The sequence below is a fragment of the Silene latifolia genome, chromosome 6, assembly GCF_048544455.1.
Source record: "Silene latifolia isolate original U9 population chromosome 6, ASM4854445v1, whole genome shotgun sequence".
Taxonomy (NCBI): domain Eukaryota; kingdom Viridiplantae; phylum Streptophyta; class Magnoliopsida; order Caryophyllales; family Caryophyllaceae; genus Silene; species Silene latifolia.
Window position 1 is genome coordinate 127,133,420 of NC_133531.1, and position 72,089 is coordinate 127,205,508.

Below are 72,089 nucleotides of genomic sequence, written 5' to 3' on the forward strand. Positions count from 1 at the left end.
GGGAAATGATAAATACAGATCCTTAAATTTTGTATTAATTGCGTTGAATAATGTGTAATTTAATTCTCAATTCCTACATTAATACCAGGGCCGGCTAAGGGGCGGTGCAACCGGTTCAAATGAACAGGGCCCCAAAGTTTTGGGGCCCCATACAAATATAAAAGAAGAGATAAGTATATAATAGGGTACTACATTTAACATTAATCTGTGATGGTTGAGTTGGTTTTTTGCTACTCACTTAACAACTACTTGGACTCTGGAGGGCCGTGTTCGATTCGCAGCAACAACAATATTACCTTACATATTTTCATAAGATACAATTGAGTATCTTTTGTTAAAATATGAAAATAATTTATACCCATAGATGTAGTTGCGTTTTGTTAAAATTGCAAATACATATTTAACTTTATTATTAAAGTTTGTCAATAAAATACGAGAAATGCATTGTTAGATCCGGGGTTTAGAAAAATAAAGCATTGATCAATTGTTTAAAAAGTAAAATTTGACACAAATATAATAAGGCAAATGTTACAAATTGACCTTTATTTTTCAGTAAACTTAAAAAATAACGGAGTCGTAACAAATAGGGCCCCGCATGACACATTTCGAACAAGGCCCCCGAAGTCTTGGAGACGGCCCTGATTAATACCACATTTATAAGATATTAAATGCTTAAATACAACTCCAAGAACGGTATTTAATATTACTCTTAACATAAATACGGAAGAAGATATTTCTTTCGTGTCAATATAACTATATAAGACTCATATACTTTTTTTTTCCCATGAGTCCCATAATATGATTCAACATCTTTTATGTATAATAATTTATGCGATTGTATTTTATATTTTACTACACATTCTTACTTGTTTTAACTCTTTCATAAAGCATTCTCACCCACGCTGATACGAAGAGAGAGAAAGCGAAAATAATCCCCAAATTAACAACCCTAACCTAGTTCTCGCTGCTCCGCCGCCTCCACCATCCACACTTGCCCTCCTTCTACTTCCCCTACCTAATCGCCGGAGATAGGTTGGTTCCTTAGCCTATCTCCGGCGATTCGTCACATCTCATACCCCAAAACCCCCTTTTTTCAGTTTTATCTTCCCGTATCTCCCTTTCCATCCGCCGTTGCTATGTCGCCGGGGACGGGTCGGCCCTGCTCTATCTACGTTGACGGCCTGTTCTTCGTTCTCTATTGCTTATTACCGTTTTTCTGGCCTTCCGCTTTTCTGATTTGAAGTGTTGTTCCGTCTCCTTCGGGTTGTTTTGTTGACTCGTCTCTTGTGGGTCTTTGCTTGGTTCGATCCGTTGGTTTATCGTTTGTCTTTGGCTCCTTCTGGTGACCAGCATGTTTTTTTTGTGTTTTAAGAAGCTGCCTCATCGCCATTTTGTTCCTCCGACGGTCATGTTTTCTGCTCTTCTTATGGTGGCAGATTTGCCTTGTTTACGATTGCGACTTGTCTCGAGTTCCTTTTTGTTTGAAGCTTTTATCCTCCTTGTTGGTCGGTCTGTTGTGGGTTTTACCGGATTCTTTGAATGTTTTTAGGCGGAGTTGGGTTGTGGTGTTGATGAAGTCTACCTGTTCTTGTCTTTGCCTTTAATGTAATGGGGCTTTTTTAAAGTGTGAGGTTTCGTTTGGTTTCCATCATTAAAGATGGCTTTGCCATGTTCCAGTTTAAAGATTAAGTGTGTTTTGTCCGTTTCCTCCGGTACCTTGTCCTGTCACCGCCGTTTTTCGGTTTCATTCCAGGGGTGATCCCCCCATTTCCCCCATCCCTGGTTTGTCTGTCCTGTTGATAAAGTTTTCTCTCCTGTTGGTTCTGCTGGTCTCCCAAGCGGATGGCTTTTGGGTCTGATAAGGTGATCCCCCCACCTTTCGTTCCCTCTTCTCTTTCCCTTGTGTTGATCTGTGTCGTCCGTTCGTTTAGTCGGTTTGTTTGTTTTGGCGGTGGTCCTGGGAGGTGTCCTCTGGTGATACGGGTGTCCCTGTGGTGTCTTGGTACACCTTGTTGTCTTGTTGATCGGTCTTCATCGCTTGCTCCTTCTCCTGCTGCTTCCATGTGGGTCCTTGTTGTTTCTGTGTCTTTTGGGTTTCGAGACTCGGGTGTTTGACCGTTTTGGTGTGTGTGGTTGTTGAGGTGTTTTGGATTGGTTTCTCTGCTGGTTGTCATGGTGGTAGTCGGGTCCTTCCTCCTTCTTTTCGGATTGGCTAGTCTGGGAGCAGTGGCTCTTTTGTACACGAGTGGTCTTGTTTGGGTGCCTCGGTTGGGTTGGATGGTTTGTGGTTGGTGTTCCTGCTTGAGTCTGTTTACGGGTGTTCGGGTGTCAGGGTTTGCGTATGAGATGTGCTTGGTAGGGTGAAGTCGGAGTGTGGCAATGTTGTTGGGTGACAAGGATGCGGTGGTCTCAACCTCATTGTTCCCCATGAAAGGTTTGTCTTGGAATTGCAGGGGTCTTAAGGACCCACTTGCCCCTGCTATTCCTAAAATTAGAGCAATTTGTAGGTCTTTTAATAATAATTTAGATTTGGTGTTCCTTTCTGAAACTAAGTGTGATGTACTTTCAGTTGATGTTCTTCTGCGACCTATGGGTTTTCTTCAGTCAGTTGGATGTGATGCTGATGGCTTAAAAGGGGGGCTTTGGGTCGGCTGGAAAAGTAGTTGTAAATTAGAGTGTGTATTTATCAGTTGTAATCTTATTATCCTCTTGGTGAATCAGTGTAAGGGTAGCATGTGGTATCTGTGTTGTGTTTATGGTGAACCCGATCATTCTAAGAGGGGTGCTGTGTGGGATAATTTTACCCATCATCTTAATTCGCTCGACAAACCCTTTTTGCTTATAGGTGACTTCAACCAAGTTGAATTCTCTTCTGATAAGTTAGGTGGCAGTGATAAATTGATTCGAGGAGCAAACTTGTTCACTTATTGGAAGAATTTACATTGCCTGATGGATATCCCTTTTAAGGGACCTAGATTCACTTGGTGCAATAATAGGGATAGTCCACATCGAATTTACGAAAGACTTGATAAGGGGTTTGCTTCCAATGATTGGCTTTCTCTTTTCCCAAATACTTTTATCAAACACTTACCTATTCAAATATCGGATCACGCGCCTATAATCCTTGATACAAATATGGTTCTGAACACTAAGAAGAAAGTGTACAGGTTAGTGACGTGGTGCTTTGATCATGCCGAATGCAGTGGGCTGGTTAAAGAAAGCTGGGAAAGAAATGCTAAGGGTGATGCTTCTCATGTTCTTTTGGAAAAAATTCGACGTATAAATACCGCTTTTAGAGTTTGGGCTTGTAACAAAAAGGACGAATGGGGACTAAAGTGGAGTGAATTTGATCAGGATCTTGAGTCCTATCTTTTAGATATTGAGAATGGTGGTGATTCTGTTAATTACGAATCATGCAAAAAAAAACTTATGGAATTCTCTCTTGTTGCTGGCACTTATTGGCGTCAACGTACCAAATTGAAATGGAATTGTGAGGGTGACACGTGCACAAAGTACTTTTTCAATTGGGTCAAAGGACGTTCTGGTGCTAATCTTATCTTAGGTATTAAGAAGGAATCTAATGAATGGACTTTTGATATGAAGGAGATTGGTGGTTTGTTTCATAAACATTTCTCCACTATCTTTAACTCTGATTCCGAGCCTGAGGGTTTTGATGATTACTTAAATAAGTATGGTTACTTATTTGATAATCTTAAGCGCAAAGTGGGTACGGAGGAGAGGACCAAATTGGGTCGTGCTTATTCGAAAAATGAAGTTCGTGCGGCTGTGTTCCAACTGGGACCTCTAAAATCACCGGGTCCTGACGGTATTCCGGCTGCTTTTTACCAAAAGTATTGGACTATTGTTAAGAATGATGTTATTAAAGGAGCGCTCAATATCCTTAATTCTGGTACTGTGCTTAAGGATTTCAATAAAACCTTTATTGTTCTTATTCCGAAAAATGACTGCCCGGAGAGAGTTGGGGATTTTCGGCCGATTAGCCTCTGTAATGTTATTATGAAAGTTCTCACAAAGTGCATTGCTAATAGATTAAAAGGGGTTATGGATGATCTTGTCAGTCCTTATCAGAGTGCTTTTGTCCCTAATAGAAGCATTACAGATAATATTGTCATTGCCCAAGAAATTCTTCACGCCATAAATCATAGGAGTTATGGCATGATGGGTATGATGGCTCTAAAGGCTGATATGAGTAAAGCCTATGATAGGTTAAACTGGAATTTCATAAGAGGGGTGCTCTCCTACTTAAATTTGCCGGGCTCTATGGTTCAGCTGATTATGAGTACTATTGAATCTGTTTCTTACGAAATTCTGATGAATGGTGCTCCTATGGATAGAGTTGAGCCTGGCTGTGGGATTAGGCAAGGTGATCCTTTATCCCCTTATATTTTCGTGCTTTGCACGGAAGTCCTATCTCAAATGATTCTCTATGCCCAAGATAGCCATCTCATTAAGGGTATCAAGATTTGCAAGCACGGGCCGGAAATCTCCCATTTATTGTTTGCGGATGATTCACTCTTCTTTATCCGTGGTGACTTTGAGAATTTGGATTTTCTTATGAATATTATCGATGAATACTGTGCTGCATCTGGGCAATGTCTTAATAAAGATAAGTCATCCATTCTATTTAGTCCAAATTGCTCACTTATGACGGTCAAGAAGTGTTTGACTGAGTTTAAATTTGCTCCTAAGCGTGATCTTGGCAACTATCTTGGCTTACCTACGAGTATTGGGTCTTCTAAAAGGGAGTTATTTAAATTTCTTGTTGACAAGACTAAGCGAAGGCTTTCCTCCTGGAATAACATTCTTCTCTCTTCGGCTGGTAAATTGACTCTTATTCGTTCTGTTCTGTCTTCACTATCTCTTTTTTCTCTATCGGTATTTCGTATACCGGTAAGTGTAACTTCAAAACTTCAGTCTTTGATGGTGCATTTTTGGTGGAGTGGAACTAGAATTAATAAGTCTATTCATTGGTGTAGTAAAGACTTCCTCAGTAGGCCTGTGGGTGAAGGGGGCCTTGGACTTCGTAATATTGGTTGCTTTAACCAAGCTCTTCTTGCCAAATCTGCTTGGAGAATCTTATGTGTTCCAGGAAGCCTTATCAGTAAAGTTATTGGTCCCAAGCTTGGTGTTCAAGATGATATTTTATTCCAGACCCGTTGGAAGGCTCCCCAAGCGTCGTCTTGGGCTCTTAAAAGCCTTGTTTGGGGATCCGATCTTATCTATAATAATATTGCTTGGACTATTGGATCTTCTTCTCGTCTTAATGCTTGGAATAGCAAATGGATAGAGGGTGATAGTCTTCTTGACCTGTGTGGGGAGTTTTGTGATGCTCCTATTGATCCTGAGTTACTGGTTGGTGAACTTCATGATAGTCATAGGAGATGGGATCTCTCTTCTCTTGGTTTCGATCCGGGTGAGGGAGTTACAAAGAAAATCCTCGCAACTTATATCCCGTGTCAACCCTCGGATGACTCTTTCTACTGAAAATTCTCTAAACATGGTGCATTCACTGTCAAGTCGGGATACTATGTCGTTGCTATGGCCTTAAACAATGGTCCTACCTCGACTGCTGATCTTTCTAGAATGTCTGCAACAATTGTGGCTTTTTGCAGATCTAAACTCTGGAAGTTGCCTATCTCTAACAAACTAAAGGTGTTCTTATGAAAATTTATGGCTAATGCCCTTCCGGTGGGTTCTGAATTCCTTAGACGAAAAATGAATTGGCGCTCCTCTTGTACTCTTTGTGATGGCTCTTCTCCCTGTGTGGAATCTATTTCTCACCTGTTTAGAGATTGTAGCTTTGCAAAGGCTTTATGGCTTGGCTGCCCTTTAGGTCTTAAAATCACGGGAGGAGTGGACATTGATGCTAGGGTTTGGGTCATTAACTGGGTTACTTATTTCCTAAGTGGCCCAGATCCTAACTCCCTCATTTTCCCCCTAATCGCTACCCTATGGAGAATTTGGTGTTGCAGGAATGATATGGTCTTCAAGAATCGTCGCCCCTGGCCTATGAGTGCTCTTCTTTCTATTCATGGTGACATTCAGTGTATGAAGGAGGCTGTGTGCAGTAAGGATGCTAGCCCCCTTCGAGCGTCCTTGCTGGACTCCTCCCCTGATTTTGGGTTAGTTAAGAGGATTAGAAACTCCTTCCCCTATTGGATTGTTGGTGGACCTAGGTGCGGAAATGTTTGTACCGTCAAGTGTGATGCTGCTTGGAGGGATGATAGAAGTGCTGGCATGAGGTGGTGTTTATTGGATGGTAATGGGATCTTAAGGAATACTGCTCACGCTCGCTCGTTTGCCTCTTCTGCCTTGCATGCCGAAGGACATGCAGCTATCATGGCGCTAAGATGGGCTTTGGACGAGGGGTATCTTCATGTTAGACTTGTTACAGATTGTCTTAACTTGGTTTTGCAGGCTGCGGGAGCGGAGAAGCCAATTGCATTTATCAACTGCATTATCCATGATATTAAGTCTATTGCGTCTCACTTTCATTGTTGCTCTCTTAGTTTCTGTCCTAGGGGAGTGAATAGGATAGCTCATAATCTTGCTCAGAGAGCTCTTGTGTAAGCTGTGCTATTTGTTGCTGTCAAAAAAAAAAAAAAAAAAAAAAACTCTTTCATAACATGGCGTCTGAAACATTTTTTTTACCGTCCGGTTTTATTCGGACTCAAATTGGAACAGATTATAATGGTGATAAAGCTCTTTTAAACGAGTTTTAAAGCCACTTATCTTCAGGACTTGAATCGAAAATATCTAATTAAAAAGGTTAAAACAACTTATCATTTGATCTAAATGCCCGCTAGTAGAAGTATGAAATGTATTTAACAACCCAAAATCTTGTTTAAGACAAAAAATATCCATCTTAATAATAAAAAGGGTAAAATAGATAGATGAAACAAAAAATATACAGTAATGTTTAGGGAATGGCAAATGACAAATTTTTATTCCATTTGTATAAGCGTATAACCTTAATACTCCGTAATTAGTGACGGAGCTAGGATTCTAATTAGGGGGACGAAATTTTTTAAAAATGGCTGATGACTACTCCTCTTTGGGGGTGAGCATACACCGGAACTGAGATACGGCCCGGATTTTGAAAATTTAATAAAAAACTTTGTTTTTTTCCGTTTTCAGCGGGGGTGAGCACTCAGGGCATCAACAATAGAGGTTTGTCAACAAAGGTTTGTGTACTTTTTAGAGGTTTGTTAACAAACCTCTCTATTGTTAGGAATGGAGGTTGAGGTTCATAGATGAGAATGGTTACAATTTTGTATACAGGTTTGTGTTTTTGGTTGTGAGTGATAGTGGACCCTATGTAGTATACTTTTATGAGGTTTCTCTATTCTTGTATTGAAGTTTGTTGTTATAGAGGTTTATGTGTTGAGTGATGTGGGCCATGTGGCATTAGACAAACCTCATTTTGAGTTTGTCTATAGCTAATGCCCTCATGTTAGCCCCTCCCCTAGCTTCACCATTAATCATAATATTTAACTCGTTTTACATTAAAAAATTATATAACCGTCTTAAGAATGACCAAGTGTCAAGTGCATCTATATACGAGTACTTGTGTAAATGGACGTGAAACCCAAAAGTGAAATTTGAGGAACAGTTAGTCTTGCTGAAGACGGGCCGGAGCAAGTGACGGATAATGCCACTCACAAAATGGATAGGGGGGACAAGGTGGGGGCACCCCCATGTGTTTCCCTCTCTCCTCTATTTGGGTTATTTGTGAGAGGAAATGGTATCCGTCACTCCAAAGTGACGGATGCGTGCCGTCTTCAATGAGATTTTGTGTTTGAGGAAATGTAAAAGATATTTGAAACAGTTTGGTATTATGCCACTGTATGATCCGACAGCTGCTTCTCTGCCACGTGCCGTTCATTTTTTGTCCTTCTTGGGATCCCAACCGGTTCCGGTTCAGCCGAACCAAACCGGATAAAGAGTGTTACTAAAAGTTAAGAGTAAAACGTAGGATTGATAACGACGTACACTTACTTGGTAACTTGGAACATAAAAGGCGGGAGACAATCTAAGCCGTTGATTGTATTAGTACACTGCATATTATCGCATTATGCCTAATCATCACCAATCAAACTGTCTTTGTGGGCCCTTCATTTCCACTCCTCAATTATTTTCGACTTTTTTTTTTTTTTTGACAACAATAAACTTTCGATATTGAAAAGAAAGAAATACAAGAGAGTTTAGCCTGTTGCAAGGCTTACAGACCATAAACGATAAAGAACAAACAGTGTACGGATCTGAAGAACAGAGTTCCGCACAGTAATGGGTACTGGCAATAGGTTAGCCAGAACGGAAGATAGTTTTCGACATGTGACTCAAAGAGACGTTGTTGTAACTGCTTGTGGCCGAGCATAATACATAGCCAGAAGGAGGCCTCTTGCAGTAGCATCCACTGTGGTTTCTGCACGGATTTGGTGTGAAAAAGTGCAGTTCAAAGCAGCATCAAAAACCGAGCAGGTGAAAAATGAGGCGTGATGGCGTTGTGTAGAAATGGTTATCCAATGACATCCAGATTGTGAGGAAATTGAACCTGTGACAGCAGTAGAAGGAAAGCACACAGCAGGTGTCGTAAAAGACAATCTAGCAACCTTCAAGTGAGCACAAGAACTTACTAGTTCAGCAGTGAGACGAAATACAAATCCAGGATTCATCGGATGATTTTGAAAGACAACCAAATTTCGCGATGACCAAATTGCACGCGGAGTAAAGAGCAGAAGTAGATCAAGCTATAATCCCGGGTTTGGTTAAAAGAATGATGCACAAGATATGATAAAAAATCCGCAATCCATGTGGTAAAGGGGATAAGCGGGTTCGCCATAGAATTGATACCAAGCCAGGAAGATCGCCATAAGTGTTTCGTTATCGAACATGATCGAAATAAGTGGTCCATCGACTCAGTTGAAGTATGACAGAAATGACATTCTTGGGCAATGTTCAAACCTCGTGAGAGCACATTTGCATTTGTGGGCAAAATATTGTGAGCCATTCGCCAGAGGAGTATCGAAAGTTTTTTTGATATCGTCTTTCTCCAGATAATATGCCAAAGAAAACGCGGTGTACTAGACCGAACAAAGGACGCAGACGATGTTTGAGCCCAAAGGAAACATAACCAGACTTAGCCGAATAAGATCCATCTTTAGTAAATTTCCAGTAGATAAAGTCGTCAATATCTGGTACCGGAGGTTCCATAGCAATGATTGTCTTCGTTGTTGTTGCAGAAAAATAGCGGAAGAGCATACTTGGATTCCAATTACCAGATGGCAAAATGAATGATGATAAAGGTGGTAGCGGGTGAAGACATTGTGAACTAAGCGTCGGTAGCTCACCATTAACCCAGCGACTCGACCAAATATCAATCAACTTTCCACTTCCAATTTTCCAGCAGACAACATCTCTAGTTAAGTTCACAGCACGGCAGATACCTGACCAAGCGTAAGAAACATTTGAAACCAAAGACCTGGACTTCGGAATGGGTAAATCCTTCTTGTATTTTGTTATCCAGAACTTTGCGAGTAAGGTATTATTTTCGACTTTTATTTCACCTATTTGTAATAAAACTGTTTTAGAGCAGGTGCAATAAAGTTCTTCCTTTGTCATGTCATATTTTGACAATCTCAATAATAAAGTATTTTTTTAATGCAATTGAAAAACTTTAAATAAAGTTATTTCATAAACTAAAATTATTTATTTAATGTCATTGATTAGTTAATTACTCATTGAGAATCACAATTTTTCTTATTTTTTTGAAAGAACTTGGTTCTTGTTTCCAAACTAAGTTTGTTCATTTAAGAAGATTTTTTTTTTTTTGCAATGGAACAAACTTTATTTTAAAGGTTTTTTTGACAACTCCAATACCAAAAACCTTCCATTGTTATTGCTCTTATTAGTTGTTTTATGAGTATTGTATAGGAGTACATAAAAAAGTACTCCTTCGTTCCAGTCGGGATGTCTAATGCCATGGACAATTATGCATGGCGAAATCGGGCCTCCGATTATGGCAACCGAATTTACAAGCTTTATTGATAAAATTTAATATAAACCTCGATGTATAGTACGCTTGTACATTAATATTTGGGGCCTCATATTTTGTAGTGCACCGGGCCTCCATTTATTTTAAGACGCCACTGGTCCTAGTGGTATGTTTACATTTTACGTACACTTGCTTTATTTCTTCCTCACAAAATAAAGGAAGTGTAAACATATATCACTGAGATAGAAGGAGTAACTATTATGATAAAACAGACTTTTCATATGTGACAACGATAAAGTACCTTTAAAATATAGCAAAAAAAAAAAATAGGACTTTGAAACAATTATGTGATTATAGTACAAACTACAAAGTCATTGAGCGATCCAACGGCTTAAACCGTAACTGGAAAATATAATGAGTCTACATAAATTCGTATCTAATAATTTCACATTTAAAAGGTATTTTTTCCAAAAAATACTGCTTCATCCCCTATTTACTAAAAGAATAGGAAAAGCTTGAAGTTTTCCCGCCTAAACTACATTTCCTATTTTGAGAAAATCTCTTATTTATTTCTCTATTTTGATATAATATCTTATTTAAAATTTGTCTCTAAGATTTTGTATTCGTTCTTTATATGGTAAATCGTAACTAAATGATATGCTAATAAATACGTAAATTATAAAAAAATTTCATGAATTTTGTTTATAAATATATAAATTTGATGACATTACTCAATTTTTTGAAGGAAAATGAGATGACGCCACCGGGTGATACTCAAATTGGGCGCCACCGGGGATATTATAGTAAATTACCTAGTTATTTTCATTTCCCACTGCTAAAATTTAAATTTCAAATTTGTTAGTCAAAAAGGGTAATTTAGGAATTAAAATTATGTAACCAACTAGTCTTGCCACTTTTTAAGGAGTGTCGCAACAAACAAGATAATGTTGTTTGTGTACACAGTTCATAGATTATTTTCCTTGTGTACCCAGGAAGTGTTCAAGCATTTATATACCAAGTAAATGATGCATTGATGCAGTTAATTCATGGGTAAGGCCGTAAGGCACTGGATATCGTAGTTCATGGAATGGAATAATCATGGAATTCAGAATAATCATGGAATTCATAAGTAAGGCAGTGAGCTTTTATTTGCTTCACGGCGGAGTAAGGCAGATTAAATAAGGAGAACCATTTGTAACAAACTTCGTAGTTCGTATCAAAATTCCGTAATTAATTTTAGTGTCTTTTTCGTCAGTGAATCATATTATATTTTCTTTTTTGTTGGCTTGTAAATGAAGAACGAATCGGTAGATGAAATTTACAATACAATGATGAAGAAATGTAATTAATGATGTAGATAATTTAGTGTAAATAAGACGGTGTAAAATGATATAGATAAAGTTTATTTTAGTTGGAGTTTATTTTAATTAAATAGATATAAAATTACAAACCTACTCTTAAAACTTTGGCGCAAAAACGAAAACAAATATCTTATTTTTCTATTTTACTTTTTTTTTAATTATGGTGGCGCCGAGTTTCGGTGCCACCGGGTGGCGCCCTATCGCTCTAAAAATAAAAACTTTACAATTACCGCGCAAATTGCGCGGGATCTAAACTAGTAGATAGAACAAGTTTTTAGCTAATCTCTCCATATTCTTTTTCTGTCTTTTCTAATTGTATTTGGCCATTTTAAATTTAAGACGAACGCACCTGTCTTAAACCATAATTTGGGCAAAACCCATAAACCACTTTGATAAGAAGCCAAATCGAGCCGGTGAAAAGCCGGAGAAACAGAAGATAAAAAAACCGGAAGTAGGCAGTAAAAAAAAGGTGGGACCAGTTAAAAAAGCAAAAAAAAAAAACCGTACGATAATTGCAGGCAGGTGGTTTCCATAGCAGTTGGTAAGCATTTAGTGCATGCTTCCATTTAGTTTCATTATTCAATCATTTCATATTTTATATTTTATTATTGTATGTATAAAAACAACTTTCAATGTTGCATACTACAGTATATACATAGTTCAATTTAAAACAAAAAAAGTTGATCACATTGTTACATGTTACCTATAATAGTCTAATACTACTACTAATTGTTCTCTCACTTTATTGCTACTCTCTCTTTGTCTCCTGAATTTGAATAATATTTGAGGTATTATGTACTGTATTTATATCGATTTTTTCTAACGTGTGCCTCACGGACACATGTTAATAAGCTAATTAAAGAAGGATTGTTTAGCTTATGGATTTTGCATTGAGTTAGTTCATTTTAAGTGTAATACTTTCTTATTCATTCCAATTTTGAAGCTTTATGATGATGTGTTACTTTACTATGAGTTTATGATTTGAGGTTCATGTGATTTTTGTTTTATATTTGTAAATTCTAAAAATTGATGTTTTTTTTGTGTACATGCAGATGTTGGAGGTGAAAATTGAAATGATGCCTACTTCAATAGTTCAATGCCTGTAATCAATTGTAATTCTTCTGTAATCCCTTGCTTAAGCTTCAAAATTTCAGGTCACTCAATATCAAAAGTTATTTAATGTATAGTTTGATTCATCTTGTTTCATTCGGAAACAACCTTTTGTGTTGCTAACACAAGGGTAAAGTTGCGTACATTTGATCACTCCTTGCCCCGCAATTTGCGGGAGCCATTGAGTCACTTGGATAATGTTGTTGTATAGATTGATATATACGGAGTATATTTTATTACAGTAATGCGGTTCATTTTTCATATATATTTGATTAATTGATTGATTAACATAATCTTGAATTTCTCATTTTCAGGAACTGCAATTGGGTCTAAAAAATTAGTGGGTATTTGAGGAAATTCTCATTTTTAGTTGGGTTAATCTCATTTTTACCAATTAGTACTTTTGGAGTGTGATCAAGTGGTGAAAATTGAAGTGGGTAAATTTTAGAAGGAGGGTAAATTTGGAAAAAAAAATGGTAGAATCAGAGATATGTGGGGAAAGAGTGATGGCAGCATTTAGAGAAGAGAGTGGAGATGATGAGCTAGCAGTTTTACCAAGACATACCAAAGTTATTGTCACTGGAAATAATAGAACTAAATCTGTTTTAGTGGGTTTACAAGGTGTTGTTAAGAAGGCTGTTGGTCTTGGTGGTTGGCATTGGCTGGTAATTTTCTTTTAACCCTTCTTACATCTCATCGCTCTGATTCAACTGATTCTTTACGTTTTTTTCCCTAAACCCTTCTCGTTCAGAAAAGAATGAGCTGAGTCGTAGGGAGTATAACTTTAATTGGTATTGTGTTCTATTGTATTGTAGAATGGGGCTGTTTACACCACACGACGATGTGATTAGTGTGGCTAGATTTATTACCAATGCAGCGAAAGTATTAAAACTGAAGTCTTTGGTATTGATCTTTGAGCAAAGATGTTTGGTCCTTTTGTTGTTGGATTAACTGTTAATGATATGGGATGTATGTAAGGTTAGGCAATGTGATTAGTGTAGAAACTCCGTCCCAACCATTTGTTTACCTTTGATTAAAATACTCCTCACAAAGAATATAAACGGTAAACAAATGACCGAGACAAAAGGGAGGATTAAACTTTTGTGATTAGTAAGATTCAAATAACCTGCAATGATTTGTCTCCTTAATTTCTTATTGCTTTTGGACTTTTTTTAATGATTATGTGTGTTTTTTTATGTTAAAGAAGAATTTTGGATATATAAAATCGGGTCTTTAAGTACGGAATAATTAATGTGTTTTCGTAAAAGGTAGACATGTTTTATTCTCTAATGTTGATTTTCTGAGCAAAGTGTGATTAAGGCCTCTGATTATTCTTCGTAATGAGGATATGCAGGACCGGAGGACCCATGAATCCATGATTGTCTTTTATTTAGTAGGACATGACTCAGTTTTGGGCCTGTTTTAGTTCTCTTTCTTTTGGGAAAGGAAGTCAAAACTCAGTAATGTGCAATCTTCAATTGTTCAAATGCTTTCCCTACAGCCTACGCTTCGGTGTCAGCTTAGTTGGGTTGAAAATTGAATTCTTTTTAGAGGGGTGAATTATTAATGTAATGCGGTCTAAGAAAAAAAAAAAACTTTAACTACTGTCTACGATGACACTTATTCGTTGAAGAAAACAGTTTTAAAGTACAATAGTTAATACAAAACAAAATATTAAATAGCATAACGATAATAATAATTTGACATTGAAGGTTTTGAAGAATGGGATTGAAGTGAAGCTTCAAAGGAATGCGTTGAGTGTACTAGAACCGCCTACTGGGAACGAGCAAGATGATGAGCTTGGTCTCTCAAGTAGCAGCTCAGAGCTTGGAGTTAAGGATCATGATCTTGGTAAGCTTAATGAATGTAGCTTTGATGAATTATTCAGTTCTCAGACCTAAGTTTCTTCTTAGACGGTTCTACGACATACTGTAGAACTATCCATCAAGGAAAAAAATGTTGGTTATCATTGTTGACTACTCTTTCAGTTCTCATCATTTGTTTACCTTTGATTAAAATATCTCCCACACTGAATAAAAAAGGTAAACAAATGAATGAGACGGAGGGAGTATATAATGTTATAAAACACGGTTTAAAACGCTTATGTAAGAAAGATCTACATAACTATTTGTGATTATTGGAAACTTGAAGGTTGAGGGCCATTTGTATCACCTTTTTATTGACCTTTTCTGATGCTGTAGGTAGCATTGAGTTCCCCAAAGTGTGCAGGCCGAGAGTGCGCCTTGCAAGGCCATGGGCTCCATCTCTAGCTGCAAAAGCGAACAACCGCAATTGTTTCAGGGAATTCCAGACCACCATTCATACCCCTCACTGTGTAAGCACCTTACAAAACTGTGTGGTCCTATAAATTTTTTCAGAAGGCCGAACATATAGTAAAATACTAAATTCTAAGGGTAATGAAATCCAGTTTCATTTCATTTATTCATGATGAATGCATTTTGCTATCATGTTCTTTTGATTGACTGATGTCCAGGCAGCATGTTTTGCCAGTCTTTGTGGCTGATATATTTTTCAACGAGTTATTGGTGAGGCGGTCCTCAGTAAGATAAGACAAGCTTTATCTAAAATCAATGGGGAAAAACAAAGGGGAAAAGGGTGATTTTGGGATTACACCATTTATTTCACATTTCAACCCCTTGACCCCTTCCCTTTGATATTCGGGGTACTAGACCCTCAAGTAGCTGGAGAGGATCGAGACTCACGTAGGCCGGTCTTACCCAAGTTTTTGCCTCTTTTAATTTGGATTTTGGTGGCTGAGGTTGTGAACTGAAGGGCTCGTCAGCCTGCTTAGATATCTCATGGTTTGATTTTTGTTCAGAATCGGAGGTGGGGGGAGAAAGTGGGGCGGGATAAGAGTCTAGATGAAACCACTAACCAGGTTATTATTTGTGCCTCGCCCTAGACCGTGTGTATTCATGATGATCTATGTAGCTTGAGGTTTATACATTTCTAATTGTTTATTGTGGCTCACCACACAATATCAGTCCATTTATAATTCTCTTACATTTTTAAGATAGTTTGAAATGATGATGTGAGATCAATCATGGATGTAATTCTGATCATAATGAACTTTCGTGACTTGCAATGTCAGAAATTGAACTTTGCTCAGCTGGGAAGTGAGTCGCTTTGGAGATACTCGACCAGATTTCACCTTGTCAGTATTATATACCTCTTTACTTAATTCTGCTTATTATTAGCACTTCAAAACTAACTTCCAGCACTCTCTCCTGCATTATTTTCTTTGTCGGAAAATGTTAGTAGGAGTGTAACTGTGCAGCAAGTCTGTTTTGGAGTGCCAATACCGAGTATTCAATAGTTCTTACCATTGTTTATGGACTGAAGCTAATATAATTGGCGACTCTCGTAATTGTAATTCTGTTCAGGGAAGCATGAATTCTAGCTCAAGGGAGCAGATGGTTAACATAGTGCAACGCCATTTCGTTTCACAGGTTCGTCGTCTTTCCTCAATTAGGCACAACCCAACCCGTATGCCATAGGGAGTAGGGACCCGTATGTTCATGGCCATTCTGCCCATTGGACTTGGCCTATCCGGCCCGCTAACCCGCTGACCTGTTTGTCTGTGGGTCGCGAAATTCAAGTTAGGTCTGCCTAAGTCTGTAAATGTGTGAGTCGTGTGACCTTGGATTTTATTTTTGATGTGTACAGCAAGTTGAAGAGGTACAGGTGATTGGTGAATTCATTCGAGCAGCAAGGAAACTGAGGAGCACTAACAGAAAAGTAGCGGGTAAATTCATGTAGAAGACGTTTCATTGTAGTTAAGGAGTGTTAATTTTGTACATAATTCTTAGCTTACCTTTTAGATGAAAGCTAACTCAGAGACCCGCTGCTACTCGAAAGGGTTCATTTACCCAGCATGCTACAACCCTGTTTTCTTCCAGGTTCTAAGTTCTAACCCGCGTCAAGCCATCAAGTAGGAAAGGCCAGTTAATATCTGTAACCGGAGTTGATCTTTGTCATATATCTTGAATCATGACATCGTATCTTCTAATGATAGATTTTGGTCTTTTGACCCAAGTTTATTGCGTATTTGCTTTATTTTCACAAAGTATTACACATCAGTTTTAATTTACTTTTGGGCTGTCACGGTTTGGCAAGTCATTGCCATGGATTATGCAATCGCATTCGCAACTTCTTGAATGCTACGCGTTTAAGACCAATACATGAACAGACACACTAATATGTAGCTGGATGCCAATGTCAAGGAGTGGCCATGATCCTCCGTATGTGCTTAAACTCGTATTAAACTATCAATTATCATCACTTTATTATATCCAAAATTGTGCTCTAGTTTCGATACTCCTCGTTGGCAAAATTGGAGGTAGATATAATTAGAACATAAACGCACAGTAGAGCACCCCTAAGTAAATTATACATTAACACGCGTCTAAGTACTAATTAGGTGAGTCTAATTATGACCTCCGCAAATTTAAAACAGAAGAATAGTCATTGCAACATTAGGCAACCTAGAAACGTCAAGTGGGACTAAAATTGGGAAAAGAAAAGAATGAAATGCGGTAGGCAGTTGGCACAAAAATGGATAAGTACGTACACTTTGTATTTACGTGATGCAATCAACTTTGTTCTCACTACTCTACAACTTCTCTATTCAAACACCTTCGTCAATCGTCATGGTCTCACATACAACAACTAACTTCATATCATTGCAACACATGTACTCGTACTTTTACGTTCAATATCTTGTCATAATTCCTCATTAATTACTTGTTAAATTAAAAGTGACCTTGTCATACTTTTTAAAATCCAAAATCTCATAGCCCGATCCAATGAGTTGTATTTAAGAAACTAAATTTGGAAAGAAATTTTTAATATATGCATTAATTATATTGAGTTATGTACTCCGTATAATTTAGTCTTGAATTCCTAATTTAATACCAAATATAAAACATATTAAATGCTTAAATATAACCAATGACTTGTATATATCAAACCCCATAATATAAATGTTCGAATATTCCATCTCAACGTACTTGTAACTACTTGTATAACAATTAACATTAACATTAGATACAAGTTTTAGTTTAAGACTCAAATATCCATCCATTTTATAGTTTAAATAATAAACTTAGAGAATAAGACTTTTCTCTAATTCATTTAAAAAAACTATTACTCCCTCCGTACCAGACTAATGGTAACACTTACCTAATACGGTCGTACCACACAAATGGTAACATTCTTTATTTGGCCCACAACATTACCAAATTATCCTTATACCCATTCGATATTTACATAAAATGCCACTACATACCCCACCTACCAACTCACAATTAAATCCAGAATTACATATTCCACATATTTTCTTCCCTCTTTACCCCTTCTTTTACTCTCTTTTCTTAAAACTCCCATTTTTTACCAGTTACCATTTGTATGATACGGAGGGAGAATAAAACTTAACTCATTTTAATTTAAGAAAGACTAACTGAGCATCATTTGATTGATTCACTACTTTGCATCAATTATTCACAAATAAAATAATCTAACTATTCCACGTACCTTCAAAACTGACCGATCCACTTCCCAGCTGTTGGAAATTCGAAAGAGCGTGCATTATTTCATTTTCCTCGGCGCGTGGCTCTTCACACCTCTTATCTTCAACTTTGTCTGTATCTATATTAATAAAATATAATAATACAATTTTTTCCTATTTATTTATTTAATCGAGAAAAATTCCCTCTTCTCCTTCTTTCCTAACTGAAGTACTCCGTAAGTCCGGCAGTAGAAGAGCTAAAACAAAAGCGCTCAAGTTTTTTCGATTAAATAAAATTATTATTTATTATTATCATTATTTCTAGTTCTATTTAATTTATTAAAAAGGGCGTTGAAAATCTCTCGTATTTTTGTTGATTCTTCGTATTTATCAGAGGTATTCTTCCTTAATTTGTTTACCTTTTTCCTTAATTTCTTCGTATTTATCAGGTATTTGATGAGTAATCGCGTGTTTTTGAGTATTAACATTTTATGTCATGTTAGTGGTTTTAGGGTTTTACATAATCATCTTGATTTTATTATGTATTTTGAATTTGAATTTTAGAGCATAGTATAATTCATGTTAAGCTTAATTTTGTTGATCATATATTGTTTCTTCTACTTGAATTTTGTTGATTGATTATTTGTGGAAAGCTAATTGTTGTTCGAGCTATATTGACTAGAGTTATGAATCTTATGATCATCGCCAATTCTTGTATAGGACCGTCTCACAATAAGCTTATTGCAAGAGATTGACCTTTGTTTGGACTGTTTTGTGTGTGGTTGGTTGTACTGTTACGGTTACGGTCCGTGGCGGACCGGTGCTAGCAAGGACCGGTCGTCTCACCAACAATGAAATTTATGAATTATACTATGCCACTGTTTTTTGTATGTAGCTTCTGATTTTGAGTGTGTGGCTTATAGATGTTCCCCCGCGTTTTGTTTTGATTTTGGCTACTTGTAGCACTAGAACTTTATAGGAATAAATATAATAGCTGGACCTCAACCATCGGTTTTGGTTGAGATGGTTCATCTATCGTGGTATCAGAGCCACTGTGACCAAAGGTCACGGGTTTAAATCCTGGTAGCCTCCCAACTCACGAAGTAGAATTTCAGCACATGGTATGGGGGAGCCTGTGCGATAACCATTCTTCAAGCCCGACGGGCATTCGAGTGAGGGGGCGTTATAGGAATAAATATAATAGTTGGACCTTAACCATCACCTTAATATTTTGGTTGACTATAATCTGGTTAACATGACTGTCGTAAGAAACCGCTGCTCAAGAATGAATAAAGCAAATTGAATAAGTTTGCTCTCATTTGAATAGAACTGTTCATGTGTCGGCTGTTTCCCTGGCTTGGCCCACGTGACACACTAAGAAAGGAATACGACAATGCATACTTCAAATGTTTTCCCGGCTGAGTCCCCATTTTATCACCTCTAGATTTGCGTTTGTTTGTTTTTTCGTCCATACTTCAAATGTTCGCTTGCAAGATGATGATGATGATGAAATGGAGTTTGTGTATATTGTGTCCTAGAGGGAGAGGAGAGAGCTTTTGTCTGTTGACGGCAGGCAGCAGCATGCTTGTAATGCTACTGTATTTAGTTATTTACACTGATGTTAGAGGACTAGCCACCTGCCCACCTATCAAAAAAAGAAAAAACCTCTTCATATTGATCATACCGTTATTTAGAATAGAAGTGTTGGTGTGGTGCCTCGCTATTGGTATTCTGGAAACCCACTTTTCACATGTGCTGTGCACTGTTTTAAGTCCCCATTCCCCCAAGTCTATGTAGTTTTTAGGTGTATTTCCAGGGTAATGTTTCGCCAGCCTATCAAACTATATATTAACTTGTTTCATGAAAATTGCTCTGTATGCATCTATTTGAGTATTGGCTACATATATCGATAGTTCTCCTTACACCATGATATTGGTTGATTTAACTTTTTATATCGATATATTCTGATAATATCGATATCTTTTTTTATCCAGGGCACGGGTGACAATGTGCCATATGCAAACTGTTTCTGGTGGATAACGGATAGGTGGGAGTGTGCGGCCCCCCAATAAAAAGATGGGAGGTTGTTGCTGTTGTTTTTCCTCTAGGAGATCTGAACCAGAAAGGACGCCGACGTACTACTATGTGAGTACTTTTCTTGAAATCCAGAATGACGGTTGAGTGTTGACACTGTTGGTGATAGCAATACCATTTGTAATGCTGTAAGCGAAATTGATGATTCCTGACTACGGAATACTTCGTATTTCTAATGTATTTTAAAAACAAGGCAATCTATTCACAGATGGCGATTGGTGCCACTCTATGTGTCATTCATTCAATATTATCTCATGCTTATGAAAGTGCGTGTGTTTTTCTAAATCAATTGTACCCCTCCAGGGTGAATTTAATTTATATTAGGAGTGCAATTTTTTACGTATTGGATTTATCTGATGTGTGTGTGCAAATTTTCCAATCGATAGTTACTAACAGAAATCTCGTAGGAGAAGAAAAGTTAACTAGAGAAAATGACATTAGAGATTACTATATTTACTTGTCTTGCGTGAACAACTCTGAACACTTTACAGTGCCCAAGGACCCCAGAAGAACGCCAACCTTTGTCAGCTAACCACGGGACACCCACTGGCATATCAAGAGGACTGCTGGTGGACACTAATCTGGACACATCAAATATTGACACGTATACTTCACCTCCTCCACCTCTTCCATACGATGTTGATTTTGGACATTCTCAAACACAACTTGGAACTAGAGACCATCAAAGTACCAAGAGCGGCACAGTATCTGAAATTGAACATTCTGGTTCTGTTGAGGGACTGATCAGCGCCAATCCCTCCGGAAATTTAGAGAAGGCTCTGAAGGACGCAGATAGCAAAACAGAAACACTTTTGGAGCTCACCCCATCAAAGGTTGTTGATGATGACTTGAAGAAGCCTGTTGAGCAAATTGTTCCAGTCCTAGAAGAAGAGGATTGCCCAGTATGTCTTGAAGGTAATGGCTGAATAAGTTTCCGTCATCATCAAAATTTGCACTTGTAGAGTTGTAGGCGTTTTCAGGCTATTGGTAGTGGTGTCTCATGTCTTCCTTGACACACCTTATTTTTCTCTTAAATTGTTGTTCTCTTGTCCCATGTTAACTGTCATCATCCCCAACATAACGAGTTGAGTGTTAAGTGATGGGCAAGTTGGTCATCGTTGTTCATATTAATGTGTTCGTTGCACCTTTTATATAATGATGATTTTCATAATACTTGTGCCTTTGTCCTAAATGGCACATATAAGCGGATAGAGGCATAGAGCAATCAATAGCCTTCTCTTAGTTGTAGAAAGGGTGGAACATCTCAGGGCGCCTTGTGCATAAAAGTATAAAACGATGCACACTTTTGTGCAAATCCATGTTTTTTCTTTTAATTCTCGTATTGACCCTTTACATTTACTCAATTATTTTCAATCCAAAAATGGTACTGTCACACAATATTTACTTTTGAAAAAACAGTGCGCCTTGTGACATGGCGTGTGCGTAACGAAGAACTGTCTCACTCTTCAAATTCTGCTAGATAATATACTCAATGCTACGAGGATTTTTGTACAAGTCATGAATATCTTCTGGCTGGTTTTATGTGCAGAGTACACAGAAGAGAACCCAAAGCTTCTTACTAAATGTGAGCATCATTTTCATCTTTGCTGCCTTCTTGAGTGGATGGAGAGAAGCAACACTTGTCCTGTGTGTGACAAGGTTAGTGCCTTTATAAGTTATACTTCCTCTGTTTGTTAATAGACTTCATGGTTTTCACTTCGTGGTGCTCGTGAATAAACTTCTTACCTTTAATATTTCCTTTTTTGTTTTGTTTTTTTTTTGGTTTCAAGGGAGCCACAAGGGCGATTTTTAATCAGTGACGGTATTCAATCTCATGACTTTACCAACTAAGCCAGTTGATATATGCATTGTATTTTATTTGTAATCATTATGATTTTTTTGAGGCAACAATCACTATAATTTATAACCCCTATCTTTTCTTGAACTTCCATTTTCATCCGCATCTTATTATGTTCCTTATTTTTTTTTTCAAAGAAACAAGAAGTTTATTCATGGACGGGAAACTACTGCCCAAATGAACAATGTTGGTATCTCCTGTTATAACCCTTAGTTTCTATCTTCTTCTGTTTTTCAATGCAGGAAGTGGTGATCGATGAAGCCTTAATGGGAACTTAAGTATGTAGTGTTTGTGGTAAATTATAGATTTATAGGACATGTCTAGTTTGATTTTAGATCACCTGTTTTGGGTTTCAACTTAGCGTATGGCTGATATGGTCGTTATATGGTCTGTGGTGGCATACCTTAAAAGTGTTCTGAAACAGAGAGGATAGGGAAATAATGGTCCTCCTTGAGCGCTCTAAATTGGCTCGGTAGGAATGATGATGATGTGTGATTGTCGTATGTGCGAACATACTTTTAGTTGATGATGTGTTAAAAGGAGAAAAGAATGGGACAGTAGATGGAACACAGAATGGGATTTGCTCTTGATTACCGGAACTGAAGTGAATGATCTTTCATACCATATCGAGTTGGCCCTTTTTTTTCTTTAATTATTACAGTGTTTATAAAATTCTACCCCTGTATATATTCAATATCGACAAAAGACCAGCTATTTCCCCACCTTTTGTTGTTCAATCCTGTTTATTTTCTTTTTTAGGTTTAGTTTAGAGAAAATCAATTCCATTCTTTTAGTTCTATTATTTTTTGTTGCCTTTTCGACTTTGATTGACCTTTTTTTTTAAAATCGATTAAGCTTTTCGTACATAGTTTTGAGCTTTGAAGAGAAAAGTGTAAACTTGTCTTTGCTTGACCCTACGCTGTTCGAGAAAAGATACAGGTGAAGGTTGAATATAACTGACTACTTGGTACATGTTATAACCAAGACATGGAAAGAAGCCTTCCATGTTGTAATACAAGAAAAAGGTCGCCAAGTCTAAATATTACACTGGTTTAAATGTAATCGTGGCTTAATATGATTCTAATATCGTACTTATTTTCGTGATAGACATACTCTGTTCATTGTATATTGTTACCATTTTTATCAGTACATCATTTATACACAAAATCTCATTGAAGACGGCACGTATCCGTCACTTTGGAGTGACGGATACCATTTCCTCTCACAAATGACCCAAATAGAGGAGAGAGGGAAGCACATGGGTTGTCCCCACCTTGTCCCCTATCCGTTTTGTGAGTGACATTACCCGTCACTTGCTCCGACCCGTCTTCAGCAAGACTAAGTGTCATTTATATCATACGTAATAATTTAGCGAGAAACAGTTTCCTAGGATCCATTATCTAAAATTCCTAGAAAGAATTTCCTTTTTTCATGAAAGTTCAAGAATGAGTTTCTAGGAAATTAAACCATCACCTTGTTACTATCTTACTTCTGTCGAAAAAAAAAACCTTAGTACAATCTTCTATTGTAAATTGTCTTTTATTTACCTAAATTATAGTACGACATCCGTGCAAAAATATACGGGAGTAAAATAAATTGTTGTATAAAAATAAGTGAAATTCTTGTTTACAACGAAGGTATAAATCCATCCAAACTAACACCTCGAGGTTTTTCACCCTTATTTGGTGCTAAATGAGCCACAAGGGTAGTACAATATCGGGAGTGGGGATTGGGGAGATTCGACCCTGAGAGCTACTGTCCACTATATTTTCATCCATCTTAACCACTAGGCTAAGATCTCTTGTACGACACATTTTGGTTCTCTTCTAATTGAAAAAATTGAGATGAGGTGAGACAGAGAGTAATGATGTGTGGATGGTAGTATAGTTAACTCCTCTGCCATCAGTTTCATACACCACAGCCGCTTGATACAAACATGTGATGATATGAACAATAGACACAGAACATGTGGGTATTTCTTTTTGAAATCATGTACATTTTAGACAGTTACAGTCTTACAGTCCGAGACCGACATAGGAGTAGAGATTAGAAAGAAGGTGAGAAAATGGAGAAAAGATGGAAATTTAACAAAAAATATGAGAAAGGTATAATAAAATCAGTAGAAAAGAAAGCAATGACAGTAAAAGCAACAATGGGTATGCTGCATAAGCAGCTCAACCCTGATGACAATCGGTCAGTTATTCCGTTAGGTCATGGCGATCCTTCACCATTCAAATGCTTTCATCCTCCTGTTGCCGCTGTCAATGCCATTGTTGATGCTCTCCGCTCTACCCGTTTCAATGGTTATCGCTATCCCACCGATTTCCCCTCTGCCTAAAAGTAGTAACTCCTTTTTTTTCTATTCAAACTTTTATTCTAATATACTCCGTATGTATTGACCTGACCAGCTAGCTGTTACACATTCCTCACAGGGCTGTGGCGGAATATATTTCAAGGGATCTTCCATACAGATTGTCAGAAAGTTGATCTTCACTCAGTTGAAGCTCTTGCCGATGACAGCACTGTGGCTATTGTCATAATTAACCCCGGAAATCCTTGTGGAAGTGTCTACACTCACCAACACTTGGAAAATGTATCTTCTGCTAACTTATTTTTACGACAATAATTCATTTAGACAATATGAAATATTACTTTTTGTTTAATTATATTTTGTTTAGGTGGCAAAAATGGCAGAAAAACTAGGACTGCTTGTGATTGCTGATGAAGTGTATGAACACATGACATTCGGCGACAGTCCATTTGTTAGAATGGGAACGTTTGCATTAAAAGCACCGGTTCTTACAATTGGGTCCATCTCAAAGAGGTGGCTTGTTCCTGGCTGGCGTGTTGGTTGGCTTGTCACAACTGATCCAAATGGCATCTTGCAGAATTCTGAGGTTGCTGTTTCTTTGCATTTTCTCATTTCAGTTGCTCGGGTTTAGTCACAAAATCTCATTTAATCAATGAACCTAAGTTGCTCGCTTCCTTTTGTCAGCTAATGGAACGCATTCAAGCGTTTCTGGACCTTGCGTCTAATCCTACGACATTCATTCAGGTCCGTGTCCTGACTCTTGTGTTAATGTATTGTCCTGTGCGACCACATTTTACTCAATTAGCTTCCTCTTTACGGGCCTTCATGTTAATATTAGAGAAGACGAAAGACGAGTTCTTTTCAAATGCTAACAAAATTCTGCGCCAAGATGCCGATATTATTTATGAGAAGCTAGAGAAGTAGATACCCTGCATTTCATGTCCACATAAACCACAAGGTTCTATGTTTGTAATGGTGAGGCAAGCATTATAGTCTCATTTACATTCTGTGTAGTGTCGAATTGAAATGACGATCCTTGCTTGAGCACGGGACAATATTTTGCAGGTCAAGCTAGATGTGTCCTTGTTGGATGACGTTGAAGATGACACTGAATTTTGCCTCAAGATTGCTAAAGAAGAGAAAGTCATGATTTTACCAGGTACCTACTAATCTATACTTAGTAAAATCATTGTTATCAGTGTTAATTTATAGAGACTAATTGAAACAATTTACCGTAAGTGTCTCAAAGACTATCGTCTATAGAAGCGTAAGGGTGCCGGTTGTTGATTCTACGCTACTGTGCTGCCCTAGTGAGGCCTTCTCGGTTCTTGTTTTGTTATATAGTTTGATTGATTCTAGAGTGACTTTAAAATTTACGAAATAAACCAGTTAGCATAACAATTCGTCACCTTTTTGTACAGGTTCGACCTTGGGAATGAAAAATTGGCTTCGGATTACCTTTGCTCTCGAACCATTAGTTCTGCAAGAAGGTCTTGAAAGGATAGAGGGCTTCTGTAAAAGGCATTCAAAGAAAGTATGAAGCAAGAGAACAAACAAAGGCGGGGAGGGGAGTATGGTGATTGACAACTTTGTAGTTGTATGTCGTCGTCCTGTGGAAGATGCATCGGTGGATTTTGGCTATGGCCATTTATATTTGAGTATGTAAACCAACATTAGTTCCCGCTTGGGTACGTAGTTGCAGTTGCGATAGTAGTTACTATTTCAAACTCGAGATCAATGGTTCAAACTATAAGATGGGAGAATGAATTTGTGTGTTTTATTGATGATTCAAAGAGATGAGCATTGGACTAGAGCTACAATACCTAAACTAAGCTAAACTTTACTGCTTATAATCTAAATCTTTACAACTCACAAGATATAATTTCATAACTAATTGTAGTTGCACAAAAGTTACAAAAGTGACAGCAAACACAAAAGATAAGAATCAAATATTTAACTAATATTTCTAGTACGCCCCGGCAAGCTGGACGAAGCGAAAACAAAACCAAGCTTGGAGACCAGAGAATGGAACCGTGGACGAGGCAAGGCCTTGGTCAGAACATCTGCAAGTTGGTTGCAGCAGGAGCTATAGACCAGGCCGGCAACCCAAGCCACATCAGGCCATAGCCTTGCCAAAACAGCCATTGACCAGCCTACTTTGGGAGTTCAAAACAACCACTTGACCACTAATCACCAGCTAACACCCTAGCCAGCTGAAAGTTAGGTCAACTAAGTCCAAAAAAGTCCTAGGGAGCCAGGCCCAAATCACGTTGCAATCCATAGAGAAATCAAGTTGAAAATGATCTCAAAATCAGAAAAAGTGAAAAAAAAAAACAAATTTCCTTTTATGGTGAAGACAAGAGGATTGTTTTGTTAAAGTACTTTGGAGCTGTTTTTGCCATCAAACAGATGAAGCCTTGACATCTCTAGGTACCAGCTGAGGGAAGAAGCCAAAGGACAATTAAAACCTTTCGTCCTCAAACTCCAAGTCACACTGCCCAAAGCAAGGCAAACAGTCACTGTCACCCGAGACCTCTTTTGTTTTGTTTCAACTTGCATCAGTTTAATTTATAACCTTTGTAATATATTTTTAAGACTCTTGTTTGTATGCATGGGACAATCCTAACCCTTAGATGAGATCTCTAGGGTTTATTCTGTATCAGAACAGTAAAGGAGAGGCATGTATAAGGACCTCTACCCCAACTGTATTCAACAGCTTATTTTGAAATCAAAAACCTGAGAATTCTCTCAATTTCAAATCTTATTAACTTATGCAGTTTGCTGTAGTTGTAAGTTAGGCTTAGTGACATCCTGTGTTGATTAAATACCGCTTCTCTCACCTTAATTTTTCCATTTGGGTTTTAGGATACATTTGGAGCTTAAAGGAAGAAATGCATATGTGAGAGGAAACAAGGGACGATTAGGAGAAGGAAGGAGTTGAAAAGGAACACCTGATGAAGTTACTCGACCGAGTTAGGCATAACTCGGCCGAGCCAGCTGTGGCACCCCCATACCCCAAATGCCTTACCAGGACCACTTAAGGTAAGAGAACGTCACCATCTCGGTTACCGAGGCAATGATACTCAAATAGACAATAACGAAACGTATTTAAATGATAACAAAGTTTAGGTGATACAACAAAGTTCCAAAAACTGCCAAAAGGAATACAACTGTTCTCCAAAAACCAAAGTACTCAAACAACTAAATAAGACATAGCGGAAGACTCTAAGACCGATGGTGACTCCATCCCAGCTATCCCTCGCATAAGCCATCATACCTGCTCAACAACTGCTCACCATCCCCGAATGGATCACCACAGTTTTTAAAACAATTAACGGGGTCAGTACTGATTACATAAAAAATAATAGACACAATGAAACAGAAACACAGACAACTCAAACAGCTCAAACCAATCTCCAGTCTCCATCTCCAATCTCCACACAACTGACTACATACTAAAGTGTGTAGCCCTGCCAGAGTACACATCGCAACAAGTACTCCTCGCCGCCAGTGGGGGACCGCAGCCATTCCCACCTAAGCCTCGCCCATCTCCATCGAGCGATAAACCCATGTTCATTAATGTGCACATCCCTTATGTGGCGGGTTTCACAGAAGGCAAATCAAGGGCGTGAAGACACTCCCGCAAGTGACTCCACTCAGCCAGGGACGCACCCCGAAGATCACAAACAGATACACAGCCAATCAACAATATACAACCAACAACCATCAAAATCAAACCAACAATATAATTAACCAACAATCACAATCACAAACACCACACATTATGTAGCCAATACTGAGTAGGAAAACCCTACCTGGAAAGCAAACACCAACAGTCGATCAAGCAGCTAAATCAGAATCTTTCCTCAACGAAACCTCCTCCTATAACAAACATACATGCAATTACAACCACATTCATATAAATCACCCAAAACCCCCAATATCAGCCAATTAGGGTTTAACCAATCTTAACAAAACATTATAAAATTTATATAAAAAGCTTACCCTCGCCACAAGGATCACAACGGCGTAAAGAAAAATGCAATCCGACACTCCTAGCCTTGGGATTTGCTAATAATGCGGCGAGAACAATCAACATAACTTCTAATATTCTCTTTGAAAGGTTTTAGAGTGTAAAAGTGTTTTAAGAAAAGTGAAGAAAGCTTTATATACTAATCCCGCATTACTAACAAAACCCGTCAAACATCACCCGTAAACTCACTTACTCGATCGAGTAAGTGACTTACTCGATCGAGTGCCCCTTACTCGATCGAGTCCCCAACTTACTCGATCGAGTACCCTACAGGCAGTCTACTGTTTTGCGTAAAAAGCTACTTACTCGACAGAGTAAGCCCCACTCGATAGAGTACCTTAAGACACATAAAACCGTAGTATTACAGCCTTCCCTCCTTAAAAAGAATTCGTCCCCGAAGTTCAAACCACAAACGAAACAAAACACACTAACATCACCCCGACACAACAACATAATCAAAACTCAACACAAAACTCAAAAAACACCTCTCAAGGCAAAACTCAACCCGACTCAAGACAACTACTAACTGTACTAAGACCAACATAAAACATGCAAAAACCTGTAAAAACTCTATGCGACCATCTCCTACCCCCATAAAAGAACAAGGTTACGTCCCCGTAACCACACATACCTGATCAAAAAGAGACGGATACCGCTCCCTCATAGCCTCCTCCGCCTCCCAAGTAGCCTCCTCAACCTCATGGTTAAACCAAAGAACCTTAAGAAACACTGTCTCACCGTGTCTGGCTTTCCTAACTTTGCGATCAAGAATCTGTGTGGGCACCTCAAGATAAGATAAGGACTCATCCAGCTCGATGTTCTCTACCTCTAACACATGTGATGGGTCACTAACATACTTCCGCAGCTGAGAGCCTGAGACACATGAAACACATTATGCACTCTATCCAAAGCAGCTGGTAAAGCTAACCGATAAGCAACCTCACCCACACGATCCTAAATCTCATAAGGTCCGATAAACTTCTGGCTCAGCTTCCCTTTCTTAACAAATCTCATGACCCCACGCATAGGAGACACTTTCAAAAGAACCTTGTCCCCAACCTGAAACTCTATGTCACGACGATGTAGATCTGCATAACTCTTTTTTCGATCATAGGCCGCTTTCATCCTTTGTCTAATTAGCTTAACCTGTTCAACCATCTCATGTACCATCTGTGGTCCCAAAACAACCGCCTCAGCACTATCATCCCAGCAAATCAGACTCCTACATCTCCACCCATACAAAGCCTCAAACGGTGACATGCCAATACTGGTGTGATAGAGGTTGTTGTAAGAAAACTTAATCAAATCTAACCTCTGCTCCCAGTTACCACCAAAGAGATGAGCATTGGACTTGAACTAAAATACCTAAACTAAGCTAAACTTTAAATCTAATTCTTTACAACTCACAAGATATAATTTCATAACTAATTGTAGTTGCACAAAAATTACAAAAGTGACAGCAAACACAAAAGATAAGAATCGAATATTTAACTAATATTTCCTCGGCAAACCCACTATAAAATCCATAAAAATGGACTCCCTCTTCCACTCAGGTACCTCAATAGACTGAATCTTACCTTGTGGTCGTCGCTGCTCCCCTTTCACTCTCTGACATTTCAAACAAGGAGCCACAAACTCAGCTGTTTCCTTCTTCATCCCAGGCCACCAGAAAGTTTTCTTTAAATCTTTATATAGCTTGTCACCGCCTGGATGTACCGAGTATGGTGTGCAATGAGCCTCTGTCATGATTATCTTTTTCAACTCCTCATCACTAGGAACACACCACCTCCCATCGAATCTCACATTACCATCTGTATGAATAGAGAATCTAGACATTGTACATTTCTCTACTCCAGCTCTCCACTCCTCAATCTTGGGATCCAAAGTCTGTTTCCTGCGAATATCATCATAAAGGTCTGGCTCCACTGTAAAATCCCCTCTAACATCCCCTTTCTTGATCATATGTATCCCCATCTACCCCACCTCATCTCTCAACCTCATCAAAGACATAACTGTGCATAGAGAATTCACACTCTTCCTACTCAAAGCATCTGCAACCACTTTTGGAGAAATTTTTCACGAACCGTCGATAGTACCTTGCCAAACCCAACAAACTCATGATCTATGCCACATTTTTCGGTGCTTCCCACTTAGTAATTGCTTCAATCTTTGCAGGATCCACAACTACACCCTTCTTTGAAACTACATGCCCCAGAAAAACAACTTCCTCTAACCAGAACTCACACTTAGACAACTTTGCATACAGCTGATTTTCTCGCAAAGTCTGCAACACTATCCCCAAATGCTCCTCATGCTCCTCCTTAATCTTAGAAAAGACTAAGATATCATCGATAAAGACCACAGCAAACCGATCCAAGAACTGACTGAAGACCTAGTTCATAAAATCCATAAACAATGCAGGTGCATTAGACAACCCAAACGACATCACAACATACTCATAGTGACCATACCTCGATGTAAAAGATGTCTTCGGTATGTCCTCTAACCCGACCTCAAATCAATCTTAGAAAAGACCACTGTATCGTTCAACTGATCAAACAAATCATCTATCCTCAGCAAAGGATACTTGTTCTTCACTGTAACTCTGTTCAGCTCTCTATAATAGATGCATAACCTCAAGCTCCCATCTTTCTTCTTTACAAACAAAACTGGTGCTCCCCACGGTGATACACTAGGTCTAATGTATCCCTTATCAATCAGATCATCCATCTGCTTCTTCAGCTCCTCCAACTCTTTAGGACCCATACGGTACGGTGCCTTAGAGATTGGCCCCATCCCCGGTTTCAACTCAACACTGAAATTTATCTCCCTCTTCGGTGGAAACCCCGGTATCTCCTCTGGAAAGACATCAAGAAACTCTCCCACCACTAGTATCTGCTCAACTAACGGACTCTCCATTATATGGTCTCTCACATGGCAGAAGATCAACGGACACCCCTTCCTCAGATAGGACTTCAAGGTCACTGCTGCAATCAACTTGACTTTGGGTTTGACGACAAACCCACGATAAGACACACTAATCCCCTTAGGACCTCTCAAGGAAACCCTTTTTTGATGACAATCTATCTTAGCCTTATACTTACGCATCCAGTCCATACCAACTATCATCTCAAAACCCTCCAAAGGAAACTCTAACAAGTCCACTGATAGGTCAACCTGCCCAACTATCATAGACACACCTCTATACAACCGCCCACAAGATACAGACTCACCCGAAGGTATAAAAACTTCTTCTTTTACATACTTATACCCACTCAAACCCAACCGCTTAGCATGACTCGATGATACAAACGACTGTGACACTCCCGAATCAAACAAAACAAAGGTAAAGACTCCATTAACAAGAAAAGTACCGCTGATAACGTGAGCATCATCATCAGATGCCTTTTTCTCCATCATAAAAAGCTTACTAGTGGTCTTCTGCCCACCTCCCTGGACAGTATTAGCTGAGGTAGACGGCTTAACAACCGACCCCTGGTTGTTGTTGTTGTTCGTTGCCGGTTTCTGGTATGAATTACCGCCATTGCGGTTAGCCCCACCGTTGTTGTTATTATGGCCACCCCTGTTGTTCCACGACCCAGCCGACTTGTTACTAGCATAACTCTGCGAAGGACCCTGAGAGAAACTCCCCTGCGACGGTATATGGAAACCTCCACTCATAACACTGGTGCACTCATGCCTCTTGTGGCCCATACTGCCACAGTTAACAAGTCATACCCCAAATGCTACTACCACCCCCACGACCACGCCTGTAAGAAACTCCAGCACTATACCCCGAACCTGATGAGTACGCTCTTGCCTGGTTATGGCCGCTCTTCTTGTAACTAGACTGGCCACCACCCTCACTCTCATCTTTCCTCTTCTCAGAAACTCTCTCCTTGGTCATCTCAACTAACCTCTCAGCCCTCCCAGCTAGGGATTTCAGTGGGGCGGGTACAAGTGGGTACCGCCCCGCACCCGCCCCAGTTGGGGCGGGGATGGGTAGAGCTTTGACGGGTGGTGGGGCGGGTACGAGTACGAAAATTGTACCCACCTTGGGTCATGGGGCGGGGATGGATTTCGCATCTTACCCACCTAATACCCGCCTACCCGTCAATCATTAAAAAATTTTGTAGGATTATGATAATTTTATAAATCTTATTTAGTTATAGTTAAGATATAATGATAATAATAGCTATTTTATAAAGTTTTTTACTAATTTATTTGGTGAAAAATTAAAATTATAAAGGTAAATTCAAAAAGAATGGAAATTAATAGTGATTAAACCAACTTTTATGAAAAAATTTATCGAATAAAATTATGGTGTAGCGGGTTAATAGGTAGGCGGGGCGGGTACGGTTTTATATTTTTACTCGTTGGGGCGGGGATGGTTTTGGAAATTTGTACCCGCCACGGGTGGTGGGGCGGGGATGGGTACGAGTTTTTCTTGGTGGGTACGGGTACGGGGGAGCCTATATCCACCACCGCCCCGCCCCAATGACATCCCTACTCCCAACACGCTCATAGAGAGCTTCCACCGGTAACTTTTCCATGATCTTGGGGGTCAACCCCTTCTCAAACCTTAATGCCAAGTTCTCTTGGCTCAACCCCATGTTCTCAGCATACCTAGATTTCTCATTAAACTTGTGGTAGTACTCAGCAACAGTCATATCAGAAGTCATCTTAAAATCATCAAACTCCTCTCTCAGCTTACTACGCACATGCTCTAGCACAAACTCTCGCCTCATTGCCCTCTTAAACTCATCCCAAGGTATCGCAGGTAACCCCTGTTTCATGTACAACTCCAAAGCACTCACCATAACCTTATCCCACCACTCACCAGCTGCTTCCCTCAAGTAGAACGCAGCTTGTCCCACTCGAAGCTCATCTGGGCAATGAACCAGATTGAGTATATTCTCCATCTCTCTATGCCAATTATCCAGCAAAATTGGCACCCCCGTTCCCATATACTCCTTAGGATTGAACCTCGCTATATGTATGCTGATCTTTGAGTGATCAGGCCTTGTCTCCTTATCTTTTCCCACTTTCTTCAATGCCTCTATAAGAGCATCCTGGTGCTCCAACATATTAACGATCTCATCAATACTCATATTCTCTGCCCTGGCATACAATGTTGTTCTCTTTGGCGGCATCTTTGACACTATATAAGAAAAGGTAAACATAAACACATATCCCATATCTCAAAACGCGAAAACGACCTGCACAACACCTACTCGATCAAGTCCCATCACCCACTCGATCGAGTTGAGGTCACTCGATCGAGTTACCCAACGTACTCGATCGAGTTGCCCAACGTACTCGATCGAGTGCCCCCTCACTCGATCGAGTCATGCAGACTCGTACACTACCCGCATGTTCAAACTCACACTTCCAATTATCTATACTCGTATGCAAAACGACAAACAACAATTAACGGGGTCAGTACTGATTACATAAAAATAATAGCCACAATGAAACAGAAACACAGACAGCTCAAACAGCTCAAACCAATCTCCAGTCTCCATCTCCAATCTCCACACAACTGACTACACACTAAAGTATGTAGCCCTGCTAGAGTACTCATCGCAACAAGCACTCCTCGCCACCAATGGGAGACTGCAGCCGTTCCCACCTAAGCCCCGCTCATCTCCATCGAGCGATAAACCCATGTTCATTAATGTGCGCATCCCTTATGTGGCAGGTTCCACAGAAGGAGAATCAAGGGCGTGAAGCCACTCCCGCAAGTGACTCCACTCAGCCAGGGAAGCACCTGTAGATACCCAGTATCTACACCTTACAAAAACCACCCGATGATGATCGGACTAAAATGTGTTTTTGATATGCGTGCGTGGATTGTCTATACATGAGACAGTTTAATGCACTACTCGGATATGAAAAATGATTTCAAAAGTTTTCTAACTTCATTTGCATTAAAACAACACTATTTAGAGTTAAAACCGTCTTCAGACTCAAAACCGACTCAGAAACCCGCAACTCGAGTCAACCCGAGTCAACCCAAATCTCGAATATCAAAAATAATTCCATGAATGTCTTTATCATGTCATTTCCATTAAAATGACCCTATTTAGAGTCTAAACAGAAATCGGGCAAAAATTCGACTCGAAATTAAAATCCTGACTCACACGGATCAAACCCAAGTCAAGGACACAAAATACCTACCCCAAATAACACCCAAGAGTAAGCTTACATGGCTAAGCAACCATCAAAGACCACAAATCACAACCAACAAAATATTGGTTAGAACAAATGGAAAATCCAAATTTCTGAAAGGGACCCATTTGACCAACTCAATTCATCAATCAACATGTTTTAATTAACATATTTTCAAACCAAAATCCTTTTTCAAGGGACTCTTTTAAACTTCTTTGATCGTGAGTAGTCGCTACGAGAAAACCGTCTCTAAAGTCGTCTACGTCGCAAACATCAATACACGTAAGTTTGAGGGTGAAAACAACTCATTTATTTCATGTCTTTACTATTTTTATGAGTTTATAAGCATAATCAATGCATAACGCATAACATGATTCAAACATATGTTAGACGAGCCAAAACTGAGTTTTGGCCTGAGACAGAAGCTCATTGCTATGCAGGGAGGTTTGCGCCTCTTGTGGGTGTCCAGGTCAGACTCAAATGTGTTTGAGTTCGTCTTTCCTTCAACACTTTCCTTTATTTTTACTTCTTTTCTTTTACGGTTTTTACCATTTCAATTCATTTTTATGACAAATATTTTGACCATTACAAAAATCATCCTTGGTTCCTTATACCATGAAGGTTTATTCCGTGACTCGATGATATTATTGGTTAATTACATTTTAATGTGTATTTTAACACCTTTTTCATTTACTTTACCGTTTTCTCATTTATTTACATTTGCAAACATATTAGTCATAATTCATAATCATCCTTGGTTCTTTATACCATATCGGTTTAATCCGAATACGATGAAAAACTTGACTAATTACAAATAAATGAACTTAATATAATTAGTTCAAATCAAACATTTTACATTTTTATTTGTAAACCATGCTTTTCAAACATGTAAATACGACAACGAATATTACTAACATAATAGTAATTATTCTGAGTCATGCAAATCATACTTGCAAATCATTAATCACAAAAAACAGTTTTAAACAACCTTTTTAACAACCAGAAGACGCCCCTTGGGTCAGCTCATGGCTCGCGCCCCAAGGCAGCTCATATTTTCATATTTTAAAACCTGGGCAGAGCCCCTTCCCTCACCAATAGGCTCGCGCCCCAATGGGGCTGCCTGGCACCGTTTTGTTTCGTTTTAGCATTTGTCTAGGACGCTCCCGATTACGGTTAATCCGAATACATGACGGATCAGATTGACAAGCTTATGTTTTTACACTATGTCATTTGACACCCTTTTTCAAATAATGGATCGTGTTAAGCATCATAACCTGAATTTGGTAAATGGATGTTTAATTTCCGTTTTCACATGCAAATCTAAATCCAACTCAACATCATTTTCCTGATATTTGGATAAACAAACCGACTTAGGAAATCTTCAAATGTTAGGTTAAGACTTTTGGATGCGCATTCATGCATTTAAACCGTTTTATCAACTTTTGCACTTAAACAACCACGATCGATCAGTAGAGTCCGCTAACGCGGGCGGTATTGGGTGTCCGATTAAAGGGCTTCCCAATACGTACCCTCACCCCTTACTCAGAACCTTTGAATAGTGGATGGCATTATCCAGGGCATACGAGAGTCATTTTAGGCATAAAATGCTAAAAGGGGGACGAGTCCTTATCTTTAGTACCTATGAAAAACACCGCTTTTTGCCTTGATTGACCTAGGTATAAAGTGGATTTCGAACGGGTTCCAGGCATCCCATAATTGCTTGGTAGCGACTCCGAACATCTCAAACATCGTTCCGAGACCTTTGTCGAGATGAAACCGACCGATCTAAAACGATCCGGTCGAAAGCATTTTTTACCCCGCCGAGCGTGGCTTTCAAAAGACCGCTGCATCTATGTCCAGTTTATAAATTACCGCAAGTGAATGGTGTCTGTTGTAGCACTTACGGGTCGATCTCAGGGAAGTGAAGGTTGAGTACTAGTCGATTTAAGATTTGATTTATCTACGTCAGAATAATATTTGTGTATGTGTGAGGTATGACGAATAAAAATAACATATAATAATTGGATAATAAAATTAATTCAATAATAAAAAGCTATAGGACAACGGTATCACCATTAACATAGATTGATCAACATAGACTATTGAAAGGAACAACATATTTAGTTGTGTACTTAGGTGAGACTAATCTTCCGGTTTTAATTCTGAAAACTAAAACCAATACTTGTTATTCTCTCTCGAGATATAAGAAGCCTTCCTATAGTAAAATAATAATATTCTCATGGGTCTTATAACTCATATAGGAGCTTTAAGAACCAAAATTAAAATGTTTCAACTATCACTCTCATCATTCTCATAGGAGAGGTCTAATTTTAACTCGGGCTCTCTAAGTGGAAATTCAACTCTCATTTCAATTTCAACTGAGTAATAATTAATTATATTTAAATCATAACATATATGCTAACTCAAAAAGACTAAACTCAACTCTCATTGTAGTATTAATCAAGAGCTACATATATAGATTATGACCAATAAATTAATACTTTAACACAATCCTATCAAACCTAAGTACAACCATTAAATAATGTTTAGAAAATTATAACGTTGACCAATCCATATTAAGGCTCCACCGAGCCCTAGATAAAAGACTACTCACAATCCATAACTATGACTACAATAACAATTTTAATAATAGAAGATAACATACTTAAATAAATAATTAAAACAAATATAAAAGAGATAATAAGGGAGATAAATATAGTATTAACTACGACAATGACAAGTTGAGAACTCTGAGCTTGTCGTCAAATAATAGCATGAAAGTGTAAAAATATGAACAAGATAATTGATGTGAATAATGAGAGAATAAATAGAATTTAATATGAAACTAATTATTTTATTGCTTATTTTCTGTCTCTTCGTCTCTCTCTCTCTCTCTCTCTCTCTCTCTCTCTCTCTCTCTCTCTCTCTCTCTCTCTCTCTCTCTCTCTCTCTCTCTCTCTCTCTCTCTCTCTCTCTCTCTCTCTCTCTCCGTCTACTACATCACATCTTTTATATACATGACCAAGTTACATTTCAAATTAAAGATACATGTACATTTAAAGCAAGAATAAATATAAAAACATTACATGTAATTTATATCCTTCGATTTGTGCTCTTTGTGCATGAATGTTATTCAAAAGGATGGATGTTTCATGAATTAAATAATTAAATTTGAGAGTTTCATGTTGTATTTATCAGAATAACTCTTCACCCATGTAAATGTTAACATGCGTTTTCCTCGTAAATTCTTCAATGTAACATCAATCAAATTGAATGTTTCACCACTTTAATTTCAATGCTTCAACTTTTGTAATTGTGCTTCTTTATTTCATGATTTGTAAAATAGTCTTGTCAACAATTTATTCCGTAGTGTCTTTTCATTTTATCTTGATTGCTTTATCTTTATTTTGTGGATTTGGAGAGCTTGAAGTCCATATTTATTTTGTCTTCTTTTATTCATCCCCTTACTTAGTTGTTAGGCTAATATCAGCATCAAAATAGCTCTTTCCTACAAATAATTATATAAATCGCAGTAAGATGTTCTAGGAAGTAATTTTATTACTAAAATGAAATATAATGCTGAAAATATAAGTAAAATTATGGGAAATAAGTATATAAAATATAGTAAATTATACGCTTAACAGTCCATAGATTGGCTTGGCGTACAGGTGGCCCGTGACTACGGACCGACAGACGACATCGCGCCCGCAGGCCGACTTGTGGCCCATGTCCACAATTTTGCGACTCCGCTGGGGAAAACTAGGACACTTGTGTCTTTGTGATCCTTAGAGGTGAAACTCGAACGAGGTCGTGGGATATTACGGTCTTAAGTCAGGTTCCTTGTCCGGGCCCACAACCTAACCTTTATCGACCAATTGGCTCGTCCCGTCGGCGTGAGTTTTCTCATCCCCGCGTTTCGAATCCCGATTGAGTCAAGCATACCATTGACGTTACACATTTCTGTTTCGTCAAAGGGCTTTCATTTCCTTCGTGCACGAGGCTAGGGCACCCTCCTTACACATTTTGTTTGGACTAATATCCCTCTCGAAAATCGGGGATTGATCGCTTGGTGTGTAACCACCCTTTTAAGCCAAAACCCGTGTCAGCATTATGCATAATATAATGAAACTGCGAGTGCTTATGTGTTATGTGATCATAAATCCTTCCGTGTCATTTCAAACTTTCAACAAAAGGGTTATTTCAGAGCAATAATCCAAACTATTAGCCGTCTTCTCGTAATAATCCGTACTTTAATTTAACTGATAATACACCATAGTATTGCCATTCTCTTCTCATATTGTACTGAGCTCGTATTTTTGACTTGTAAAACCAGTCGATCATCCGGTAGATTTTTTTTTTCTGTTTTTTTTTTACAAGTCTCCTTCATCCTCCTCCATTAACACCCTCATCACCAACCAGTCAACCACCAGTCCAACACCACTCCACAAACTTCAACCTCGCCAACGACCACACCATAACAGCCACCGCTTCCTCCGGAGTGGAACCACCTTACCGTCATTCACCCATTTTTTATCTGTAATTTTTCTACTTTTGTGAAACGCTTGCTTGTAATTGGGTTTTTTTGTTAATCAATTTGTTGCAGATAGGCGAAATATTAGGTGGCTTACTTAGTCAAATGTTTGGTTGTTGCGTTGAGCATTTTCACTATGTGCAGAGATATAAAGGATGCCCACAGACATACACATATCTCATAAGTGGGTTTTTTTTCAATCAATTTGTCGTATAAGTGAAAGTGTGAAGGTTATTAACACAAAGTTGAAAATTTTTTATGATTAGATAGTCTGGTTGTAGATTATTAGAAAAGATTTAGATTTTTGAGCTTGTTTTTGTGCAAAATGGAAGAAAGCTTGTGACTTTGGAGTTGGGATGATGGTTTAGAGAGACCGAAAACGGTGGGATTGCTCATGATGTAGTGTCGACATGCCGTTATGGTGGATGTAGATGGTTGTGGTGTTGGCGGCGGGTGGATGGTAGTGGCGTTGGCAGCGGTTGGATGGAGGCGGTTATTGTGTTTGTGACATGATAAGGAATTAGAGTTGGGTAGGTGGATGGGTTTAGGACTCAGGTGATATGGTTAAATGAATTATGGAATGTGACTTGCTAAATAGGTAGCCGGTTACCGGGTTTGATACAAGAGAACAAATGCAATAGTATGGTGTAATCTGAGTTAAATTAAAGTTCGGATTAATATAAGAAGATGGCTAATAGTTTGGATTATTTCTATAAATAATCCTTCAAAAAACACCTTTTTGCGCCGTTATAATGGTCTTTAAAACCTCGGTCTTTCACCGACCGTTGCATTTCAAACAACACGCCTTTCTAGGCCGTCGTAATGACGATTTTCAAACCCGGTTTTCTACAACCATTTCAACACGCCTTTCTAGGCCGTCATAATGACGATTTTTAACCCGGTTTTTTATAACCGTTTCAAAGCACCTTTTTATGCCGTTATATGACTATTTCAAAACCCGGTTTTTATAACCATTTCAAATGAACCTTTTCATACCGTTGTAATGACGATTTCGAACCTTGGTTTTCACAAACCATTTCAAAATACCCTTTTGGTTTGTCGTAATGGCCGTTTCAAACCTCGGTTCCTCGCCGACCGTTGCATTCTCAAAGCGCCCCTTTACGCCGTCGTAATGACAAATTGTACCCTCGAATTTTCAAAATTCAAAATCAATTTTCAAACAAATATGTTTTTCAAACCGTCGTAATGACGATTTCAACTCGTGCAACTTTCCAAATTTCAAATCTCGTTTTCGAAATCAAATTTGGCTTTTCTAAGCCGTCGTAATGACGATTTCAATTCTCAAAATTTTCGATTTGCATACCTTCTTTCAGAAGGTTAAAACGGTTTTCTAACCCATCGTAATGACGAATTCAATCGTCATAATTTCCAAAATCAAATCTTTGAAAACAAATTTAATCGTTTTCAAATTTCAATCCAATTTCAATTCATTTGAAAACAAATTTAACCGTTTTCAAATTTCAAATCTTTGAAAACAAATTTAACCGTTTTCAGATTTCAAATCCAATTTCGAATCATTTGGAAACAAATTTAACCGTTTTCAAATTTCAAATTATTTGAAAACAAATTTAACCGTTTTCAAATTCTATTCAAAATCAAATCTTTGAAAACAAAGTTAATCGTTTTCAAATTTCAAATTCAAAATCAAATCTTTGAAAACAAATTTAACCGTTTTCAAATTTCAAATTCAAAATCAAATCTTTGAAAACAAATTTAACCGTTTTCAAATTTCAATTCAAAATCAAATCTTTGAAAACAAATTTAACCGTTTTCATGGCCATTGTGATGACGATTCCAAATTCTTCGATTCTCGATTTTCAAATCCTGATTCGGAATTTCAAAAACCATATTCGGAAATAACACATTGTTTTCAGAGCCGCCGCAATTTCAACTTAAACCGGCTTTTGAAAACAAACCTAAGACAAACCCTTTCAACTGACCTTTTGAAGATCCCTACTCTTCGGAAGCCGTCCATAAAACTACAAATGAATCTATTTTCAAAATTTCTATTTTCGAAAATTTCAGTCCACCATTACGATTCAACCTCGAGTCGATTTCAAGTCAAGTCGTCTAGATAACGTCGAGTGTCCACGGAAGTTAGTACCTACCTTCTGGTCTAGGTCGTGTTGCCTAATTGAAAAGACATCTTCAATGGCGTTAGCAGAGTCAAAATCCGTCGGGTACTAAACCCGTCTTTCCCCTACATTACGGGTCAAAGGTCAAGTTTGTGTACATGTCTCGTCCAACGGCGTCACTCCATCGGCAAACCTCCAAACTAAGTCAGAAGTCGTCTGTCTAGGCGTCACTATGCCAAAGTCGGCACTCGAGTCTAAATTCAAGTCATGCACCAAGAGATCAAACACAAGAGGTCATTCACGATCTTTAATGAACTCATGACCTAGTCACATTGTCGCGTCTTCACGACATAACTGCCTTTTGCACATATGTGTCGTACTTGCCTTTTTTTGTGCAATACCTTGCCAATACAAGTTATAACGCCTATCGTTATGTCAAATAGGAATCCCTTGGGTGCCATCGATCGTCAACCAGGAACTCAAGAAGTTGATCCACCTTCATCCACCATGACTTCTGCTAAAACCAACAACGTGGTCCTTCGACTCCTAGCTACCATGGAAAACTTGAGCACTCGTCTCTCCCAAGTTGAGGACATGAATTTTCTCTCTTCTGATATTTAGCAAAGGGTTAAACTCCTTGAAAGTCGGCTACTTGCCAACGACAAAACCAACCCTAGTTGGAGGCTACAAAAACCATTAAAGCCAATTCCTTAGGTGTTCCACCAACCAAAACCAGGCGACCTCATAGGTCTTTCCCTGATTTGGGTATGCCTTATGCCACGGCCTTGGAAATGCTAATCTCCAAAGGAAAGCTCAGACCGATTGGTCCAACTCCGGACCCTCTACCAAACAAGCGATGACGTAGATGGGACGGAAATCGGTGTTGTTAATATCACCAAGGTCGTGGACATGACACTGAAATGTGTCTCCCCCTAAAAGGTTCCATCCTTGAAATGATCGAACAGGGCGAGTTACCATTACCTCCATCAGCAAACAACAAAAACAACCCTCCAGAAAACCCTGCTGGACATAGTCAGGGATCTTTCCTAGATTGCTTTCACCTCATCTCCCCTGACAATGAGAAAATTCATGCAATTGACGAAGATGGCCTACAAAGCGGTATAATGATGCTCTTCGTCGTTATCAACAACATATTCTCAAAGCTGCAAGTGGCTATCAATGATTTGAACACTCGAGTAGCTAATTTGGAGAAAAGGTTTGGCAATACCGAAAATGAACCTGGCCATCAAGGAGAAAACTAACCCTCCGTTTACCAACCAACAACTGTTGAAAATGAGGAGTCATCCGATGGTTCCCACATCCATGAACCCACAAATAAAGAGCATGAAATTACCTCACCAAACTCCCCTTCAAAATACCAAGCAATTTCCTCAAAACTGTCCATTGACAATGACCAAATCCTGTTTCCACCCAGGATTGACAAAATCAAAAACAAAAACAAAACTCACAATAACATCCCAAGAAACACCAATGTTGGAATCAGGGAAAAACATCAAAGGGTGTTCACAGATCATGGAATAACATATGGTACTGCTCTGAGGATACTTGCTTCAGAAGGAATGCTGCAGCCCATTGGCCCGACTGCGGATAAACCTGAACACAAAAGAACTCGTTTCTGGGACTGTAGTGCCTATTGCCAATATCATCAAGGAAATGGTCATGATACTGAAACATGCTTCAAACTGAAACATGTTATTCAAAATATGATCCACCACCATGAACTGATAGCTTCATCCCTAGGCCAACCAAGTGATGAAAACAACCCTAATGGACATCTCTTTCTGCAAGGAGATGAAAGCCACTTTGACTATTGTCCTCATATGGTCCCAAACAACGAGAATGAACTGCTCAAGTGAGTCAAAGCTCAAGACCAGACATTCAAGCCGCTAGATGCTGCGAAGGAGATTTTCGAAGAGGAAAGTGATGATTAGGAGCCCGTATCTATGATTAAGTCTGAGTCCGAGTCTTAGGCTTGATCATATCTATCCTAGTGTATGTCCTTTTATTCCTAAGTGACAAACTGGGGGTTGTCCCCATGAGTCACATGTATTCATCGAGTCTTTGCTAACATCTTATTTATCTAAATAAAAGCACAACTTTCACGTATATTCTTCTCTCTTCCTTTATCATTTCCCGTTGACAACGAGAATTGATTTGAGAATTGATTTAAAACAAACAATATGTTTCCATTCAATATAAGTACACTCGAGTGACGTTCCGTACCGAGTAAGCAGAGGACTCGAAACTCCGTGTCCATTCTCTTTACCCATTTCATGTCTGGCAATAGAAACCTTTCATTACCACCCGATCTAGAACGAGCTCTCAATAAAAGAGATCCTACGACAAACCTAGATAACAAACTAGAACATCTCCTTGTTCATGATCAATGATGGAAGGCAAGTCCAATCCCCACAAAAAACGTCCCATCATAAAGAATCGACCTCTCACCAATGGGTACATCCCCGTCTGCACTTTTGCCTTCCTCGAACGACGGACGGCAAATTACCAATACATCCAAGCCAAAACAATAGCGAAAACCAAAGCCAAAGCGAAAGGCCAAAATCAAAAGCCCAAGCCAATAGCCATTCACCCAAAGCCAAAGCGAAAGGCCAAGCCAATATCCATTCACCCAAAGCCAAAGCTCAAGGCGAAAGTGAAAACCAAAGCCAAAAGCAATTAACTCAAGGCCAAAGCCAAAGTCAAAGCAAAAACCAAAGTCAATTCACTCAAAGCAAAAGCCAAAGCCAAAGGCTACTCACCCAACGTCAAGGCCAAGACCCAAGCCAAAATCAAAACAAAACAAGATTGAAACCCTTTTCTCAAAAAGGCCAAAATACAAAGAAAGCATCCAACACACAAAATCAAGTGAGTACAAAATACCAAGTCCAGGACCAACAAGTCCAAATCCCAGGACCAATGAGTCCAACACACAAAATCCTGGACAAGTGAGTACAAAATGCCAAGTCCAAGACCAACAAGTCCAAATCCCAGGACCAACGAGTCCAACACACCAAATCCCGGACCGACAAGTCCAAAACACCAAACAAGTCAGTCCAAAACACCAAGTCCAGGACAAACAAGTCCAAAGCCCATGACCAACGTTTCTTCCCTCCAAACTTCGGGACCAACAAGTACAAAACACCAAAATACCAAAACTTAATGTCAAAGAGCTAAAACAAGAGCTCAAGACTCGTCAACTAACAACAAACCCAACACGGCTTCACCCCTAAGTCCTTGTAAAGACTGCTATAGGGAGACCTATCTAGGCTTCTGAGGATTCCCCTCAAGCTCGTAATATCACACCTTAACCTTTAAGGTTCAGACATGGGATTCTTATCCCAAATTATTTACCAACCATTTTGTGCTCAGGCCACATCAAGCCTGAGACCCCATTCCGCACCACATTACAAGCCGTAACCCGTCGACCTAAACACCACAAATAAAAGCTCCAGATCTTTATCTGTCAAACAAACCTCTTATTACCAAGCTTCACATTCCATAATGTCGAAGCCATTTTCACTTTGACCCAGATACGGAGTCTTCAAAAAGGACATCGCTCCCCGGAACAGGACATCCCATTTCATTCTTAGAGTCCACTTTTAGTGTGCTCACGTAACAAGAAATATTTCCACAAACTATGCCTCTTCGATTCATGATCAAGAGGGATTTCTCTCCAATCAACCTTCGACTCACCAAACGGAATTTACCATCGTGACCCTCAACAACAGATTTTAATCTGTCAAACAAACCTATTATTACCAAGCTCCACATTCCATAATGCCGAAGCCATTTTCACCCTGATCCAGATACAGAGTCCTCGAATGCTTTGCTACCGAGAACGGGTCATACCGAATCTACCCGTAGGGTCCACTTTTTAGTGTGCTCACATGATAAGGAACATTTTCACAAATTACACCTCTTCGATTCATGATCAAGGAGGATTTTCTCAAATCAATTTTTCGAGTCACCAAACGGCTTTTACCGTCATGACCCTCACACTTAAAGGTCATAACATCTCGCTTAGGCACACACACACATTCAGAACTACGATCTGATTTGATTTCACTTCACGTGAATACGTAGGCAGTCCTTCAAGGACATAACCATACACCTCAAAATCAATTATCAAAACACATGCAGAACTACGATCTGGTCTGATTTCGCAAATACGCGAATACGTAGACAGTCCTTTAACAAAGACACACCGCATACCCCTTTCAAAACAATTCCAATTTTCAATCTTCAAAAACCAGTTCAAAACTACGATCTGGTTTGATTTCGCAAACACGCGAATACATAGGCAGTCCTATTACAAGGACACAACGGCACACCATCAACATCAATCCTCAATAGCAACCCTGCTGGAAAAATTAATCTTATACCTCTTTACTGGGGGCTTCTTCCTTAAGACATCGCCCATTCCTTACTTTGTCAAAATCCCACCTTCTCACTCTGGGGGCTTCTCTTTCAAGACGCCACCCGTCCTTTATCCTCAAACATCTTTTGAATCTCAACTACAGTCCAAAATAAAACCGCCCATAGCCTAGTGCTCGGTTCGGACGATGACAAGGCCTCGGTTCCGTTCTCCGAATCATCATACCTCGAGAAGGGATCTCAAACAAGCAAACAAGGGCAAAGATGTCTGGAGAAGATAATCAATTCATGTTCCCCATCCAAGCGGACCTTCTACCTCAGGAATTTGATACGCGTTGTGACCCCTTCTTGGCAAGGAGTTACACTTACATAAACAAAGTCTATCGGAGTCACCCACGTGTCGTGTCGATACTGAATTTGCATCACGTTCACAACCGTCTGTTGATCAGTCTGTCTGTATGCGTCCGTGTGAGTCAATATCGCAACGGTAACGTTTCTTCAATCTATCAAATCACAGATCTATGAGTAACAAGACTCGCCTTTAAGCTTCACAACATTCAAAACTTCTATCTCCCTTCGCGTGAGATATTACATGCTAGTTGCTTATATGCTAACTGGTCACATGCTTATGTGCTTACCTGCTTATATGCTTATGTGCTAGTTGCTTATATGCTAACTACTCACATGCTTATGTGCTTACGTGCTTATATTCTTGCATTTAACGTGCTTGTCTATGCGACTGCGGATTTATGTGGTCACTAACCATGCAGATAATCTTGAGAAGACAAACTCACTCTAACTGAGTATTGGGTTCTTCCCAACAAATGGCGACCCATCAAGTCCAAGAGCTTTAACCCCGCCGATTACATGGCACACGCTACCTCTCAACGAGCAGCAACTCATATCCCCGACGACTCCTGAGAGGTTTCTAACTCCCCAACGAGTGCCGATTTTTAAATAGAAGTTACACACGTCTTTCAAAGATTCTCGTAACATCGTTTATGATCCCGATGCAGTGCTCTCACTATATGGTTTTCCAAAGAGCCTTGCTTAGATGATTTATCCCCACGGAGTTCATTTAGGACCCCAGCAAGTTGGCGTTCGTCACTCCCTAGCCGAACCTATCAACGTCAACCTTGTTGGAAGTCATTACCAGACGATATCTTGAAATAAGCCCAATGTTTCAGGCCATTTCCCACAGTCGATCATTCGACATTCAACATGGCTGGCGAGCCTCACAACGCATCACCTTCAACATAGCTGGCGATCCTTTGCACGCACACAAGAAGCAATTCTAGGACATATCCCGAAGATGCCTTAGGTATGACTCCTTCCTATGGCTGGCGAGCCTCAAAACGCACCTTCAACACCGGCTAGCGAGCCTTTGGGCGCAAACAGTTCAAGGATGTATCCCGAAGATGCCTCATGTATGATTTCTTCTTATGCCTGGCGAGCCTTTATACGTTGTCTAATGGACTTTAAACGACCCGAATCGTTAAAGTCGACGGACTCTAAAATGTTCCCGATGACAGATCCTTGACTCGCATCCCCGAGTCGCCTTGACATCACCCTTCACGACGGCAGATCCTCGGCTCAAACCCTTTTGAGTCGCCTCGACGTCGCAATGTTCTTCAGGTTGTAATCTTCGATTGACCTGGAGGCTATACTTTGACTTTCGCCCCGTCCAAGCCTCAGTCAAAGTGGGGGCTCTGTAGATACCCAGTATCTACACCTTCCAAAAACCACCCGATGATGATCGGACTAAAACGTGTTTTTGATATGCGTGTGTGGATTGGCTATACATGAGACGATTTAATGCACTACTCGGATATGAAAAATGATTTCAAAAGTTTTCTAACTTCTTTTGCATTAAAACAACACTATTTAGAGTTAAAACCGTCTTCGGACCCAAAACCGACTCAGAAACCCACAATTCGAGTCAACTTGAGTCAACCCGAGTCAACCCAAATCTCGAATGTCAAAAATAATGCCATGAATGTCTTTATCATGTCATTTCCATTAAAATGACCCTATTTAGAGTCTAAACCGACATCGGGCCAAAAACCGACTCGAAATTTAAATCCCAACTCACACGGGTCAAACCCGAGTCAAGGACACAAAATAACTACCCTAAATAACACCCAAGAGTAAGCTTACACAGCTAAGCAACCATCAAATACCACAAATCACAACCAACAAAACATTGGTTAGAACAAATGGAAAATCCAAATTTCTGAAAGGGACAATACACCCCTTTCAGTCACTAGGTAGCTCGTGCCTCAATGGGGTGTCTCCTTAGCCTCTAAGAAAACTCAACCGACCTACCATTCCACATTTCTCTATAAATACCAACCTTCACACACCACAATTCTTACACGAGTGTCCGCCCCCTCACCTCTCCCTTAAACTTCTAGACCCGACTTCCTAAGTCACAAAATCGACACGTGTTTACGACCTACCGATCGTAAACACAAGCCTTATACATTTTTTTTGGTACCTTCGCCGTGCATTCGACCGACCCATTTGACCAACTCAATTCATCAATCAACATGTTTTAATTAACATATTTTCAAAACAAAATCCTATTTTAAGGAACTTTTTAAAACTTCTTTGATCGTGAGTAGTCGCTACGAGAAAACCGTCTCTAAAGTCGTCTACGTTGCAAACATCAATACACGTAAGTTTGAGGGTGAAAACAACTCATTTATTTCATGTCTTTACTGTTTTTATGAGTTTATAAGCATGAACAATGCATAACACGATTCAAACACAGGTTAGACGAGCCAAAACTGAGTTTTGGCCTAAGACAGAAGCTCCTTGCTATGCAGGGAGGCTCGCGCCTCTTGTGGGTGTCCAGGTCAAACTCAAATGTGTTTGAGTCCGTCCTTCCTTCAGCACTTTCCTTTATTTTTACTTCTTTCCTTTTACGAGTTTTACCATTTTAATTCATTTTTATGACAAATATTTTGACCATTACAAAAGTCATCCTTGGTTCCTTATACCATGACGGTTTATTCCGTGACTCGATGATATTATTGGTTAATTACATTTTAATGAGTACTTTAACACCTTTTTCTTTTACTTTACTATTTTCTCATTTATTTACATTTGCAAACATATTAGTCATAATTCATAATCATCCTTGGTTCTTTATACCATGTCGGTTTAATCCGAGTACGATGACAAACTTGACTAATTACAAATAAATGAACTTAACATAATTAGTTCAAATCAAACACTTTACATTTTTATTTGTAAACCATGCTTTCAAACATGCAAATCCGACAACGAATATTACTAACATAATAGTAATTATTCCGAGTCATGCAAATCATACTTGCAAATCATTAATCACAAAAAATGGTTTTAAACAACCTTTTTAACAACTAGGAAACGCCCCTTGGGTCGGCTCATGGGCAGAGCCCCTTCCCTCGCCAATAGGCTCGCGCCCCAATGGGGCTGCCTGGAACCGTTCTGTTTCGTTTTAGCATTTGTCTAGGACGATCCCGATTACGGTTAATCCGAATACATGACGTATCAGATTGACAAGCTTATGTTTATACACTTTGTCATTTGACACCCTTTTTCAAATAATGGATCGTGTTAAGCATCATAACCCGAATTTGGTAAATGGATGTTTAATTTCCGTTTTCACATGCAAATCAATCTAAATCCAACTCGACATCATTTTCTTGATATTTGGATAAATAAACCGACTTAGGAAATCTTCAAATGTTAGGTTAAGACTTTCGGTTACGCATTCATGCATTTAAACCGTTTTATCAACTTTTGCACTTAAACAACTGCGATCGATCAGTAGAGGCCGCTAACGCGGGCAGGATTGGGTTTCCGATTAAAGAGCTTCCCAATACGTTCCCTCACCCCTTAATCAAAACCTTTGGATAGTGGATGGCCTTATCCAGGGCGTACGAGAGTCATTTTAGGCATAGAATGCTAAAAGGGGGACGAGTCGTTATCTTTAGTACCTATGTCAAACACCGCTTTTTGCCTTGATTGACCTAGGTATAAAGTGGATTTTGAACGGTTCCAGGCATCCCATAATTGCTTGGTGGCTACTCCGAACATCTCAAACATCATTTCGAGACCTTTGCCGAGACAAAACCGACCGATCTAAAACGATCTGGTCGAAAGCATTTTTTACGCCGCTGAGCGTGGCTTTCAAAAGACCGCTGCATGTCCACAGATTGGCTTGACGTACAGGTGGCCCATGACTATGGACCGGCAGGCGGCATCACGCCTGCAGGCCGGCTTGTGGCCCATGTCCACAACACCCCGAAGATCACAGACAGATACACAGCCAATCAACAATATACAACCAACAACCATCAAAATCAAACCAACAATATAATTAACCAACAATCATCATCACAAACACCACACATTATGTAGCCAATACTGAGTAGGGAAACCCTACCTGGAAAGCAAACACCAACAGCCGATCAAGCAGCTAAATCAGAATCTTTCCTCAACGAAACCTCCTCCTATAACATACATACATGCAATTACAACCACATTCATATAAATCACCCAAAACCCCTAATATCACCCAATTAGGGTTTAACCAATCTTAACAAAACATTATAAAATTTATATAAAAAGCTTACCCTCGCCACAATGATCACAACGGCGTAAAGAACAATGCAATCCGACACTCCTAGCCTTGGTATTTGCTAATAATGCGGCGAGAACAATCAACGTAACTTCTAATATTATCTTTGAAAGGTTTTAGAGTGTAAAAGTGTTTTAAGAAAAGTGACGAAAACTTTATATACTAATCCCGCATTATTAACTAAACCCGTCAAACATCACCCGTAAACTCACTTACTCGATCGAGTTCCCAACTTACTCGATCGAGTACCCTACAGGCAGTCTACTGTTTTGCGTAAAAACCTACTTACTCGACAGAGTAAGCCCCACTCGATAGAGTACCTTAAGTCACATAAAACCATAGTATTACACCAGCTCCCACTCGATCGGGGGCAACTCGGTCGAGCTAGATTAATTAGTAGTGAACTGGAGTTCGGGCTAATAAATTAAGATGTATTACTTTAAGCATCATGTTAGGTTAAATATTCATTCTACGTTCTACCTAATTTCTTTTTATGCACTACTCTTAGGAACCATGAGTACTTTTGCTATTCTACATACTTTGCGATTGGATCTTTAATCTTTTAGTTATTGGTAATTAATTTCCTTTCGTTATTAATTCATGTTTGTTATTTCATTATGTCTTCTTTAATTATGTTCATCGTTCTGCGTAACTAAATCTTCATCTATAGTGAAGGAAATCAATGAATATTTTATTAGGGGTAATAATCTGTTAATTGCTTAGATAGACTATCACTTGATTATTGTTTAGTAACTAGTATAGATCCCACGCAATAAATGCGTGGTATTTGTAGAGTATTTACATTTTAGTGTATATTACTTTTTCATTCAAATTTATACCTTAACTTTTTCGTATTTCACCTTATTGCATTTTGATATGAGAAAAAAATGAAACTGTAAAACTAATAAAAAAACTGAGTATGTCATGAAATTTGTATTTTAATGAATTTTTTATCACAAAGTTAAGGATTTGATTTTATTACTTTTCTTGAATCATCTTAATGAATTTTGTTTTTCACAAAGCTAATAATATTAGTTTATATTTTTGTTTTATAGAGTCAAGTCATTCTAAAACAAAGATTAGAAGTTTGTATTTTGTAATTTTATACCACTTTTATTTTATTTTGATTAAAACATTACAATGAGAATTTAATGAAAAAAAGTATACATTAAAGAAAAGATAATAGTTTGGAAAAACAAATCTCATTATTTTCCTTAAATAAGTAGGTGGAGTTTGAAGGGAAAAATTTGAGAAGTTTTATTCTCTTAGCATATAGGAGATGTGATTGGTTAATTGTTCGCCCATTAATTAGTATCGCGAATTAATGTTATTGCCAACCAGAATAACACTAAGAAAGGCTTATAATAATAATAATAATAATAATATTAATAGTAATAGTAATAGTCATTAGGTACACAGACTTAGTTATAGTGATTGCATGTTAAGCACCAATCTAGAGGCTATATTGTATCGACCAAACATATAACCTTAGGGAGTCAGTGTATGTTAGTTAATCGACCATGAAGCCCCCTAATTAGTATTCATTGTGAACCGGAATGGCGGAATCCCTAAACTCGTTTTATATATTTGATTTTGTCTTATTTACAATCACTTTAGTAATTATCTGTCAGACCAATCAATCTGTGACTCAATAATCTATAATCTACTCATAGGTAATAAACATTTTGTCACGTTTCCTTTTGGTTCAACCTCTTACTTCACTATTTTTAGTGTCCGTTTAGGATTATCTTTGTATAAGGATACGACCTAGCCCGTCAACGGCAAAGGGAAGTTCTCTCTTTTTAAAAAGAAGTATAGATAAATAAATATATTCTACACACTTTTTCACTTTTTTTTTTCCACCACTACCTTTCCTTTACAAAAATTAAAATAAAGTTCTCTCTTTTTTCTTCTTCTCAAAACCTAACAAATTAATTGAAAATTTGACAATTATAGATCTTAGCTCACACATATCACGAGTGATTTTTCTGTTTTATTAACAATTTCATTAGTATGCGTTTTTTAACCGATTAAATTAATGTTTTTTATTTGCAATTTACAATGAGAGTTTGAAATATAAAATCCGATACTCTCTCATAATCGCTCAAAATTCCCAAACAGTTTGAAGCCCGTCATTGATCACTACACTTAGGGGTTGTTTGGTTCATGGAGGAATTAATTTCATGTGGGAAGTAGAAATTCACATGAATTGAGTTCCTACATGTAATTCATGGGAAATACCCAAAACTTGTTTGGTTGCCATCAAGGAATTGACACTTCCCATGAAATAAATTCATGTATGTTGTTTGGTTGGATAACCCAATTCCTATGAATTTTTGTTGTAAATACTATTTTACCCTTTTACTAAAATAGAAGGGGAGAGTACAGAGCAAGTAAATGCTGGTACAACCAAAAGATTTTTGCCAAGTAATGAAATTCTTCTAAGGTGTCAAACTGATGCGACATCAGCTGATGCGAACCCGACCGGGAACCCGAGCGAAGCATATGGAGCTTACTCGAAACACGTAAAATAGATTCTTGTAATTCTTGTAACACAAATTCTCATTTGTGACGGCGATATCCGTCACAAGCTTGTGACGGATACCATTTTCTCTCACAAATGACCCATGAGAGGTGAGTGAGGAAGCACATGGGGGTGCCCCATCTTGTCCCCTCTCTACTTTTTGTGAGAGGTCACAAGCTTGTGACGAAAATAGCCCGTCACAAGCAAGAATAGTTGTGCTTGTAATTTTATAAATTCATTTGGACAATTTGATCCGAGGAATTACATTCTGAAAAGCATTACTCGAAACACGTATAATAGATTCGAGATATCGAAAATGTAATACAGTAAAAATAAAAAACAGTCGAATGCTTAAAACATGTAAAATACTTTATGATGTGGCCCTGCCTACTATTCAAAGATAACTCGATACATACTCCATCTACATCACATTCTTCCTCCCATATTCCATTTTGCTCCATATTATATTCACTCAAGTTGTACGTATGGTTTGCTGTTTCCTCTTTAACAATTATCAAACTTTAACAATTATAAATTGGTTAATTGATTACCAATATTCCATGATTTTTAATTTTTTTATGTACCATAGATTATAGTAGCAAAAGAAAATAATTGAGATAGCAAGAGGGAGGAGGGAAAAAAACATGTTGAAGTGAAGATGAAGATTGCACAGGAGGCAAAAAAAAAGGATGTGTGAAGAAGATGACGGTAAATAGAGAAAGTAGAAAATGAAATGGGTGTGTTTTTAATAGGGGTAGAATAGTAAACATCACTAGTAAAAAAACGCAGGAATTGGGAATGACCTAGGGGGGCTTGGTCAGCCACTTCCCACATGATACAGGAATTAGAGTTCCTATGGAACTCTAGATTCCTCCATTTTTTTTAAAAAATGGGTAACCAAACAAGAGCCTTAAATCCTAATTCATGGGATTTTGGAATTCCTGTGTTTTTATGAGGCAACCAAACAACCCTTTAGGCTATGTTCTTTTCGGTTGAAAACAGAAGTTGAACTGAACTAAACTGAACTTAATGAAGTTGAACTTAACTAAATTGCACTTAATGGAACTGAATTGAACTGAATTGAATTGAAGTAAGGTATGTTCTTTTCAGCTGACGGAACTGAACTGGACGAAAATTAATAGAACTTGATTTATAACTAAACTAAATAGAGCCGAATTGAACCGACGTAAGAGTTAGGCTCTTTTCTTTTTAGCTTAATCTCAGCTCGGTTCAGCTTCATTCAGTTCAGTTCATCTCTTCACAAATTAACTCCTACTTCAACTTCATTCAGTTCTGCTCAACACTATTCAGTTTAGTAGTTAAACTTACTTTCATTCAGTTCAGTTTAGTTCAGTTCAACTCTTATCAGGCGAAAAGAACATGGCCTTAATTTGTGAAGAGATAATGTGTGAAAAGATAAGTTGAACTGAAGTGAATTGACTAGAGCTGAAATGAACTGAAATTAAATAAAAAAAAAAAAAACAAAGCCTTAATCAATTATTCTACACTTTTTACCAATTTAGTGACATTAGGGTAAGATTATTGGTAGTTTTGAGATAAGACTTACCAAAGTCTTGAGACAAGACTCGCTCAAGACTACCAATAATATACAAAAATCTTGACAGTCTTGAGTTGAGTCATGGAAATTCAAGACTCAATTTAAGCAACACACATCCTCTCCATTTCTTCTTCTCTCCATTTCCTTCCATTTCCTTTTAACGGTCCGGATCATATTTTAGAACGATTTAATGGTGCAAGTAATTGATGAGATAAATGAGGAATAATAATATAATATATGAATGTGAGAGGAAATGGACAAGAAATGGAGAGAAGGAAATTGAGAGGATCCTTGCTCCAATTTAAGACTCTTGTAGTATCTTGGCACAATTTACTGGGCATTTCTTCCAATTAATAATTGACATGTGTACTTTTTTTGTGTTTTTTTTTTTTGTCTTTGTAAGCTGAAAAAATAAGTAGGGTAAAAAGTAGAGTTTGGGGTAAATCTGATTGATAATGTATAAAGTCTGAAGTGAGTCTGGACAATATAAAAATAATAAAAAAAAGGCAGTAAAAAGCTGATGTGACAGAGTTTTAAGACCCAAACGAGTCTGAGTGATAATCTTACCCTTAATTATAACCACATCAATCTCATCACCATATCGGGCTGATTTTGGGTAACTTGTACAATAGAAATAACGATTGAAGATTTGGATGAAAATGGGAATTGTTATTTTTATAAGTAATAACATAGATGAATTGGATGAATCTGTATTAGTTGTTGAGTTAGTTAACTGAGAATAAGAGAAAGGATATGAATGATGAGAAGGTGGATACGTTAATAGAGGTGGATGGTCCAAATAATATGGTTTCAATGCGTTCTTCTTCTCTCTCCTTCGAGGGTTGTTAATGTTCATCAAATGAGAATGCAAAGTTGAAAAAAGTAAAAAAAATTGTGTAGGATTTAATAAAGTGTGTGGGTAGAAAATAATACGCCCCTAAAAAATATAGTATACTGATTTCGCAGTATACCGTTGACAATTATACTATACAACCTGTTGTATAAAAGCATTATATAACCATAACAAATCTTCGAGCTTATGTGTATTTTTTTCGAACTTTTATAATTTTTGATTCATATTTAATTTTTTATGTTAAAATTAAAATCTAATTGAGTTTATATATACTATTTTTGAGTTTCATTATAATTTTTTAAAACCAATCTTTTTATAATAGAACTCAAATTCTTTCAAATAAATCTCGTAATGTATAAATCTAAGTTCAAATAAATCACTATATAACCAATACAATTGGTTGTATAGTCTATTTACTGCCTCTCGTTTCCCCTCCCATTTTCCCTTTCATTTCTCTCTAATGTATTCTCCTCTAATTTTACACACCCATTCTCCTCTAATTTCATACATAGAACTCCGTTGATAAATTATTTTTTACAAAGACATGTACTACATTGATTAATTATTTTTTACAATACTTCTTAAATAAATTTCATAATTAAACGTACTACGTACTACAATGGGGAAAAATCCAATACATTACTACGTACTACCTTACACTACTACTACTACTACCACTATTGTTGCGCATTAACCACCATCACTCAGGGCCGAGCCCAAACTCCTCAACCACCCACTACAGCATCTACTCACCATCGGCCACCACTCCTGACTCCCATGCATAACCCATGCCAACACACCCTCCCTCTCTCTATTTTCCTCTCCCTCCCGAACATACCTTAGTCGAATGGCCACCGACGACCCTCTGTCGTCCTTTTAACCGGCGGCGCTGATAAGTCCAATTTATATATATTTTATCCCCATATTTTAGCTCAAATTTACGTGTCATTATGCACTAACCTTAGTGATATTGAGCTAATATTTGCTTTCTAGTTCTATTTGTATGTTTTGTCATGTTTTGTAGGTATAAGAGCTTTTAGGAGCTTAATCCTACACATTTGCAAGTGAACTAGAAGATTGGCTAACAAAGAAGTAAGATGGACCAACTTGAAGTGATGCTTGGACTTGCATGAACAAATGTTGTGGATTGAAAAGAGAAAACGGAAATCAAAGTCAAAGGAAGTCAAGCCCAAATGCAAAGTCCACACAAATCTCCTAGAATTCTCAACATGGGATGCTTCATAAGATGGTAAAAAGATTTTAATACCGGAGATTAAAGGCACATTAACAACAAACTTTGGATTCCACACGACTTTAATCATGCATTAATTGGGAATTACCGGATAGTGGTAACCCCGATCGGGTTGCCAGCCCCGATCGAGGACGTGTGATTTTTGGTTCTTTACGTTTTAACTTGAGTCCTATATAAAGGGGACTCGACACACCCTTTACACACCATTCCATATACATTTTTCACATAATATTCTCTCTAAGTCTTAGGTTAGTTTAGTCTTTAGTTAGATTAGAATTACTTTTAGTTTTATGTTACAAACATTTTACCTTAAGTATTTCAATATAATTTTCATTCAAGTTCATTTACAATTTACATTTCAAGTATTGTTCTTCCAAGTTCCATTTCCATTTCCATTGCAAGGTAATCCTATTCATATTTTCATTATGTTCATCATTTCATTTGTCATTAGTTTTGTTTGCATTTTCATCATGTTAGAGTAGTTTCATTTGTCTAAGGAGTAAGGGGAGCCATGCATGTTTAAGTAATATGTAAATGTCAAAATAAGGCCAAATTAAAAACATGTTTGCGCCACAACGTTTAATCTTTGGTTATTTGTCGTAATCGTAGATTAAGTTTGTTAATTCATTCTATAAGTCGAGAGGCACGGAATCGGATTAGACTAAGCATGTGTAGTAGGACGACCTAGTCATAAAAGAGAGTTTCTCTAGGACCCGGTCTATGGTTGACACTAATATCGTAAGGTGGGTGTCTTTAAGCCTAAACATTTATCGTATAATCAACTTCCTAACTTGACAATGAGCATTTACATAATTAGCATGTGTGACCCGACCTCCCTCGACATTTTCTTTATTATTGTTTTATCATTACATCAAAACAAACCAATCAATCAACCGTTAACCTGCCGAGATAAAAGTTCAATCCATAACAACTAATTAACAACTCCCGTCTCTCTGTGGTTCGACCCCTGCGTACTACATTCATTTGTTTTGCTAGGGTATAAATATTATCTTTGCATAGTGTGCGATAGCCTATCAGGCGCACGCCCACGTTGCCGACATCCCACTAAACCAATACCCCCGCCATCTCACGCCAATTAACCCTTAATTAATTTAAATATATAAATCCTAATTAAAAAGATACAAAATTATAACAAAAAATCAATTTAATTAGTAATAATGAATTAATGAATTAAATACCTGCTTTATACTCGAATTATCATTCACAATTAAATAGTTTTGTATATTTTTGAATGAGGTAAAGAGTAAACAATCGATAGAAGATAGAGAGAGTCAGATTTTATGTTTTTTAGTTAGGATAGACAAATAGAAAATTCAATACAAAAATTTACGTAGTTGCTTTTTCATGGACGGGTTTTACTCAATCATGGACATTTTTCCATATTTTTTTCCATTCATTACCCTTTTCATAAAAAAAAAAGAAAGAAAAGAAAACTAAAAATTCTATTGATCCAAATTCTCCAATGAAGAATCTTAATCCACTCATGAAATAAGTTAAAATTCGATTTTCTTGAACAAATTACATGAGTTATTGTTTCTATTGACTCAGTTAAGTTGTTTTTCAATTAGTTTTTTTTTTCCCCAATTCCGATTTTTTTCAATCACGGAGGGTTGAGGGATAAGTCTTGGTGGGGGGATGATAGTTGCAAGGGACAAACGCGGTCGTGCGGTGATGGTTAACGGTAGTGGGTCAATCATGGTGGTCACGTAGGGATCGGGTGAAGGGAGAACGTGGCGGTGATGGGTGGTGGAAAGGGCGAGTCTTGGCAGGTCTAGGCGGGTGGGGTAGGGGTGGCTCTGGGCAACGGTCGCGTAGGAGGGTGCTGTGGGGATAGGGGTGGCGACAAGGAGTGGTTAGGGACTCGGGGATGGAGGGAGTAAGTTGAAATATTGAATGTAAGTGTGTTGAAGCGAGAAAAATAAATCTATAAATATTATTAAAAGGCTACTCTAAAATAACCAATTAAAGCCACATAGACAATGCCACATGGCAAATTTATTATGACATGGCAAAAATTTAATTGTGACATGGCAAAATTTATTGTGACATGACACTAATCTATACAATATAAATTTACTAAATTAACCCTTTTATATATGTAGTAAAATATCTAACAAAAATGTCATTATTATTATCATTATTCTTAAATTAATTAATACAACAAATACAAAAAATAAATTAATATAAACTTTATATTTTCCACTTACAACTTTGGTTATGAATCTATCATATTTATATAACATATACTTCTTTTATTTAATGGTAGTATGTTATTAATCACCATTATTAGTAATTACTATGTATGATAATTTTTAATCTTCCCTTCATTTACAAAATTTTTCTTCTTCAAAATAAATTGTTGAAATCAATAGGAGAATTAATTGCAAAAATGATCTTATATAAATATCACACCAATCCTAATTTTCATTTTTATTACAAAAGTCGGTTGGTAAAAAATACATAGAGAACTAAATGTATTGTTTCGATTTTTATCTTTATTTTGTTTTGAAACAATAGTTAGAATATAATTTAGTTATTATTTTGTGTTTGTTTTCGAATTGCAGGAGGGTGACATACTCACATATCAATAACATACATGAAATTAGAAAATAATGGTAATATTTACACTTTTCTTTTGGCTTGAATACTCTTTTACTTTTGTCGGGTTTTTCCTTTTTTCTATTATGGTGTGTAACATAAAATGATAATATGAATTTCTGATATGTGGTGACATGTTATATCAATATTATATATTAATTCCAGAAACCAAGGGACTTCAATGTAATTAAAGAAAACTATACAAATTAATTATACCATATAGTTTTAAATCGATAGCACCGTGTGATGGACCTAATAAAGGGACCTTATTGTAAATATTATATAGTTTTGGTTAAAAGTATAATATAAAGATGCCTTGATGAAGAATATTTATGGAAATTACATTAAATTAAAGTAATTAAATTTAGAAAACACAAGAATTTAGCGATTTTTCTCAAAATTAACATGCCCCACTTATGGAATTGATTAGTATCATCATAGAATAATACATTAAATTAAAGGTAGTAAAAGTAATAGTAGCAGCAACGGGATTAATAAAATTAACGGTATTAATGTGGAAATAGTGACAATTATAATAATAATAGTGGGAGTAATGAAAATAACTACGAATGTAGTGAGAGTAACACTGGTAACAATGAGAAAAAGTATAAACAATTAAATAACCAATCGACTCAAGGAAATATTTTATTTATTTAAATATAGGCCGGATAAAATTAACTGGAATAATGAATTTGACAGAAAAAAATAGAGGAATTAGTAAAACAAACAATAGTAACCACAGGAGTAGTGGACGTGTCTCATAATTTGAAAATAAATTTTACATTTCATCATAATTACAAGATATCCCGTAGAAAAATATATTACAAATAGTAAACGTGTGAGTTAGACAACTCCAACATAGTTTATTTCATTGAAAATAAAATTTATCGGTAAATAGAAGTAGCCCGGGCGAAGCCGGGCACCAAACCTAGTCTATCTATAATCTATAAACAATATAAAAAGGCTAGCTTGAACAATGTGACATGACATCTTCTTAAGCCATCTAAAACATATGTGACATCTCTTAAGTAAATTTCACTTATAGTACCATACCAAATTTTATTAGAGATTTTCATATCTATATATATACAATCTAATTAAAATGGTACCTAAAATGACAAATTTAAATGTGACATGACAAGTTTTAACGTGACAAGAAAAATTTAAATATGACATGGATTATCAACTTATAATTACTAAAACATTGATTTAATTCACTAATTTTTATATAAATCTATACAATCTAATTAAAATGTACATAAAATTACAAATTTAATGCAACAAGGTAAATTTATATCTATATAATATTATAAAAAGATAAAACTAGGCATTTTACTAAGCCATGTCTCCTATCAAAAGTCATCTTGAATTGTCATGTGTTACATGCATATAATTAAAGAAAATAAAAATAAAATTTAAGTAGTACATAAATGTAAATAAACTTTTTAGTTTCCTCTCATTTTTATTGTTATTAGTAATTAATAATTAGTTCAATCTACCAATTTCATATTTAGTTCCTCTTTCTTAACTGATATAACTAATTCTTTGGCTTTCCTCTCCTCATTCATAAATAGAAGTTCAAGAGAATGAAAACTTAAGACTCATTAATCACATAATTAAAACTCTTTTTATTAATTTGTTAAAATTCAATCTCATAAACATATATAGTATACCTTTTCATTTTTATGTTTTAACATAGGGGAAGAGGAAGAGTTGTACCCAAATCTTTAATGCCTTGAACAATGTATAAATATACAAGTTTCTCACTCTTTCAATACCATATTCTCTTTGCTAATATTTTTGTTGATTGATTTTATTTTTATGAATATGTTTATATTTCCATATGCTAATTTAAGTTGATGGAGTAATATTTATCATTCGAAATTTTCTGATTTCCAATATAGTGTTATTTTACTATTCAAAATATCATTTTTTTGTATTAATTAACTTTTTTTAATTGGTGTATTGTAGATATGGGATTTTTACTTACTAATAAAAGTGTTTGAGTTTTTCAGGTTTGCTTGCGTCAAGACTCAAGAGTTTCGAGCCTTGCAAAGCATTTGATCTATTTGGCTCTCATTTAAGTTAATAATTTTGGTTTGATTATTTTGATTGTCACTAACAAATGCTAAATTTTGTGAGGTTGGTTTAAGCAGAATGATAGGTGTATTCTCATATTATAATCAATAAACCATGAATTCTTATATTGATGTTGAAATTCTGATTACAAGTCCCTTGTAACAATAGCAAAAGCGTGACAATTTTCAAAGTATGATAACAAATAACTACATCAACTAAGGGCATTTTTGTTATTATATTGGTAGTTAATTTAGGTGATGGTTTATGATCCTGTAACTCTCATTCCCTTACCCATGACTTTCAATCTAACACACTGATTTAATAGAGCTTTATGGTTGTTTTTTCTATTATCTTTTCATTCCCTTGGTTTTCTAAACATTTGAAAAATACTCTATTTTATAAATAATGTTTTCGCATTTAAGTTAAAGTATGTGTATTTTTAATGAAATTTTGAAACATAAATTGGTGATTAAATTTTCATGAGGGCTAGATTTGTATTAAACTTGATTTTGTGATATTAATCCTTATTGTTGTTTATTTTTATTGCCTTTTTTTCGTATTGTACCAATGGACAAATATTTGTAATGCATTTGACTACTAAATTAGGTCCGTTCCGTACCTTATGAATTTCTAAAATTTTAACCCTTCCATGACTCTTAAATTCTCAAATTTTAAATTTCTCAATTGTTATAAATCTTCGATATTATGGTTGTTGGTTGCAAATAGAAAAAAGAGAAAATAATTCTCATGAATATATAAGAACAAAGAGTTAGTTTGGTTACCAAATTATATGAATACCACTCTTTTTGAACTTGACCATCATCTATATTTTTGCTAAGTAGTAATAACTCACCCTTTTGAAATAGCCATCCTATGTAACCCCGTGCATTATGCACGGGTGTGAAAACTAGTTGATCATTTAAATTGATAAAATAGTAAAAATCGTCCATAAATGAACACTCCCAAAATTTATTAGTATGAGTAAAATATATATTGTTGAAAATAAACTCCCAAAATATATTAGCCACCATCCTAGTTGTCCTAAAAAAATCCACAATAAATTGTCCTAAGCCCAATTAAATTACTAGGGTTTTCTCCAAATCCCATCTTTGAACATTTCCAAGAAGCCATTGTGGCTTATAGTTTCATTTATACAAGTAATATAAGTAATTAACTAATTAACCCATAACCCCTTTTCTAATATCTCCTCAATAACACTACAAATTCCAGCTAATTCCATGTGATTATGTGCAAAGATATCCACTAATGAATAATTTCTCATTAAAATTCTTCATTTCTCCTCCCCATGTTTACATTTCAAGTTGAATAATATTATTACAAAGTGTGATAAGATCAATTTTTGAAAACTGATAAGATCAATTTTTTTTTTTGTTCATTTTTCATTTTAATTTTAATTTTTGATAGAATATAGACATAGGTTTCCTTTTTTATAAAACCCTTTTGGTTGAAATAACTGTCTGAGTTTCAGACACCAAAACTCAGGTGAATTTCCTGCAACAACCCAGAACACACAGTGGTTGCATGTTTCATAAACCCAAGGTATCACATTATTTACAACTATAAAGTTCCAATCTTTTTATGCCCATTTAATTCATTAGATTATATATGATGCAGGTTTGAGGGAGTAATTTCCCTCAAGATCAATACTTTTTGCAATTTTGAACCTCCCATTGTAGAATTTGATCATTAATTTAGTTGATTTATGGCCGGTTTATCGATTTTTGAAGACGGGTCTGAGGAGAAATGTAGTGGGAATAGCAGTGAATTGATGGATGTTTGTGTAGTAAACAATGATGATGATATTAATTGGGGTGATTGTGATGATAAATTGCGTTGTTTGTTTGATCAAATTCTTATGGTTTTGATGAGGGGTGTGTATGCCAAAAATGGGATTAGGCAAATTCCTGCATTGTTGGGCGACGGCCGACCTGTGGACTTGTTCAAGCTGTTCTGTTTAGTGAGGGATAGGGGTGGTTTTCGTTCGGTTTCAGAGGATAATTTGTGGGGTTTGATTGCTGAAAAGTTTGGGTTTGGTTATGAATTGTGTTCCTCTCTTAAACTAATCTATTTCAAGTATTTGGATGAGTTGGATCAATGGTTGAATAGAATTACTAGAGATAGGATATCGGAGAATGGAAGTTGGGAATGTGGTGGGAATTTGGGCATGTTGTCGTTAGAGTTAGAAAAACGATTTAGGGATTATTCTACAGACGGGAAAGAATTAGGAGAGAAGGAAGACGTATCTGGTTTTTATGATTTTTGTAATCATATGAATGCTGGAACTAGTAATGAATGGCAAAATGGCCTGATTGAATGTAAAGTTGATTATGACGATAACTTATGCAACCGAAATGACTTTGCTGGAAAAGCAAATCTATGTGCTTTTGACAGTTCTCGCAAGAGGAAGCGTGACGTATTTGTGGAAATGTTGAGTTGGATGATGAATGTTTCGAGAAACCCTGATCATTTTTTCAATGGAGAATCAGGAGAATGCTCCAAAGGAAAAGGAAATCAAGACCACGATCTTCGGTCAGTAGCTCTTTCAGTCCGGGAAGCAAGGTTACATAGGAAGTTTTCTTATTCCAACGATGAGCAATCTTCATTAAATCAGGTACAACTAATTTATTTGTTGTGAATGATTTCTGTTATGATGGTTGCATGAGATGAATCTACCTTCTATTTAGAGCCTGATAGTTGCATATCCCTTCTGTATGATATACTCTAATTTCAAATTATGGTTTGAATGATTGTGCTGTTCGTAAGAGTAAGGCCCATAGTGAGTGTTGCCGTCATCAGGGACAAAACCAGGAATTTATTTATGGTGTAGCAAGATTAATAAATTAACTTCCTCCTCACTTCATATGCTTCTTAATAATCGTCCATATGATTTTTTTTGGCTTCTTTTCATACGAGAACCGTATAAATGGCTTCATCTTTTTTCCCATGTGAATTCTATTAGCAATGTTTACAATGATAAACAACAGTTCCATATAGTCACCAAAATTAAAATAAGTTACGCAATATAACAAATTACTCCTACAAGTAATGATTTTCTGATTCATAATCTCGAAATAAGAACATGATTATATTATCTAGTACCCTCCAAACCCTCTCGATACTACTGTTAAATATGTAGTCCTAAGTTTGCACTCCGCCCCTTTACTGCGCTACTTCAGGAAGTCCATTGAAAAAAATTAAACCAACTTGCTCTTGATAATACTTGATCACTGGGGTCTGGCTATCCTTCGTTTGCGGTTGACGTTCTGGCCTTTCAGTGGCAATGGCGGGCTGTCTTCCGGACCGGGCAGCTAACACACTTAATACTAAGTAGTCTGTGTATCTGGTGACTTATTAGTGCATGGAGTCTAGGAGATATTTGGCCGGTTCTATTAAGATTTAGCCTATGACTTTTGATGCCTATGCATTATATTCTGAATTTTCTATAGCAACTTCATTGATGAGTGATGATGATTATGTGAATTTAGCATTCGCCATACCTGAAGCGGCGAAGTAACCGTGCTTCGGTCACCAATGGCGAGTTATTGGTAGTTTGGTACTGAATAAGTGATCCAAATACTTTTCTTTGCACCCGAGGTGTATGTAGAAATTTGAGAGAATGTGCATTTATAGTGTAACAAAAAAAATAATTTCCGTAGAGATTTATTTGGATTTGGTGTAGCAAATGCTATATCGTTAATGTTAACGGATCCGCTAGTGGCATTCATATTCTTTGATTCTCTCAACAGAAGGCCATGTTTATATATGGTTCATATGGATGTAACATATGCAGTAGTTTGTCTTAATTTGCTTAAGGCATGCAAAAGTGTAAACCATCTAATCACAGTATGCAATTTTTCTTATATATACGCTCCTTGTTTCTATCGTTTGCTTCATCTATTCATTTATGCTCACCCTGTTTGTTTTTTCGAATGGAGTCAAAGACTCATTGTTCTTTGGTTTTGGATTATGACGTAATTAAGCAAAATGACTCACTGAATCAGTTGCGCTTATTTTTTTTGTGAAGTAAGAGGCATTTGATTCAATTCTCTACACAATTGGTTATTTTGGGTCGTTTGAAAATAGTCTCTTTGTGTTGCTAACGTAGGGGTAAAGCCGCGTACATCTGACCCCTTATCGCAAATTTATCCCACAAATTTGCGGGATTCCTTAAGGCACATAGGTAATATTATTGGCTTTGCTGCAATTGGGCCTAGAGATACCTTAAAATAGATTGAGTGACAGACAAGAAGGAGACTTGAAGATGTTTCTTTAAAATTTAGAAAAAACTTAAGATAAAAAAATAGCTAAAAGGTTGCCTAATTCGTTATGAATACACTCTTATTGTGTCTATTATATAGATTTTCAGTAGCAGCCATGTTAAAATACGCTAGAACCGATTTGCAATTTGCTGTAGGTCAAGTGGGTCCGGTAAAGTAGGCTAGGGGGTGTTTGGTTCATTCACTAAAGGTATGAGGTATGGGTTTGGAATGAGTCAAACCCATACCAAGTGTTTGTTTCGCAAATTTGGAGGTTTCATAACCATACCTCAAACCCATAAAGTATGGGTTTCTCATACCCAAGGAGGGGGGTGGGTATGAGATTGATTCCCATGGATATCAAACTATAATAAACAAAAATGTGAAAATAAATATTATGACATATTGTAAATGAAATATTTTATAATTACTTGATTAAATCTTTATTTTTATGATTTTATATGTTAAAATTGTTATTTAAAGTATTAGATTTTACATATTTTAACTTTAACTCGGTTTCAAACCCTTACCGCTTACAATTGAAACAAACACAAGGTATGAGGAATGAAGTTCCAACCCCATACCACCCAGGTATGATTCCTGATTCCAAACTCATACCCATGTGCGAAACAAACGCCCCCAAAAGATTTATAAGGCTAGCTTCATCGCTAGATTTTTTTTCGGGTCTCAGCGACTTTGGCTGGACTATAGCAAAGTCTTAGAGTAAAGTACATGGAGTCATGGACTCTAGCACAGTCTTGGAGACTCAAATTTAAGACTCGTGAATAGTGAAATGTGAGTGGAAAGGTGGATCCTATGTATTGTTATAGATTTTCTTTTACAAGTCTTAAGGGATAAAGTAGAAAAAATGAGAGTCTAAATTGAGTCTTAAAAATAAAATAAAATATCGAATCTTAAGACTCGTTAGCCTAAGATATTAAGATGTCAATATAGTTTGGTGATGATTTGGATAGGAATATAGATTCTTCATGAAATATGATGGAGCATAAGATTAAAGAAGTAATGATAGAAGTGTTAGGAGAATCTAAGGGAGGCGCGCCACCAAATAAGGACACATCTTGGTGGAGCGAGGAAATGAGTCAAGTGATAAAGAAGAAGAGACACATGTATAAGCTATTGGGATAATGTAGAACCAGGGAGAATTAAGAGAAGTACAAGGAAGCTCGGAGGGAAGCAAAAAAAAAAAAAAAGCAGTGGAGGTCAACGAGAAATTGTATGCAAGATTAGATACGAAGGAGAGAGAAAGAGATCTATAAACTTGCTCGGATAAGAAACAAGAAGACGCGTGATATAGGAAGAGGTAAATGGGCGAAAGATAATTGATCACAAAGTAAGGGAATACTTTGATAATCTATTTGATGGGCAACAAGAAGAGAATATTAGGGATATACATATTCACCCAAACATGATTAATCGGGAATTTATGCGGAGAGTTCAAAAAAGTGAAGTCAAAGTAGCACTAAATATATGGGATTGAACAAAGCGGAAGGACCTAAATGACCGTGGGATTAAACCCGTGAGTCATACCAGGAGTTTGTGGGAAAGAGTGATAGAACAAAGACTTAGAAGGAAGGTGGGGATATCGGAGAACCACTTTGGATTCATACCCGGAAGATTGACTATGGAGGCGATTCGTCTTATAAGACAATTAAGGGAGAAATATCGGGACAAGTACTTTGGTAGGCATTAATAAAAAAAGGGTGCCGTGAAAATATATTGATCATTTGATCTTATAAAGGAAATGTATGAGGGAGCCACCACGAGTATATAAGGACTAATTGGGGAAAACAGAAGAGTTCCCTATTACGATTCGAGTGCAGCAAGGGAGAAATATCGGGACAAGTACTTTGGTAGGCATTAATAAAAAAAGGGTGCCGTGAAAATATATTGATCATTTGATCTTATAAAGGAAATGTATGAGGGAGCCACCACGAGTATATAAGGACTAATTGGGGAAAACAGAAGAGTTCCCTATTACGATTCGAGTGCATCAAGGTTTGGCCCTTAGTCCTTTGTTATTTGCTAATGTTATGGACAAATTGACGAGATCAATTCAAAATGAGGTTCGATGGTGCATGATGTATGCAGACGATATTGTGTTGATTTTGTGTTGATTGATGAAACAAAGGATGAAGTTGAAAGGAAATTGGTACTTTGGAGACACTTTAGAATCTCGAGGCTTTACTTTGAGCACAAAGAAGATGGAATATTTAGTCTTAATGTGGAGATAGTTTATGGTTCCGATTTTTTGAGGTATTTAGGATCTATTATCAATGGAGATGTGACTCATAAAATGGTGAATTAGATGGAGTTGTGGCTCATAGAATCAAAGCAGGGTGATTGAAGTAGAAAAGCGCCATAGGATTTCTATTTCTATGTGTACCTTATAGGTTAAAGGGTAAATTTATCGCACGATAATTAGGCCCGCACTACTATATGGTACTTCAGTGTTCGGGAGTAAAGCATGGACATGTACATTAGATGCGTATGAGATGCGTATGTGTGGCCACAAGCTAAAGAACGAGGTGGTCCGGGAGAAAGTAGGTGTTGCGTCGATTGAAGATAAGAAGAGGGAAACCCGTTTAAGTGGTTTGACAATGTACGGTGGAGATCACCAGAGAATGGATAACATTGTTAAAGAAGGGGAAGAGCGAAACAAACATGGATAATGGTGATTGAAAACGATACGAGTGTTTTGAGAATTATTGAGAGTATGGCAAAGGAGAGGGGTATTTTGGAGAGAAAGAATCCATGTTGAAGATTAGTTTATATATTTCTTTATCTTTTACTATCATTTTTACTTATATATTTATTTATTGATTTTTTTTACTTATACTCCTTTTTGTTTAACAATTCCGTTTTGCCACTTTAATCTTTGATCTTGGTTTCCACTTTTTTCTTATTTTGATTTGAGTTTTATAAACACACTTATTTTGTTAACCATTTATCTATTTTCTTTTCCTTTGTTAATTTACCTTTGACTATATGGCGGATTCAAACCTATACTAATTCAGACGATGATTCATGTTAGCCGACCTGACCCTAACCCTAACCTATGTTGGGACTAAGACTTTGTTGTAGTATTAGGATTAAAAGCATTTGGCCTTGTTGTGGCTGCATATCGACGTGGCAATTGTGTTTTTGTACCCTTTCGAACCGGGTTTGGGTTGGGTCGCTATCGGGATGGATCATTTCGAATCAGATGGGTGGGTTTTGAGTTAGGTCATTAACACTCCGTCTAATTAGTTTATCACATTACTTCAATTTTTGACCATTGAGTTTAGTTTTTGACCATTATTTGGTTTAGTTACGTCATTATTAAGTAAAACTAAAACCGAATACTAAATCGCTCATTTGATCCTTAATAAGCTTAATAATTGCCGGGTCATTAATTTAATCGGGTCAGGTTCATATCGGGTCGGGTTCGAGTTGAATCACTGATCATCGAGTCGGGTTGGGTTATCCGTTGCAACATTCTTGAATTCTACGGGGTTGGGTTTGCTTGGGTTCGGTTAGACTTGCGAGCTCTAGTTGCACATTGGTTCATGCTTTTGTCTATTTATTAGTGAATAACATACCTAGCTATAGAGTACATAAGACCTGATTTATCGAGTGTGTATGTGTTTCTTTTGTCATCATTAGCATTTTGGGTAAGAAAAAAAACACTGAACTCGTATATATAATGTTTCTGGCTTTACGCGAAGGGAATCTATGTTATTTGCCTAGGAGTTTGTTTTTTACATGTTTTCTTTTTGCTAGTGGTCATAGATAAAAGAAGATAGAAAATAATCTGGAGATGAAGCATAGATATAGGGCATTGGTGGTTTCTGGTGGTCGTAAAAGGTGGAAAGAGGAGGTGAAGGAGAATTATTACCTTCATATTGAGGTAATACATTTCTTAGGGAAGAGGTGGTACTATTACCCCCTTAATGGAGGGACTATCACACTATTATTACCTTCATATTGAGGTAATACATTTCTTAGGGAAGAGGTGGTACAATTACTCCATCCCCACCGAGCCCATATAGTCAACTCCTTTAAAATATGTAGTTCTAACTGCCCTTTTTGGAGGGGGTATGTATCATGGTACGAGATTTTGAGACAGATTGTGATACAAACGTCCCTTGTCTTATGTTGTGGCAACTGGCAAGGAGCCAAGGATGCATGCTTAAGGTCAAGTACTAGTGAGGGATCGGTCATTAGCACCGTCCTAACTGTGTATTAGAAAATTTAGTGTCTGTTGGGTAGTAACCCTAACATTATTGAATGACTTAAGACTAGTAACATATAGAGTTTTTATGTTAGATGTTATTAGAAGTAAATAATTAGGAGTTAGGTTTTGAATGGAATAAAGACTCTTTATGTAGCTAGGTAAGTTAGGACTTGGGACCTTATATAAATAAGGGTCATTAGTCATTGTTGGAAAGTAAGAGAGTGTATGCTTAATATCCCGAGTTAAGCATAGTTGGAAATCTTAGCTAGTAGCTAAGTGTTGGAGGATTGAGATTGTATTATTGTTAAGGTTTAAGAATAATAATACAAGTTGGGTTGTGGTTAAGTCCATAACAAAAATATTGTGTCTTTACCTTTTATATTATTTGTACCAAAAACCCCAACAGTGTCCATGGTCAACTTCTGAGGTACAGAAGCAATAATAGAAAGGGATCACAAGATTTCTATTAATTAAAGTAAGCAATGAGCAACAACAAAGTTTACCGTGGGAAGTGGATTTTCAATTACTAACACCTTCGTGAGAGGGTAATTTGATTGCATGTCTTTTGGTGTGAAACATTAGTAGTGAAAAATAGCACTCCAAAATCTAAATCTCTAGTAAACATTACAAAAAAACTACTGGTAAAGACTCGGAAATAAGCACGACAAATCCATCAAGTATAAGTACATGAAAATAAATTCGAAAGTACGTAGAAGTGAGTCCTCTAGGGTCCAAATATGCCGTCATACTATGCTTTCTTCTTGTGGCTGGGGCATTTTAAGGGAAGATCATTATGAGCTGGAGGATAATCAGGGTATTAAGGAAGAGAATAAAACGCAACAGATTGCAACTACAGACATTTTTCCAAAATCTTAAGATATGGCGGGCACAAATGTCTTACACGAATACGTGTCCAACAGACTTGTCTTGACTACAGTTTTAAGACCTTGACTAGAATTTTGGGACACAAGGACTATCATAATGAGTTTAGGGTATGGATATAAAGAGGTGTTAGAGACACGGGTATTGGTATGGCCTAGAAGTGAAGAGCGCAAGTATAGGATTTGACCTCTATATTGTTATAAATTAGTCCTTATTTCTTATCAAATTTGTTTGGCATGAATAAATTAGACCCATTTCTGGTCCGATTCGTTTCACCATAAGCCACTAGAAAAGTCAAGTGTCGTTTCCATTGGAGTTTGTTTGGAAACAATAATAGGGGTGGACGGGAGGGTGAAGGGAGATGAAGGGGAGGCAAGGGGAATGAAGTAATACAGTTTTTGTTCAAAGCTTTCGTACAATGGAAGGCTTCAGCTTTTGTTCAAAGCTTTTCTAAGTGTTCTCTTTTCAACAGTGATTTCTACACTCTGAAAGGGTAAAAAAAAAACATGCTGATAAACAAGTCACCGACTTCTTTTTTTGTGGGTGGAGTGTATGTACCCTAGTCTATCACTTTTATATTTATTAGTGATTTGCATTGGCAATATCCTCTGGCATATGAATTTTCATAAATTTGATAAATCTAGCTCCATTGAAGTCAAGGACTGCAGTTTAGTGTTCTCATGCTATTTTGTTTCTTCAATGCTTCTCTAGTAGAACTGTATTATGTGTGCTTTTAAAGCGCATTGTATTCTTGACCGGTGACTTTTAATTTTAAGTTTTATATTTCCCATGTGTTAAATTACCCGTCTTAAGTCATCGAGTTGTTCTAATTCTTCTAAATATGCAGAAGAAGCACAAAATGCATCCCTCCATGTTTGAAGTTTCTGACGAAGGTCTCCGTTGTAGTAAAAGGCTTTTGACGGTGGTGAAAGCTCCTGCTTGTCATTGTTGCAAGTCTGGCCCAGACAACCCATGTAAGTTAGAGAGTGATTCTAGGCTCCCATCCGAGAATGGGCCTCATATAGAGGAGCATGTGAGTACCGATTTGCCAACCTCCAAGAAAATAGTTGTGCCGGTGCCGGTTGATGACGATGTTCCCCCGATTGAGAATCATGTCTTAGTAGGGCCTCGTTTTCAAGTTGACGTACCTGTTTGGACAGGTATTGCTTTAGAGAGTGATTCTAAATGGGTTGGCACTCAAACATGGGTTCCTGATTACCAAGATGAATTATCCGGAAAGGGCAGGCCGGAATTTTGCAAATGCCGGTTTCCAAGTTCTGTGGAATGCCATAGGTTTCATATTGCAGAGAGCCGGTTTAACTTGAGAAAGAAACTCGGGGTGGCGTTCTATCATTGGAAATTTGACCGAATGGGCGAAGAAGTATCTCTTTCTTGGACAATAGAAGACGAGATGAAATTCAAGCACATTATGAGGTTGAATATACCACATCTAGGAAAGTCACACTTCCGTAAGAAGAGGAGAACCGACTTAGTTAGCTACTACTTTAATGTTTACCTTATCAATCGTAGAACTTACCAAAATCGGGTGATTCCAAAGGAAATAAATAGTGATGATGACGAAACAGAGTTCGGGTCAGTGGGTGAAGCATTTGGGTGCAATGCAGTCAAAGGTTTGAGATCGGAACAACTTGTATGTTACCAAAATGAGCAAGTCTTTG

General features: G+C 37.4%; 4 protein-coding genes and 1 pseudogene across 5 annotated transcripts in view; all 5 read left to right on the forward strand.

The window, feature by feature from the left end:
* Positions 1 to 5,691: 5,691 nt before the first annotated feature.
* LOC141588646 (uncharacterized) lies at positions 5,692 to 6,591 on the forward strand. The gene has a single exon (XM_074410079.1). It carries the CDS (start codon positions 5,692 to 5,694, stop codon positions 6,589 to 6,591), a length of 900 nt encoding a protein of 299 aa, XP_074266180.1.
* Positions 6,592 to 12,800: 6,209 nt separating this feature from the next.
* Positions 12,801 to 16,368, forward strand: LOC141587248 (uncharacterized). Its single transcript, XM_074408698.1, has 6 exons — positions 12,801 to 13,151; positions 14,199 to 14,337; positions 14,688 to 14,821; positions 15,599 to 15,661; positions 15,891 to 15,956; positions 16,174 to 16,368. The coding sequence occupies exons 1-6, from the start codon at positions 12,960 to 12,962 to the stop codon at positions 16,264 to 16,266; spliced, it is 687 nt and encodes a 228-aa protein (XP_074264799.1). The 5' UTR covers positions 12,801 to 12,959; the 3' UTR covers positions 16,267 to 16,368.
* A 3,647-nt stretch (positions 16,369 to 20,015) lies between these two features.
* On the forward strand, positions 20,016 to 22,363 carry LOC141587249 (putative E3 ubiquitin-protein ligase RHB1A). The gene is made up of 4 exons (XM_074408699.1): positions 20,016 to 20,158; positions 20,599 to 21,022; positions 21,657 to 21,766; positions 22,208 to 22,363. The coding sequence occupies exons 1-4, from the start codon at positions 20,090 to 20,092 to the stop codon at positions 22,241 to 22,243; spliced, it is 639 nt and encodes a 212-aa protein (XP_074264800.1). The 5' UTR covers positions 20,016 to 20,089; the 3' UTR covers positions 22,244 to 22,363.
* A 1,599-nt stretch (positions 22,364 to 23,962) lies between these two features.
* On the forward strand, positions 23,963 to 26,054 carry LOC141588647 (tyrosine aminotransferase-like; annotated as a pseudogene).
* Positions 26,055 to 62,088: 36,034 nt separating this feature from the next.
* Positions 62,089 to 72,089, forward strand: part of LOC141587250 (AT-rich interactive domain-containing protein 2-like) — a 10,864-nt gene continuing 863 nt past the window's right edge. Inside the window, exons 1-3 of one of the 2 annotated variants that reach the window (XM_074408700.1) lie at positions 62,089 to 62,577; positions 62,653 to 63,649; positions 71,258 to 72,089. The exon at positions 71,258 to 72,089 is cut by the window's right edge and continues 863 nt beyond it. In XM_074408700.1, the coding sequence (XP_074264801.1) occupies positions 62,741 to 63,649; positions 71,258 to 72,089 (1,741 nt within the window). In that variant the 5' untranslated portion in view covers positions 62,089 to 62,577; positions 62,653 to 62,740. Of the gene's footprint in view, positions 63,650 to 71,257 lie in introns of both variants that reach the window. The other variant, XM_074408702.1, reaches the window with a different exon arrangement.

Excerpts from the sequence above, each read along its gene's own strand:
- LOC141588646 (XM_074410079.1), top strand. The coding sequence starts at position 5,692 with ATGGCTAATGCCCTTCCGGTGGGTTCTGAATTCCTTAGACGAAAAATG.
- LOC141587248 (XM_074408698.1), top strand. The coding sequence starts at position 12,960 with ATGGTAGAATCAGAGATATGTGGGGAAAGAGTGATGGCAGCATTTAGA. Across the intron at positions 13,152-14,198 it reads TTGGTGGTTGGCATTGGCTG|GTTTTGAAGAATGGGATTGA; the intron begins GTAATTTTCTTT and ends TTGACATTGAAG. Across the intron at positions 14,822-15,598 it reads CCATTCATACCCCTCACTGT|AAATTGAACTTTGCTCAGCT; the intron begins GTAAGCACCTTA and ends TTGCAATGTCAG.
- LOC141587249 (XM_074408699.1), top strand. The coding sequence starts at position 20,090 with ATGGGAGGTTGTTGCTGTTGTTTTTCCTCTAGGAGATCTGAACCAGAA. Across the intron at positions 20,159-20,598 it reads GGACGCCGACGTACTACTAT|TGCCCAAGGACCCCAGAAGA; the intron begins GTGAGTACTTTT and ends AACACTTTACAG. Across the intron at positions 21,767-22,207 it reads CTTGTCCTGTGTGTGACAAG|GAAGTGGTGATCGATGAAGC; the intron begins GTTAGTGCCTTT and ends TTTTCAATGCAG.